A 72,089-nucleotide genomic window follows, 5' to 3' on the forward strand; every position below is an offset into this window, starting at 1 on the left:
CAGAAACTAAAGAGGTACTAATTCATGCTTTTGGCATAAATGAGGCTGCAAGCATGTTCCAAAAAATTTAATCAAGCCAGAGTTGAAGGCGTGAGGTACGAATGCTGAATATGATTGACAGATTTTATGTCTAATCAGCTATATCCTCCTCCAAGAGCACAGGCTGCTACCTATTCTTGTAAATAATCTTGGGAAGGCAGAAGAAAGGAAGTCCTTCTACAACGAACCAAGTTAGGCTAAATGTGAATAACTTGGATGGGGTCAAGTGTAAGAAGAATGGTGTTTAATTTACAAAGGAGCAGTAGAGCAAGACTACCATTCTTGATAAAAATAACTAGTTTGAGCATGATTATTATCTGTGTGTGGATGTTTAGGGTGTTAGGGCTGAATACACTGCTATTTAACTAAATATTCTCTGTGGTAATCCATGAATGGAAATTGTTTCAGAAATTTTTCAAAAGATGGGTTTTGCAATGGCAATCTGGTTTGAAGGATAGGATTTATCTTAAAGCTATTCTTGAGAACTGTGATGGGCCTGAAATGAATTGCACTTGCAAACTAACAAGTTAGTCTACTGTTTCATGGACACTGAAAGAAACAACAAAACACTTGGTGTAAGACAAGGGGCTTTATTACTCACGGTGCAGCAAGCCACATGAAATACATGTTTGTATCATTTCTCCTTGTCTCTCAGTCCCATGAAGGTGATGGTAAAGGGACAGGGAAGATACTGTACATGTGGTTGGTTTCATCACAGTTAAAGAAACTCAAGTTTAGGGAACTCAGATATTTTATAATAGATTTCAAGAAAACTGGTCCTTTGTCTCAAAGGGGGACATTATATTTATTATACTGGGCAGTAAAAAATCTTACTGTTTGTTTTACAGGAAGATACTATGTCTATCTTTATAACTGCTGACTACACAAACAGCCTTGGAAAGATAGTTTGGAGCAAAGATTGGCAGTGCCCTTACTCACAAGAAGTGTAAAAACATGGAAAACCCATGGAGAATTGACTTCCAATAGCTATATCATCTGTAAAGCATAATGTTTTTACTTGGTCTATATTTAGTTTAAGATGCTTTTGAAGGGTGATGGAGGTTATGGATGGGAGATTCGAGTGGCCCACCCCCAAGGAACTGCTTGATACTGTGCTATAATTTGGTATTGTCTCCTCCAAATTTCTTGTTAAAATTTGTTCTCCAGTGTTGGAGGTGGGGCCTAGTAAAAGGTGTTTGGGTCATTGGAGTGGAACTCTCATGAATAGATTGTACTCTCCCTGGGTGGGAAAGTCATGAATGAGTTCTTTTTCTATTAGTTCCTGTGAGAGCTGATTGTTTAAAAGAGCCTGACATCTCTCTTTCCTCTCTGCCTTTTGATTTCTCTCTCACCATGTGATCACTGCACATAACAGCTCTCTTTCTCTTTCCTTCAAGAGTGGAAGCAGCCTGAGGCCCTCACCAGATGCAGATGCTCGTGCCATGCTTCTTATAAAAGACTGAAGAACCATGGACAAAATGGTTCTTTTCTTTGTAAATTACCCAGCTTCAGGTTGCCTTTATAGCAACACAAACAAGGATATATTGACAGTAAGTAAATACATTCACACTGTTTCATTAATTTTGTTAATTAATTTATATAGAATAGACTGTACATATTCTAAACAGATATGGACATATTCAACCCTTTCTAAAGCATCCTTGGTAGGTGGAAATCCAGTCCATGTTTATATGTCTGTAAGATAGGAGCGTCTTATCTTACACATTCACTATTTTCATTGGGCAATGTGATAGGTGCTGGGGTCACACGTGTGGAAGGAGAAGGACTTTTTATCAAGAAGCTCTCCCTTAAGTCAAGAAAACATAGTAAAATGGTACTTTTTGTGAAATTATATGGAAGATTATCCAGTTCAGCGTCATGTTTTAGGAAAGACTTGTTTGGGAAAGGTGAATTTTAATTTTCCTGAAAGATACACATTTTCTGATCAAGAGGCATAAAGAATAGGAAGCGGGGTGTGTAGTGAAATAGACAAAAGGAAGAGTGAGGTAAATTCAGGGCACATCAAGCCCCTCTGAATTGCTGACATACTGTATAGAATATGTGCCGATGAGTATTCGGTGGTGAAACTGCAGAGCAGGCAGGCATCAGAATATGTAGAGATTTGTGTGTGAAGCTAAGGGGTTTTGAAAATCTATAGTTAGACTTTTTAGAATGTTGGCGATATAATCACATCAGCATTTTAGGATGATTCTTCTGATAGCCTTAAGGACGATTGATTAGGGGATGGCTAAAGTTTAGACAAGGTTAGAAGCAGAGAAAAAAAACTTAGAATGTCATAATAATAATTAAGACCTAAATTAAGGGTGTGTCGTTAGGAATGGGGGAACTATTTAGGGAGTAGAATCAATAGGATTTGGTGACTGATTTGATGTTGGAAGTTAAAAATAAAGTCTAGAATGACTCTCTTGCTTGTAACAGGGCAACTTTCAACAAATATTGGAAGAAGAGCAGATTTGTATGTGTGTGTGTTATGGGGTGGTAGTGGTAAAGAGATAATGAGTTCATTTTGAACAAATTGAGCTTGTGCTGAATAGAATTTAAGCAAGGTCACTGCAGAGTGAAAGAAACAGGGTCAAGAATAGAATCCTAAATTACATCAACATTTATGGGACAGCTGCAATTGTTAAAAATTGTGTGTTATAATTCCTAGAAAATGTATATGTTACATGTAGCACTATCATTTCTTCTAAAAATGAAAAATAGAACAAATAATAAGCCTTTGAAAGAGAAGCATAGTGTTTGCTCTTCACTTCTTTGAAATAATGATATATTTGAGGAGATGGCATCATATATAGAGAGTATTGTCAAAATATGTGGTCCCCAACTGTGCCAAACCCAGATGAAGGCTTAAAATTTCTAGAAAAGGGAAAATTAGATGGATTACTTTTATAGATAAAACTATTAGAAAATTATTTACTTCTGTGTAATGGCCATGTTAAAAAAAATAGTGGACTTTGTAAAACTATAAAATAGAACCATTTGCTAAAGCGATATATTAAAAGCATTTATTTTGGGCCCCTGTAAAAAAGTAGGTTCTTTTCAAAATATAGTTATCTGACCTTCAAGGGAACCTACTTTGAAACTGATTATTATACTATTTATTCTTCCTAGACATTCATTTAAAGGGTTTTTATCATTCTGGTAAAATTGATTTAGTATATATAAAAGAAGCATTCACTTAATATAGAGCTATTCATCTAGAAGGGTTAGCATTCTATTAGATTTTATTGTGCTCTTTGGTATATTTTCTAAGTTATTTTAACCAGGTTTTCATTTAAATAATTCAAGCAATCAACAAGATTATTCTGGATTTGCAATGAGAATAACTGGCCTCTTCAGAGCATCCTAATGTCAATGATACATTTTTGATCAGTGAACTTATGATAAGATGTCCTATGTCACTATCAAGCAATGAGATTTAAAAGTATCTATCACTTTTGATGTTTTCCAATCCTGCAAACAAATTAAAAACAAAATTGAGGATAATTAGTACTGGTGTCAGTGTGGAAAACTTTATAGGAACATACAATTTTTCTGGAAGTTGATTAGCTAATAGATATCAAAACACTAAATAAGTATATTTCCTTTAGCCCATAAATTATACTTCTAAGAAGTAATTATAACAGAATTATTTAAAAAATTATACACTTTTTAATATAAAATTGTATTTTATGAAAATTAGAAACAACTTAAAATATGTCAAATAATTATTGATATATTTACATATATACTATGCAACTTTATAAAATAATAAGTATTATGCTTATTGACACAGGCTGTCATGAAATATTAACTAGAAAAAATAAGGTTCCAAAATGATATGTAGTCTGAATAGATGAGCCCCATTCATTCCACTTTGAGCCTTCTTGGTTGAAAGTACAGAGAGCCAATAGAATAATTGTAATTCAATTCCAAAGACAAGAAAGATGTGGAATGAACCTTCTGAATGTAAAGAAAAAAATCTTCAAGATCTCATTTGTACATATCCCAGCTGTCAATGTCTTCCAACTGTCTGATGCTTGCTCACCCATTTTAGGTGGAGGCTGTTTCCCAGCTCCTTTTGGCCTCAGATTTATGGTTGTTCCTTCTCTAAAGCAAATCACCTTTTTTCTTCCAACTGTGCAGTATCATAAAAGTCCAGAGAAGACGGGGGAAGTTTAACAATGGTGATAACAAATACAGACTTCTTTGTCAGTTTTGGTGGCATGTGGAGTTGGAAGTGATCTATGATCACTCCAAAACTAATACAGTTATATAATCATTTGTTATTTAAAAATTATGTAATATGGTTTGGTTGTGTCCCCACCCAAATCTCATATTGAATTGTATCTCCCATAAGTCCCACGTGTTGTAGGAGCAAGCTAGTGGGAGATATTTGAATCACGGGGGCAGTTTTCCCCCTACTATTCTTGTGGTAGTGAATAAGAAGTCTCACGAGAGCTGATGGTTTTACAAAGGGAAACCCCTTTCACTTGGTTCTCATTCTCTCTTGCCTGCCTCCATGTAAGACGTTCTTTTTACCTTCCACCATGATTATGAGGTCTCCCCAGCCATGTGAAACTGTGAGTTCATTAAACATTTTTTATGTTATAAGTTGGTCAGTCGTGGGTATGTCTTTATTAGCAGCGTGAACACTAGGTATATATAAACACAGATTATATATGTAATCTGGAAGGTAATATATCAAAATATTAAAGTTATGTTGTAGAGCAGTAGTATTTCAATTTGTTTACTTTTATATGCTTTCCCATATGTCCTGACTTTCATATAATAAACAGATATTGATGTTATAGTCACAAAGCAGATATTGATGTTATAATACAATAAGGTTGTTTCATAATGGTTTATTACAAATTTATGAAGGATCGTTTATGTTGAAATTGGCCTAGTGTTACCTTCATTAAATGCGAGGACATACACCAGGCCTCAGATATTAGATCAGCAGACCAATGACAGCTGTCAGTACTGGAAATACTAACCTTGAGCTCAAACATGGAACAATTTCAGTACACAAGATTTAAGTAAATCTTTCCTACTGAAAAAAATAGGTTAATACAGGAAACATTATATGGCTCATTTGTTACTACAAAAGTTTATTTTATAAAATTAAATTATTTTTCTTAAAGGAAAGGGAACTGCCATGATAATTCTCAAAGGAAAGAGTAGGCAAAATGGAATATTTAACCTGCTCTCTTTCATATAAAACTCAAGGGAAATCCTACTTACTCCTCTTTTTCTAACAAAACAAAATGTGGCAGTTTTTTAAAAGAATCAAATGATGGAAATTTTGAGGGCTCTGACTCATTTAAACTGCAACTTCCCGATTCAAAACATGCTAATGGATAGCAAAGAAAATCTGGGTAGACCGGGCACAGTGGTTCATGCCTGTAATCCCAGCACTTTGGGAGACCGAGGCAGGTGAATCACCTGAGGTCAGGCATTCAAGACCAGCCTGACCAACACAGTGAAACCCCATCTTTACTAAATACAAAAAATTTAGCTGGGCGTGGTGGCTTATGCCTGTAATCCAAGCTACTTGGGAGGCTGAGGCAGAGAATTGTTTGAATCCAGGAGGCGGAGGTTGCAGTGAGCCAAGATTGTACCATTGTACTCCAGCCTGGGCAACAAGAGTGAAACGCTGTTTTTAAAAAAAAAAAAAAAAAAAAGAATCTGGGTAATGGAGATTTTTTATAAAGAGACTTACATATCTTTATGTTTTGCAGAGTAAGAGTAGAAATTTTATATTTCATCTGAAGAGCTGAAGAGTAAAATTAGGTTATCTGCAAATTATTCATTTCTGGGACCCAGATGTAAAAGCCTCCATCAGGTCTAAGACATTTGGCAAAGGTATAAGGTAAGGATTCCATCCTGAAACAGCTATTGAGTCAGTTCATGCCTTTTTAGAGCAAGATGCATGAAGTTTGGAGTGAGGCATGAATGCTCCTCATGGTGACTCACTATAGCCTGAAATTTAAGCTAATTCCTTGTCATAAAAAGGTACTGTTTCTGAAATATATAAATATGCTTTTGTTTTTGAAAATTTCTTTGTTCTTGATCTCCCAGAGGCATCTGTTCAACTTGGGGGCTGATTGGGATTGTATTAGTGGGATGATAAGTAAAGTTCATATTCAGTTCTTAATATGCAGAGTAGTATTTTGAGTCCTCAAGTTCATAGTCATGAAAATTAGTTGTGTTGAGAGAGAAGATAATTTTGTATATTCATTTGACTTTCATGAAAATATGAACAACTACCCCTGAGAGACACCATCATAAAATTCTACAATGAGCCAGGGATGGAGAAAGCTGAGAATATGTCTTGGTAACTTTTGCTTCATGGAATGCCCATGTAGCTTGGTCCTAGGATATTGTGGGAAGAAGGACAATTAGGTATGGTGAAAGAGTCAGGGGTTGGTGTCTCTGCTTTCTCCTTAATAGGATGAAAGCTGAGAACAGGTTCCTAAGCATATTCTGGGGAAAATGGTCAAGACTTGTCTTGATTATTAGAAGTAGAGAGACAGATATTAATATTTTTAGGAATCCCTCACAATCTGGAGACAGGGATTATGATTTTGTATTATAAGCACATCCAACACCACTGCCAGTAGGAGCAACTAAAGATGAGGTTAGAAACGTGAAGGTGCTTGATATATACCTAAGCACCATACTGGATCCATGGCTGCTAGTATGTAAATCAGGGTCCCTGAAGAGCAGAGGATAGTGATTTGAATTAATCATCAGGGGACCTGAGTTCTCAATTCCAGTGCAGCCATTGACTTGTCTAGGATATTGAACATGAAGATTAACATATTGAAGGATGTTTGCTCTTTTACATAATGCCTCCAAACTTAATGTTCTTGGGACGAGACTGGATGATATCTGAGGTTCTTTGTAACATTCTGTAATTCTCTGACTAGACTCTGTCCTTTGAAAACCACTTGAAATCTTTTAGGGCTATCCCTCATATTTTCCCTTAGGGGACATTATGTCAGTTTAAAGAATTCAGACAGCAAGAGAAGAATTGAACAAAAAGATGATGTAATGCAGTGGTTAAGAGTGTGGACTCCGGTGTGTGGCACTGGTGTGGATTCAGATTTCTACTCCATGCCTTAAAGCTATGTGACCTTAACTTCCTCAAGCCTCAGCGTCTTTATACATAAATGTAAGATAACAACACCCATATCTTCTTTCTCCTCTTTCTATCCCTTAAGATGTTCATGAAATCTTTCTCTCAAGAATTTAACCCATATTTAATGAACACTTACTATGTGGCAAACATTCTTCTAGATGCTCTGGTTTTTTATGGGAAATGTAGGAGAAGAAATTTTGAAATGCTGCCAGGGTCATGCCCAAGATTTTAAAGACAGGAGGTAACCTAAAATGAGGTGAGACCTCCTATTTCTGTTTTACTAGGCTTATTACTATTATTATTATTATTTTAATCACTTATTCCTTGTATCAAAAGTTAGAGCTTTGAGCTATTTTTGTGGTAATTTTATAAGTGCTGAAGTCTAAACATTAATTGGACATCTGAGGCAGGCTGTATTTGTGCAACTGTTCTCTACCTTATAGTGACACATTAGGATGTTTGATCTGGGATGTCTGCAATTCCCTGCACTCTAACTGCATGTCCGCATTTCTTCTACCAATAATGAAAACATACCCATGTATGCAATTGAAGCTACCCTTATAAATGAGAAAACATTTGATTTTTACATAAACTTAAAAAGTAAATTATTGAGGCCAGGTGTGTAATATTGAGGCTCATGCCTGTAATCCCAGCACATTGGGACGCCAAGGTGAGGCCAGAAGTTGGAGACCAGCCTGGTCAGCATAGCAAGACTCCATCTCTACAAAAAAATTTTAAAAATTATCTGGCCACAGTGGCATCTGCCTTGTAGTCCTTGATACTTGGGAAGCTGAGGGGCCTGTCTCAAATAAATGAATGAATGAATAAATAAATAAATAAATTACAAATTATTCGTGAAATATATCCATACTGTACTTAAGAAAAATGCTTTAGAAATTTTGGAAATTTCAAGACCTGGAATTAGGTTTTTGCTATAAAATTTGAAGCTAGGAAATGTAGATTCAGCTCTCTGTTCTTCTGTTTACTAATTATGTGCTAATGAGCAAAGCCCCCAATCTCGGTGAGCTTCAATTTTTGTAATAGGATAAAATACAAATATTTCTATTCTCACAGAATTATTGTGAGACTCAAATAAGGTTATGCATTATAAGATACAGTATACAAATTTTATTTATAGCTCTAATTCTTTGGAGATTCATCTAGATTGTTACTGCCTTTATTTTGAGTCTTTCAAGGCTATTATTGCCTACTGTTTTATGCTAACTTAAAAGAAAGAATTCTTTTTCTTTTAATGCTTGTTATACTCTATTAAAAAGAATGTGGGTGGTATATGTCATGGGAAAATTCTAATCCTAGATTTCTTTTAAAAAAACCTATGGCTCCACTTTTTTTCCCTTCAAATCATATATTCTCTCTTATTGGGAATAGTTACAGAATGATGAAAAGGTTTCTTAAAGCAACATGATGTCTATATGTGTATGGCTACATCTTCTTTTTAGGTATTTTCATGATGACATCAATCATATTGTCACCTTTTGGGTACTATATCTATTAGGGAAAATTCAAAATAGAACTTTTTCATAGAAGGTAAAGAAATAGAATTGTATGTTGATTTTTCCACAGATTGGATTTTATTGCTTATTCTCTACTTATTGAGGGGTTTATGAAGGTTGGGAGACAGTCTAAGCCTAGGAAATATTTAAAAGTGACTATTGCATTTACTTTCATTAAGTCCTGTGCAGTTGCATTTGTCAATTAAAAATATATAATAAAAAGTTCTGTATTTACACATGGCCAATATCTAAGAGCTGTTTTCTGTGACATGTTTCTCAGTGTGTTCAATACAAACACCTATTTAGAGGGAATTGCTTTAAAAATTTTAAAGTTGCAACTTTAGACAACCAAATTAGAATCTGTGAAGGTGGAGCTCAGCAAACTATATTCTTAACAGGAAACTTGTCAATTTTTATGGATACTAGGGTTTGTAAAGGATTTGTCTTTCATTGAAATACTTGCCAATTAGCTTTAGTCAATATTCCACCAGGAAATAAGTATGAAAACCCACAAGTCAAAGAAGGATAAAAATTCTCATTAGATTTTAATAATTCTTAATCCTCTAATTCCAATGGGAAAAAGTGATAGATAGTAGATTTGGGTCAAGGTGAAAACTTAACATTTTGTATCTGTTAATGGTCAGTAGATTACCCATTGTACCTTTTCTTTCTTGTTTCAGACTGTTCTATGACTCTAATTTATCTACATCCAAATAAATCTTGACTCATGTGGCAGACGTTTCATCATTATTATTATAAATGATCACTTTAATAACTCTGATTATATTTGTTTTACAATGGATAGCAGGCTTCATTTCTTCCTTGGGCTGCAGTGACACTACTTTCATTGGAAATGTGGTCTAAAAACTGATTAGTCTCATTAGTCTCCCTTGAGAAGAAAACTCAAACAAATATTTAAGGGACAAAGCACAGGAATGGGTTTTTTTTAGGAGATGAATAAGAGATGGTCTCTACCTTCTGGGAATTTAATAAAATTAAAGAATCTAGTCTTTTTCAAATATCATTCAATTTCCTGACATTTGATGATCACCAATTCTGCCCTCCTTGCATGGTACTATCTGCCAATCAAAAGATCAGTGAGACCATTTATGAGGCAATTTATATTCTGATAAATGAATTTGATATGTCAAATTTCTGTATGTTTTACTTCTGTTGAATAAAGACCAGACAGGGCAAATTCCTAAAAAGAAAATGAACTGTACATTGCTTCTTAATCAGTAATAGAGATATTACTTCATTTTTTATAATATAAATCTAAAGTACCATGAAACATTTTATGACTATTAGTAAAAAAAACATAAATAAATTACCTTTGGAAAATCATTTTGGGTGTTTCATAATAATATTTGGGAGATTGCCTAACTATAATTTACTCATCTGCTTCATGTAATAACATTATTAATACATACCTTTGGTGTTGATGTCATTTGAGCTGTTATTAAGATTCTTTTTAGAGCCAAGAATTAAGTTTCCTGCATAGCAAAGAACCTATTACACATAGGTTTAGTAATGAAAAATGACTTTCTTACTGTAAGTACTTCTATTGAGAACATCTAGCTATCTAGATTTTAAACTGTTTGCTTACAGGTACCTTATTTACATAGTGGTTATTACTCACTTATGACAGTGAGTTGTCAGACAGCCCTGGCTGTAGTAAGAATGAAGAAAGTATCCCAGCTACTTGGCAGGAAGCTCACTTCGATCACACAGAATGTCTTCCCTGGGACCACAGATCATGATGTTGGACAGGCTTCCCTTGGTCTTTTGGTGGATTTTAGGGGCAAAGAAAGTGACCCACATTCAGAGCAGGAGGTAGCATGGGGACGAAAGTATGCTGTTTCAGTTTAGCCATTGGTAGGCAGCTTGTGTTAGCTCAATTAGACTCCCTGCCTTATGGCTAAAAGAGAGGGTTTTCTGTATCCTGGGGTTTCTTGCCTTGTTGTACCAGAAGAATCGGATCACACGTGGGCTTGAAGAATGAGTGCAAGGTTTTATTCAGTGAAAGTAGTTCTTCAGCAGAATGGGGAGCCAGAAGGAAGATGGAGTGGGAATGTGGTTCTTCCGTGGAGTCAGTCGGTTGAGCGGCCTGGCCTCTCCTCCCACTGCCACGGCCAAACTCTGCGTCATTCCACCAGTGGATGGCCTGCGAGCTTGCTGGTCTTTTATTGAGTTCTTAGGCTAGTGCGTTCGTCTTGATGTCCAGCTACTTGTGTCTTCTTCTGCTGATGTGTTCCCCTTGATGTCCAGCTGCTTGTGTGCCTGCCCGCTAGGGGCTTGAAGGGAGGTTTTTATAGGCACAGGACCTGGGCGTGGCGGGCCAGGGTGGTCTTTGGAAATGTAACATTTGGGCAGGAAAACAGAAATGCCTGCCCTCACCTAGGTCCGTGGGCACAGGCCCAGGGGTGGAGCCTTAGCCAGGGATCACAGCCTTCCCTTCCTAGCACTTACATATATCAAAATAAACTGATTAATGTAATCAACAATGTGGACTAAGTTCTGATTTACTAATTATTTAGTTGATTATAGAAAGTCTCAAGTACAAATGCTTTCTGACTTCAGTAGAGGTGTTTGACCTAATAGACCTAGTCAATCTTTTCTCTCAATATGTGAGCGCTCAGTGTGGACCGAACAGCATCCAAAAAATGGTACCTGGATAGGACAATTCCTGTTCAGATATACGACCCTTTATGTTGCTAGATTCTAAATGTCCTAATTTCTAGTGGCATCCTCAATGATGTTTTCATTTTTGTTGAAGTACACATTCCCCACCCACTTAAAAACTTCTTTAACTTTGAGGAATTTGAGATAAAAGTTTAAATGAAATGCTTTCAAAATTGCTCCTCTCCAAATCATGTCTCTTACTCTCTTCAAAACTCTTGATACTTGTTCAGTATGGTATCGTTTTCCTGTCTTGATTCCCAGTTCCGTTTCTTAACCTTTGTGTAACAATACTCTCTCCACACACACACACTCTCTATATATAATTTTATAATGTCAAAAGACTTGAATTTTTTGTTAGTAGATTGTGAAATGACTGTATTTATACATTTGTAGATGTGTATTTATATTTCTACTGGCCCTGTCCCTCTCTCTTTTATCTGCTAACAAGATTGTAAAGACCCTTGAGGAAGAAATCAAGTTTTCTACTTCCATTTCTAGCTCCATGGAGTACCCTGAACATGGTAGGAATTCAGTCAAAGGCAAATGTTAACGAGTTATTAAAAGCTTGCCTTTGACATACCATAGTATACAAGCTCAGAAGTGTGCAACTTACTGCTATTGTCATTTCAGCGACTGGTTTGTTACTAGAAAGGTTGAAGGGAAGTACAGCTTCCTTACTATTTCCTAAGAGATTAAAATCTTGAGAATGATTTTGGCAGTTAGCTCCTAAAAAATATGAATTAGCTTCACCAAATATAAGGTATGCAGAACAGATAGCCTTTGTGAGTTAACTGAATAAAACAAATAGTTGCTAACTGGTTGCTGATAGTTGTTACTGAATTGACTGTCAAACTTCTCATTAGAATGGCCATGTAGGCATGCCACATAGGCAACATGGTAACACTGAGAGGTTCTCTTCATTAAATGAATAAACCAATAGCAATGAAAAGCACAGTAGCTTTATTTGGAACCATTCCTTCAAATGCCTGAAATTTCCTTTTAATGCTCCTATACAGCAAACACAGAGAGTGGTTTATGGTATTTAGGTGCATCTGCTAGATTAGAGATTCTTGAATTGGGGGTCATATCCATGAATGGGTGTCAGGGACTCTGCAAACCCTGTGTAATTTTGTTAACAAAATTGAATATATGTACTTCTTTCTGGGAAAAGAGTTTACTGCTCTTAGACATATAAGATGAAAAGAACCCTAAAAGGATTAATGAAAAAACACTGAAATAAGTAATATAGATTAATATAAACACATTTGCTGGGTACAGTTTGATGTTTGGATGCATATATGAATTACATCATGATTAAATCATGATACTTATTATGACTATCACTTTATGTGCAGTTTGGTCTTGGCAAAATTTACATACAACTGACTTCTCAAAAGTTTTCAAATGAACACTAGTTGAATGTACTGATGCCTGATGCTGCAAGCCAAATGATTTCTTTTATTCTTTTTCCTCTTATCAGCAACAAAATGAACTCTGTGGTAGCAAGAGAGGAAAGTGGTAGGGTCCCTATCGAAAGTGGCAGATTAGGATTTAACTCTGCAGCCACCATTGACATCAGTGGCAGTCAGGTAGCTAAGCTGTTTGCACACGACATTGAAAATATACCCCGAGAGTCAATATGAGTACTGGTAGTGTTTTTGTTTTGTTTTTCAAGCTCCTCTGTCTGTGGAGAGCTATCATTTAATCTCACATTTCTTCAAGGAAGATCTGCACTCCTGAGGCTTGGCCCCATAGGCCAGTGGTTTCTTTAATGACTGAGATCACCAAGTTCTTGGAAACTCTCCAGGGGTTGCAAAATAAACATGAACTTCATTGTTTATTTTCTGCTGAATTCTGGGAAGGCTTTTCTTTTGATGCTTACAGAAGATTCTTTGCAGTCAGGAATATTGAAAGGTGAGCAGGCTGTTTCATCTGTTGCCTTTCAACCCCAGTGGAAGAGAACTTTTATTTACTGCAAATGAAATAGTGGGAAAAAATATAAGTGCTCCCTACAGAAGTCTGTGCCTGTTGTAAACAAGGTATCCCGAATACAAGGATGTGTGTATAACACAGGGGACTTGTAAAAGAGGAATTCAAGTCAGGCTAGATGGAGACAATGTCATTCTCCCTGTTTACCTATTTGTCTGTGTTGATTTGGAATTGCCTGAGTTGTATCCAAATGTTTCTTTTTTTCCTTTTCTTTCTTTTATTTTTAAATCAGTTATTTAGTTGATGTATTTGGCTTTAAATGAGTTTTCAGGTTTGTATGTGTGGTGTCTTTGTTTGAAACACTCTTCCCTTTGAATCTAGTAAATTTTTTTTCTGAGACTATCGGCACAATTTTCTTTTTACAACTAAACTTTGGTTTCTAGAAAGGTATGATTTGGGGCACTTGGATATAATTTCATTTTGAATAATTTAAAATGATTAAATTTTGTTGGTAGTTAAGTAATTATTTTAAAAAAATGGACATTTATTAGTATTGCCGTAGGTTTTGGTTGTGTTCATCAGCAGTCCAGGTTTTGAATGCTGGCTAGTCATATTTTAATAAAGGGCTTGGTAGGTAGGTATGTTGAAGCATAGACTGTGAGAGCTGGAAAGAGGCTGGAGTCTGACCCGTCACCTCATACATGGATACACTCTGCCTGGAGAGATAAGTGATTTGCTAAGGTTTCATAGGTGAGCAAGTAGGAAAGGAGTGAAAGGAGTTCTGAACATGCCCATTAACACAACAGGATGAAATGTAGCAAGAGACCAGAGTAACAGTTTGCTGTTATCACACCAGAACATTATTTGTGGCCATGCTCCCTTATCCCTCGCTGACTTCAGGTTCAGATAGAGGGGCATCAAGCCGATCTTGTCACTGGAAACACGAACAATGCATAACAGCCTATTGCTCTCCACTATCAGAGGTCCAGGCTCTCTGATTTCTTAAGCCAAAATTAAAAATGCAAACATTTCACAATCTCAATAAGCTGACAGGTTTTTATCATATTATGATGCTTTCTTCAATTCATTCCCATCCACGCTGTTACTGTAACCACCACAGCCTAAAGTAAGTATAGCTATTTTTAAGAGAGACAAAAGATGGATCATTTATGTTGATTTTCTTTTAGGTTCTTGTGTTCTTCTTATGAACTTTTGGCATCTCATAATTTAATTGTGCTATTTGTTACTGATAACAAATTTTAGATATCATGTTAGGTTGTGCAAAAACATGACATTTATGTATTATTATTCTTTGCCAAGTCTGTGTCCAAATCCCCATCCTGCTTGGCTGATGAAAAAATTAACTGTAGTCATTTGGATTTTCATTTCCTCCTGCTCCCAGGATTGTGTCAAGGATTCCAGGTATCCATCTAGATATTATTAATTAGATACTTTCTGTGGACCTGCCCATTGTATATCATCCTGTAGCTGGTCCCTTAGTAGGAATGGGTCTACAACTACCTGTGGAAAAAAATAATAAAAATTTGTAAGTAAGGCAAAGCATAAAGGCTACTTGACCTTCATTGTGGGTAATGGTTTTGTAATTTAGCGATTTTATTCTAAATTTTCCTATCTGTTTTTCTTTGCCTATATGTGGATGAGTTTCTTCGTCATTCTTTCAACCTGCTTTGTCATATGTTTTGACACACTCCACATTGATGGCATAACAGTTTTCATGATATTGAGACCCCTTCCTTTAAATCTGGTTCCAGTGTGCATCATACAGCCATTCTTTCTGATTTCTGGGCTGTTATCTTGTATCATCAAAACTTTTACTCTCACAACACCACCCACAGATCTCTCTTCTCTTTCCTATCAGGAGTAATCTATCATTTTTCTTTGTCTCCAAAAGCCTTTCTTTACCCAACCACAGACACACAGACGCACATACAAAGACACAACACACACACATACACATACACACATATACACTCTCTCTCTCTCTCAATTTTATCTTGTCAAAAGACTACAGATTTTTTAAAAAACACAGCAAGTACCTTTGACTTCAGATTATTTATACTTTCTGTCATTCCATGTGTCTAAGAGAAGACTTACAAGGTGTAAATAGAGTGAGGTATGAAAGTAAGGGAAAAACGTTTAATTATTTCAATAATTTTTTTAGTCACAGCACTGTAGTTTACAACAATCTCTAAAGAAAGTGCTAAATTTAAAAATTAATCTTTGATTTTATATATTGCTCAAGGTTTTCTGTGCTTTTATTTTTGTTTTGCTTATTTTTCAGAAAGATTTTATTACAGCAGCTCAGGGCCGATTTCATATCTATTATTTAGGTTGATGGCATTATATGATGAATTGTTGCAATGTTAAGTGATTGGATTGATAGGAACAGGTAGTCAGCTTATTAAAAGGCATTTTTTTCATTTCCAGAGGATTGGTGGTCATGCATATTTTATGATTTTTCTATCTTCCCTGAAGAGAGTTATTTAAAAATAATAGTTATATCTTAGTAAGAATAAGTGAGGAATTTAATACTTGTAAGAAGATTCTTGTCTCTGGAATGTGTAGGCTCTAATATTGATATAGTGAGAGAGCATCCTAAAATATTAATTTGTGTGCCTTTCTTTTGCACACTTCTGCAAAACAGCTTTGCCTTTAGCAGGCAGAGATAATACATTGCCTTGAGGAACATTAGGGGAGTTGTAGGAATGAAAAAGAAAGAAGTTTAGTTTTGTACTTCTGAAATATCCTTGTCTTAAAGCATATATCAAAAAAAAAAAAAAAGTGATTGTGAAAGCAAAGCTTTTGGTATTCAACCTGCCTTCCCCTTTTCTGCTCTGATCAGCCTTTCTCGGCTATATTTTATATGTTATCCACAACACTTCTCATTATATAATTTATTTGTTATGTTCATTGTAGAGTTACAAGAACAGAGATATTTATTTGTTTTGCTCATTTGAAATATCCTAAATATGTAAAATAGTGTGTGGCATATAAAAGGTGATTAATATATATTTGCTTATTGAATGAAAAGCCCCTTGGCTATCAAAAGTAAAGTCTACTGAAAAAAGAAGGACATAGAGTTTATGCTACAAAAAAGAAAAGAGAAGGTTGGATTATTCCAATGTTGGAGTCATATTATTTCACTCTGTGAGAATTTAATTTGTAGGCTTATTCAGGAGCTCATGTGCATGAGATGGAAAGTCCACTGGGCCTAAGCAGAGACGACACAGGGAAGGACCACATAAAAAACAGGAAGTAAGTTTTGAGAGACAACCCAACGTAGTATGTTGCCAAATTTGAGGGATCACACAGAGGGGAGCCAATGACTGATAGTTACTCTTAACCACTGGAGTAAGCTCCCAGGCTTGCTGGAATATGCTCTTTACTCTCTGGTGGAGGCTTTTTTTTTTTTTTAAACAGAAATCTGCATTATGCTCATGAACCATCCAGCAGAAGTGTCTATGCTTTACAATTTTGCTGAGCCCCATACAAACTGTCCCTTATGGAAACTCCACTTTGTGATGGCTCTGGGTATTATAACACCCTCAAAACAGATGTTAGAGCTTTGACATTTAGAGGGATGTTGGTTGTCTAAAGGGAAAGTTAGAACCTGATGCAAGTGAAATCCGCTGTTACATTCATGATAACCATTCTCTGAGCTTATCAATAGATTAGAAAGCTTTTAATAAGAAAACGTAGACCCTTTCTTTTTACTTTTCTTTCTTTCTTTCTTTTTTTTTTTTTTTTTTTTTGAGATGTAGCCTCCCCCTGTCAACCAGGCTGAAGTGCAGTGGTGCAATCTTGGCTCACGGCAACCTCCACCTCCCAGGTTCAAGCAATTCTTCTGCCTCAGCCTCCCGAGTAGCTGGGACTACAGGTGCATGCCACCACTCCCGGCTAATTTTATTTTTTTTATTTTTTTTTTATTTTTGGTAGAGGATCAAAACTGATGAGTGGTGTGACTTAAGAAAGCATCAAACATTTGTGTGAATTTTTATAAGGTATATGGGAGCTTTAAAGCCTGTCTGCAAGTTCTTTGATACTCCTCCCGTACAAGGGAGAGCTAAATTCTCCTTGCCTTGAATGTAGATTGGCCTTATTTACTCACTTCTAGTGAATAGAAAGGGGTGAAAATGGCACCATGCCACATGACTTCTAAGCTGGATCATTAAAGGCAATACAGCATCCACCTGTCTCTCTTTTAGAGATATTGGGAGTCTTGAGCCATCCTCAAGAAGTCTGGCTACAACTGAAGCTACCATGTTATGGAGATCATATGGAGAGACTATGAAGACACAGAGAGAAGATGTGCAAGGAGCCCTGAGTGCTCCGGTCTCAGCTGTTTGAGTATTCCTAACATTGCACCAGACAAAGGAATGAAGAAACATTTGAGATGACCCCAATCTCTGCCACCATCTGTTTATAACACTGTGAGAAACACTAAGCCAGAGCTACCCAGCTAGCTCAGCTGCTCATTCATTTCTGAACCACAGAAACAATGAGATATACTAAATGACTTTTTGGTTTTTTGTTTGTTTGTTTTTTGCTTTTTTTAAAAAAATTATTTATTATTATTATTATACTTTAAGTTCTAGGGTACATGTGCATAACGTGCAGGTTTGTTACATATGTATACTTGTGCCATGTTGGTGTGCTGCACCCATCAACTCGTCAGCACCCATCAACTCGTCGTTTACATTAGGTATAACTCCCAATGCAATCCCTCCTCCCTCCCCCTTCCCATAATAGGCCCCGGTGTGTGATGTTCCGCTTCCCGAGTCCAAGTGATCTCATTGTTCAGTTCCCACCTATGAGTGAGAACATGTAGTGTTTGGTTTTCTGTTCTTGCTATAGTTTGCTGAGAATGATGGTTTCCAGCTGCATCCATGTCCCTACAAAGGATGCAAACTCATCCTTTTGTATGGCTGCATAGTATTCCATGGTGTATATGTGCCACATTTTCTTAATCCAGTCTGTCACTGATGGACATTTGGGTTGATTCCAAGTCTTTGCTATTGTGAATAGTGCCGCAATAAACATACGTGTTCATGTGTCTTTATAGCAGCATGATTTATAATCCTTTGGGTATATACCCAGTAGTGGGATGGCTGGGTCATATGGTACATCTAGTTCTAGATCCTTGAGTAATAGCCATACTGTTTTCCATAATGGTTGAACTAGTTTACAATCCCTCCAACAGTGTAAAAGTGTTCCTATTTCTCCACATCCTCTCCAGCACCTGTTGTTTCCTGACTTTTTAATGATTGCCATTCTAACTGGTGTGAGATGGTATCTCATTGTGGTTTTGATTTGCATTTCTCTGATGGCGAGTGATGATGAGCATTTTTTCATGTGTCTGTTGGCTGTATGAATGTCTTCTTTTGAGAAATGTCTGTTCACATCCTTTGCCCACTTTTTGATGGGGTTGTTTGTTTTTTTCTTGAATATTTGTTTGAGTTCTTTGTAGATTCTGGATATTAGCCCTTTGTCAGAAGAGTAGATTGCAAAAATTTTCTCCCATTCTGTAGGTTGCCTGTTCACTCTGATGGTAGTTTCTTTTGCTGTGCAGAAGCTCTTTAGTTTAATTAGATCCCATTTGTCAATTTTGGCTTTTGTTGCCATTGCTTTTGGTGTTTTAGACATGAAGTCCTTGCCCATGTCTATGTCCTGAATGGTATTCCCTAGGTTTTCTTCTAGGGTTTTTATGGTATTAGGTCTAACATTTGAGTCTCTAATCCATCTTGAATTAATTTTCGTGTAAGGAATAAGGAAAAGATCCAGTTTCAGCTTTCTACTTATGGCTAGCCAATTTTCCCAGCACCATTTTTTAAATAGGGAATCCCTTCCCCATTGCTTGTTTTTCTCAGGTTTGTCAAAGATCAGATGGCTGTAGATGTGTATATTATTTCTGAGGACTCTGTTCTGTTCCATTGGTCTATATCTCTGTTTTGGTACCAGTACCATGCTGTTTTGGTTACTGTAGCCTTGTAGTATAGTTTGAAGTCAGGTAGCGTGATGCCTCCAGCTTTGTTCTTTTGACTTAGGATTGTCTTGGCAATGTGGGCTCTTTTTTGGTTCCATATGAACTTTAAAGCCGTTTTTTCCAATTCTGTGAAGAAACTCATTGGTAGCTTGATGGGGTGGCATTGAATCTATAAATAACCTTGGGCAGTATGGCCATTTTCACGATATTGATTCTTCCTATCCATGAGCATGGTATGTTCTTCCATTTGTTTGTGTCCTCTTTGATTTCACTGAGCAGTGGTTTGTAGTTCTCCTTGAAGAGGTCCTTTACATCCCTTGTAAGTTGGATTCCTAGGTATTTTATTCTCTTTGAAGCATTTGTGAATGGAAGTTCATTCCTGATTTGGCTCTCTGTTTGTCTGTTACTGGTGTATAAGAATGCTTGTGATTTTTGCACATTGATTTTGTATCCTGAGACTTCGCTGAAGTTGCTTATCAGCTTAAGAAGATTTTGGGCTGAGACAATAAGTTTTAGAATAATTTGTTATGTAGCTATAGTAAATAGAAAAGGGTACGTGACAGAAGGCAAGGGTGGACAAATACTTCATTCATTCATTTATTAAAAAATATCATGCCAACTTGTGTCAGATACTATGCTAGTCACTGGGTATTCCAATATAGATAGGATGCAGTTCTTGTTCTCAAGAAAATTTGCTCTCAAACTCATACTCTAGTCAATAATATATATCTGTATAAAATGGGTAAGTGAAATCACAAGAATAGGAACAAAGGTATGGGAAATTAGCTTTTGAGTCTCTTTTAGGTCAAATAATCTCTGATTCCTTAAACACTTCTTTATGTTTTTGGACATAATTTTCTGTAGTGAGACATTAATAGGAGGAAGAGATAAAACATGAACTTTTCTCCTGATATCGGTTATATTAATATATATTAAACAACAAATATTTAAAAATTGAAAATAAAAAGTTTCAAATAACATCCTGGTATTATTATATAAATAATTAGAATTACATCGGTGTCAATTTACTTATGATATTACTAATATAAAATATTATGAAGGTTCTCTAGAAGTTACATAGTATCTGAATATAATGCAGTTCTCTTTGTAAAAGAATAGCACATTTTATTCCACAAATCTTTTAAAATTAAGATAAGATTACTGTTATCAATTGGTATTGATATCTAATTTGATGAAACTGGAGAAGAGAGATCTCCTAACAATAATGTTTGACATCAAAAATCCATTGTATCAGTTGAGTCTAGTTAGGGAAGCAGAAGCACTACAGGTGATGTGTGATGAAAGAGTCATTATACAGTTGTGGGGGGAACTAAAAAAGCAAAGTTCTAGATGTGGGAGCTGGAAGATCCCTGGCACACGTGGACAAGTAGGACCTTTCAGGATATTTGACAAACAAGTTGCGTTATGGGTGCAGCCAAGGGGACACTGGGCTATGGATAACTCTAGTGTCTGTGCAGTTAGTAACTCTGGGGTGAACAGGTAAGCATCTGGGGGAGGGCTGAGGCTGTTGTTCTTCAGCCCAGCCATCAGTTGGGAAAAAAACTGGATACAAAGTGGAGGAAAGAGATGGCACACTGGACCCAGGTGTGTGCCTCTGTGTCTGTCCATTATAGAATTAAGACCTTGGAATCTTTCAGAGCATAATGGCTGTTTGCAGTAGACAATGCATGCATCCCCCTCAAATTCATATGATGAAATTCCAAAACCCAAGGTAATGGTACTAGGAGGTGGGATCTTTGGAATGTGATTAGGCCATGAGGGTAGAGCCCTCATGAATGGGATCAGTGCCATGAAAGAAGCCCCAGAGAGATCCCTCACCCCTTCTGTCATGTGAATACAAAGGGAGAAGATGACCATATACGAAGGGGCAAGTCTTCACCAGATATCAAATCTGCTGGTGCCTTTATTATGGACTTCCAAGCTTCCAGAAATATGAGAAATAAATTTATATTGTTTATCAGCCATCCAGTCCATGATATTTTGTTATAGCAGACTTAGACATCATTACTCCATTTTTTGCATCTCAAACCTGATACAGCTTCCTATTTTGTCCAGCTCTAACCTGGAACCATGTAGGGAAGGGAATTCTGAATCACATAGTTCCCAGCTCTATGAAATTGACAATGGAATGATCCAGCACCCCTACTCCTACAGATGATTTTATTTTATGAACCATATCTATAGCTACAAATTATTAAATAATTTGTTGTACTTTTTAATTAATTAATTTTTTTATTATACTTTATGTTCTAGGGTACATGTGCACAACATGCAGGTTTGTTACATATGTATACATGTGCCGTGTTGGTGTGCTGCACCCATTAACTCGTCATTTACATTGGGTATATCTCCTAATGCTATCCTTCCCCACTCTCCCCACCCCCACAATAGGCTCCGTTGTGTGATGTTCCCCTTCCTGTGTCCAAGTGATCTCATTGTTCAATTCCCACCTATGAGGGAGAATATGCTGTGTTTGGTTTTCTGTTCTTGCGATAGTCTGCTAAGAATGATGGTTTCCAGCAGCATCCAAGTCTTACTTTTTAATTTAAAGGATATCTGTGTGTGCATAACTGTCAGGTGTATGGCTACTTCTAATAATGTATTCTCTCTTTCCCACTCATCATTTACTTATGGAAAATAATTTGATATTTTAAACAGGGTTATTTTTAAGAGATGGTATTTCTTTTTGGTCACAGTGGTCAAAGGTAAGGATAGCAGAGAATCAATTCAGTAACTACTGAGTAAGTCACACGTGCAGGCCTGGCTGCCATTTCATTCCTGGTCCCCTGACCTCAACAGAAAAGATGGAGAGTCTCGAGAGTCTCTTACTCTCTCTTTTTCTCCAGGACAAGGAAGGAGAGAAGATCGTTTATATTAGGAGGTTTCATGATGATGTAGAAAGATTTTAGTACAAAATATAAATTAAAAACTCAATCCTCTCAATTCAATTCAGTTCAGTTTAATTAATTTCCACACTACCAATATTTTCTCATCAATTGCTCTGTGCCAGGGACTGTCCTAAATACTGTGACTAGAGATAAAATAGCAATAGTTTATGCCTTCATGGAGTTTTCATTCTAACAGGGAAGGTAGCAGTTACAAGTGGAGTGCCATGTAATAAATATTCTTTTGAGAAGATGCTCTAGTAGAGTCTCATTTTACCTAGTTATTGTTGCTAATTGGGTGAAAAGTTCTATGTTAAGTTTCTAGCTGTTAATAAGTATATATGTAGTCAACCTTTTAGTGTAATTAGCTAACAATATCACCCAATCTTCTATAATAATCAGTGATGGCAACCACCAGAATATTTGCAGAGAAGATAACCTCCTAGAATTGCCACATAAATAAATCCTTATCTATATTCTGTTTCTTCTCTCATGAAAGGTTTTTAAAATATATCTACATTCAATATAAGTAAAAATATTTTATCAGTACAGTTTTAATAATAGTATGTTGCTTTTCATATTCTGGGAGTAACTTAGGACCTAACCAAATTTATTGGATAATTACTCCTCAGTAATATCAACTATATTGACTATGCCCAAATCAAATAATCCTGGAAACTCTTTCAGTGATCTATGAGCGTGTTTTGAAGACCCTAACTTTTCTATCCCAGAGGAACCAAATGAAACTTCTTTTATGATAAAATAATTGATAACTTCTGCTATCAGAAGTTTTAGGACAAACTAACTTTTCTGTATATTATCATGAAGAAAATGGGTTTTTACCAAACATGTTAAAATATTTGAGTCAATAGAAAGCTGTTTTCTGAGTATAGTCTACTATATCTCTAGGCAATAATGAAACTCATCTCCACTCTAATACAGCACTATGGGAGACTTCTAAATAGTGAAAATTACAAGTCATCTTTATGTATATTTATAGGCACCTTTGCTACCTATTCAACTGTCATCTGAAATGTCAATTTTATTACATATGTGGCTGTTATCTGAAATATGTGGGTTTCCTTTCAATTCATCACATAGCATCAGGCATGATATGGTTGACTTTCACTGTACGTTTTTAAATTGAAATAATTTAATATAGAGAATCAGTCACAAGGATTATGGAAGACTGCGAATGCAAACAGGGGACTGTGTGGCAACCAAGAGCTCAACAACAGCTGGAAATGACTTCTATTTCCAGGGCTCTCCAAAGTCCAGGAAAAGAAATGAGATATGGTTACCAAACCATAGAAGTCAAGGCACTCTACTAAGGACTGCCCATCATAGAGGTGGAGCCATGAAAGAGACAAGACCAACATTTCAAAAGCAACCCCAGGCAGGGGTGATGGTGGGAGTACAGGAGCATGGTAGAAGTGTAGGGATGGTGGTGGTGGTGATGGTAGGAATACCCTGGCCTTTCTTTTTTCCCTCCTATCAAAAGTCCTACTAGTACTTCCCCTTCGCTAAACCCATCTAGAAGCCAGATAACAGCAGCCTAGGAAAAGGAGCCTACAGAGTCAACTGTTTCCCCAGGCTCCTGCACACACCAATGACAGACAGAGGAGAGCAGGGCAAAGGCAGATGGATCTATGAGAAAAACATCCAATGTCCTATTACACAAATGGTTCAGACAGTCAATGTTTGAGAAAATAGTATATATAAAGTCAAATAGTGCCCAAGCATGTTTACCTAAATCAGAATTGCTAGAGGCATTATTAAATACAGCTTCCAGGCTTCAATTTAAACCAATGAAGTCCTTGCTTTGTTTTGTTTTTTATTATTTATTTATTTATTTATTTTTTATTATACTTTAAGTTCTAGGGTACATGTGCATGACGTTTATATCATGTATAACTCCCCAATGCAATCCCTCCCTCCTCCCCCCTCCCCCGATAGGCCCCAGTGTGTGATGTTCCCCTTCCCGAGTCCAAGTGATCTCATTGTTCAGTTGCCACCTATGAGCGAGAACATGCGGTGTTTGGTTTTCTCTTCTTGTGATAGTTTGCTAAGAATGATGGTTTCCAGCTGCATCCATGTCCCTACAAAGGACGCAAACTCATCCTTTTGTATGGCTGCATAGTATTCCATGGTGTATATGTGCCACATTTTCTTAATCCAGTCTGTCACAGATGGACATTTGGGTTGATTCCAAGTCTTTGCTATTGTGAATAGTGCCGCAATAAACATACGTGTGCATGTGTCTTTGTAGTAGAGTAATTTATAATCCTTTGGGTATATACCCAGTAGTGGGATGGCTGGGTCATATGGTACATCTAGTTCTAGATCCTTGAGGAATCGCCATACTGTTTTCCATAATGGTTGAACTAGTTTACAATCCCACCAACAGTGTAAAAGTGTTCCTATTTCTCCACATCCTCTCCAGCACCTGTTGTTTCCTGACTTCTTAATGATTGCCATTCTAACTGGTGTGAGATGGTATCTCATTGTGGTTTTGATTTGCATTTCTCTGATGGCGAGTGATGACGAGCATTTTTTCATGGTCTGTTGGCTGTATGGATGTCTTCTTTTGAGAAATGTCTGTTCATATCCTTTGCCCACTTTTTGATGGGGTTGTTTGTTTATTTCTTGTATATTTGTTTGAGTTCTTTGTAGATTCTGGATATTAGCCCTTTGTCAGATGAGTAGGTTGCAAAAATTTTCTCCCATTCTGTAGGTTGCCTGTTCACTCTGATGGTAGTTTCTTTTGCTGTGCAAAAGCTCTTTAGTTTAATGGGATCCCATTTGTCAATTTTGGCTTTTGCTGCCGTTGCTTTTGGTGTTTTAGACATGAAGTCCTTGCCCATGCCTATGTCCTGAATGGTACTACCTAGATTTTCTTCTAGGGTTTTTATGGTATTAGGTCTAACATTTAAGTCTCTAATCCATCTTGAATTAATTTTCGTATAAGGGGTAAGGAAAGGATCCAGTTTCAGCTTTCTACTTATGGCTAGCCAATTTTCCCAGCACCATTTATTAAATAGGGAATCCTTTCCCCATTTCTTGTTTTTGTCAGGTTTGTCAAAGATCAGATGGCTGTAGATGTGTGGTATTATTTCTGAGGACTCTGTTCTGTTCCATTGGTCTATTTCTCTGTTGTGGTACCAGTACCATGCTGTTTTGGTTACTGTAGCCTTGTAGTATAGTTTGAAGTCAGGTAGCGTGACGCCTCCAGCTTTGTCCTTTTGACCTAGGATTGTCTTGGCAATGCGGGCTCTTTTTTGGTTCCATATGAACTTTAAAGCAGTTTTTTCCAATTCTGTGAGGAAAGTCATTGGTAGCTTGATGGGGATGGCATTGAATCTATAAATCACCTTGGGCAGTATGGCCATTTTCACGATACTGATTCTTCCTATCCATGAGCATGGTATGTTCTTCCATTTGTTTGTGTCCTCTTTGATTTCACTGAGCAGTGGTTTGTAGTTCTCCTTGAAGAGGTCCTTTACATCCCTTGTAAGCTGGATTCCTAGGTATTTGATTCTCTTTGAAGCAATTTTGAATGGAAGTTGATTCCTGATTTGGCTCTCTGCTTGTCTGTTACTGCTGTATAAGAATGCTTGTGATTTTTGCACATTAATTTTGTATCCTGAGACTTTGCTGAAGTTGCTTATCAGCTTAAGGAGATTTTGGGCTGAGACGATGGGGTTTTCTAAATATACAATCATGTCATCTGCAAACAGGGACAATTTGACTTCTTCTTTTCCTAACTGGATACCCTTGATTTCTTTCTCTTGCCTGATTGCCCTAGGCAGAACTTCCAACACTATGTTGAATAGGAGTGTTGAGAGAGGGCATCCCTGTCTTGTGCCAGTTTTCAAAGGGAATTTTTCCAGTTTTTGCCCATTCAGTATGATATTAGCTGTGGGTTTGTCATAAATAGCTCTTATTATTTTGAGGTACGTTCCATCAATACCGAATTTATTGAGCGTTTTTAGCATAAAGGGCTGTTGAATTTTCTCAAAAGCCTATTCTGCATCTATTGAGATAATCATGTGGTTCTTGTCTTTGGTTCTGTTTATATGCTGGATTACGTTTATTGATTTGCGAATGTTGAACCATCCTTGCATCCCAGGGATGAAGCCCACTTGATCATGGTGGATAAGCTTTTTGATGTGCTGCTGAATCTGGTTTGCCAGTATTTTATTGAGAATTTTTGCATCGATGTTCATCAGGGATATTGGTCTAAAATTCTCTTTTTTTGTTGTGTCTCTGCCAGGCTTTGGTATCAGGATGATGTTGGCCTCATAAAATGAGTTAGGGAGGATTCCCTCTTTTTCTATTGATTGGAATAGTTTCAGAAGGAATGGTACCAGCTCCTCCTTGTACCTCTGGTAGAATTCAGCTGTGACTCCATCTGGTCCTGGACTTTTTTTCATGGGTAGGCTATTAATTGTTGCCTCAATTTCAGAGCCTGTTATTGGTCTATTCAGGGATTCAACTTCTTCCTGGTTCAGTCTTGGCAGAGTGTAAGTGTCCAGGAAATTATCCATTTCTTCTAGATTTTCTAGTTGATTTGCGTAGAGGCATTATAGTATTCTCTGATGGTTGTTTGTATTTCTGTGGGGTCGGTGGTGATATCCCCTTTATCATTTTTTATTGCGTCTATTTGATTCCTCTCTCTTTTCTTCTTTATTAGTCTTGCTAGCGGTCTGTCAATTTTGTTGATCTTTTCAAAAAACCAACTCCTGGATTCATTGATTTTTTGGAGGGTTTTTTGTGACTCTATCTCCTTCAGTTCTGCTCTGATCTTAGTTATTTCTTGCCTTCTGCTAGCTTTTGAATGTGTTTGCTCTTGCCTCTCTAGTTCTTTTAATTGTGATGTTAGAGTGTCAATTTTAGATCTTTCCTGCTTTCTCTTGTGGGCATTTAGTGCTATAAATTTCCCTCTACACACTGCTTTAAATGTGTCCCAGAGATTCTGGTATGTTGTATCTTTGTTCTCATTGGTTTCAAAGAACATCTTTATTTCTGCTTTCATTTCGTTATGTACCCAGTAGTCATTCAGGAGCAGGTTGTTCAGTTTCCATGTAGTTGAGCGGTTTTGATTGAGTTTCTTAGTCCTGAGTTCTAGTTTGATTGCACTGTGGTCTGAGAGACAGTTTGTTATAATTTCTGTTCTTGTACATTTGCTGAAGAGTGCTTTACTTCCAATTATGTGGTCAATTTTGGAATAAGTGCGATGTGGTGCTGAGAAGAATGTATATTCTGTTGATTTGGGGTGGAGAGTTCTATAGATGTCTATTAGGTCCGCTTGGTGCAGAGATGAGTTCAATTCCTGGATATCCTTGTTAACTTTCTGTCTCGTTGATCTGTCTAATGTTGACAGTGGAGTGTTGAAATCTCCCATTATTATTGTATGGGAGTCTAAGTCTCTTGTAGGTCTCTAAGGACTTGCTTTATGAATCTGGGTGCTCCTGTATTGGGTGCATATATATTTAGGAGAGTTAGCTCTTCCTGTTGAATTGATCCCTTTACCATTATGTAATGGCCTTCTTTGTCTCTTTTGATCTTTGATGGTTTCAAGTCTGTTTTATCAGAGACTAGGATTGCAACCCCTGCTTTTTTTTGTTCTCCATTTGCTTGGTAGATCTTCCTCCATCCCTTTATTTTGAGCCTATGTATGTCTCTGCATGTGAGATGGGTCTCCTGAATACAGCAGACTGATGGGTCTTGACTCTTCATCCAGTTTGCCAGTCTGTGTCTTTTAATTGGAGCATTTAGTCCATTGACATTTAAGGTTAATATTGTCATGTGTGAACTTGATCCTGTCATTATGATATTAACTGGTGATTTTGCTCGTTAGTTGATGCAGTTTCTTCCTAGCCTCGATGGTCTTTACATTTTGGCATGTTTTTGCAATGGCTGGTACCGGTTGTTCCTTTCCATGTTTAGGGCTTCCTTCAGGGTCTCTTGTAAGGCAGGCCTGGTGGTGACAAAATCTCTAAGCATTTGCTTATCTGTAAAGGATTTTATTTCTCCTTCACTGATGAAACTTAGTTTGGCTGCATATGAAATTCTGGGTTGAAAATTCTTTTCTTTAAGAACGTTGAATATTGGCCCCCACTCTCTTCTGGCTTGTAGAGTTTCTGCCGAGAGATCTGCTGTTAGTCTGATGGGCTTCCCTTTGTGGGTAACCCGACCTTTCTCTCTGGCTGCCCTTGCCGGGCGCGGTGGCTCAAGCCTGTAATCCCAGCACTTTGGGAGGCCGAGACGGGCGGATCACGAGGTCAGGAGATCGAGACCATCCTGGCTAACACGGTGAAACCCCGTCTCTACTTAAAAAAAAAAAAAATACAAAAAAAATTAGCCGGGCGAAATGGCGGGCGCCTGTAGTCCCAGCTACTCGGGAGGCTGAGGCGAGAGAATGGCGTAAACCCGGGAGGCGGAGCTTGCAGTGAGCTGAGATCCGGCCACTGCACTCCAGCCTGGGCGACAGAGCGAGACTCCGTCTCAAAAAAAAAAAAAAAAAAAAAAGATTTTTCCTTCATTTCACTTTGGTGAATCTGGCAATGATGTGTCTTGGAGTTGCTCTTCTGGAGGAGTATCTTTGTGGCGTTCTCTGTATTTCCTGAATTTGAATGTTGGCCTGCACTAGTAGGTTGGGGAAGTTCTCCTGGATGATATCCTGAAGAGTGTTTTCCAACTTGGTTCCATTTTCCCCCTCACTTTCAGGCACCCCAATCACACGTAGATTTGGTCTTTTGACATAATCCCATACTTCTTGCAGGCTTTGTTCATTTCTTTTCCTTCTTTTTTCTTTTGGTTTCTCTTCTCGCTTCATTTCATTCATTTGATCCTCAATCGCTGATACTCTTTCTTCCAGTTGATCGAGTCGGTTACTGAAGCTTGTGCATTTGTCACATATTTCTCGTGTCATGGTTTTCATCTCTGTCATTTCGTTTATGATCTTCTCTGCATTAATTAGTCTAGCTGTCAATTCTTCCACTCTTTTTTCAAGATTTTTAGTTTCTTTGCGCTGGGTACGTAATTCCTCCTTTAGCTCTGAGAAGTTTGATGGGCTGAAGTCTTCTTCTCTCATCTCGTCAAAGTCATTCTCTGACCAGCTTTGATCCGTTGCTGGCGATGGGCTGCGCTCCTTTGCAGGGGGAGATGCGCTCTTATTTTTTGAATTTCCAGCTTTTCTGCCCTGCTTCTTCCCCATCTTTGTGGTTTTATCTGTCTCTGGTCTTTGATGATGGTGACATACTGATGGGGTTTTGGTGTAGGTGTCCTTGCTGTTTGATAGTTTTCCGTCTGACAGTCAGAAGGACTGTCTGTTGGTCTGTTGGAGATTGCTTGAGGTCCAGTCGAGACCCTGTTTGCCTGGGTATCAGCAGCAGAGGTTGCCGAAGATAGAATATTGCTGAACAGCGAGTGTACCTGTCTGATTCTTCCTTTGGAAGTTTCCTCTCAGGGATGACTCCACCCTGTGAGGTGTGGGTGTCAGACTGCCCCTAGTGGGGGATGTCTCCCAGCTAGGCTACTCAGGGTCAGGGACCCACCTGAGCAGGCAGTCTGTCCGTTCTCGGATCTCAACCTCCGCGTTGGGAGATCCAGGGCTCTCCCCAAAGCTGTCAGACAGAGTCGTTCGCCTCTGCACCGGCCCCCGCTGCTTCCCTATTGGACCTCAGCTGTGGGCTGTCCCCAGAGGTGGAGTCTACAGAGACAGGCAGGTTTCCTTGAGCTGCTGTGAGCTCCACCCAGTTCGAGCTTCCCAGCGGCTTTGTTTACCTACTTAAGCCTCAGCAATGGCGGGCGCCCCTCCCCCAGCCTCGCTGCTACCTTGCGGATAGATTGCCGCAGACTGCTGTGTTAGCAGTGAGGGAGGCTCCGTGGGCGTGGGACCCTCCCTGCCAGGTGTGGGATATATTCTCCTGGTGTGCCTGTTTCCTTAAAGCGCAGTATTGGGGTGGGAGTTACGCGATTTTCCAGGTGTTTTGTGTCTCAGTTCCCCTGGCTAGGAAAACGGATTTCCTTCCCCTTGCGCTTCCAGGTGAGGCGATGCCTCGCCCTGCTTCAGCTCACGCTGGTCAGGCTGCAGCAGCTGACCAGCACCGATTGTCCGGCACTCCCTAGTGAGATGACCCCCGTACCTCAGTTGAAAATGCAGAAATCACCGGTCTTCTGTGTCACTCGTGCTGGGAGTTGGAGACTGGAGCTGTTCCTATTCGGCCATCTTGCCGCTATCTCTGAAGTCCTTGTTTTGTATAAGCACTCCTGGTGATTCTAGGATGCACCTGAATTTGGAGAATCACTAAAACAAAGACCACATTTTACCCATCAATTTGTCTGAGTACTGATTAGGTGATATGGTTTGGCTGTGTCCCAACCCAAATCTCATCTCAAATTGTAATCTGAATTGTAATCCCCAGATGTCGAGGGAGGGACCCTGTGGGAGGTGACTAGGTCATGGGGTAGTTTCCTTCATGCTGTTCTCCTGATAGACAGTGAGTTCTTATGAAATCTGGTTGTTTGATAAGTGTCTGGTGCTTTCCCCTTCTCTCTATGTCCTGCTGCCGATGAAGAAGTTTCTTGCTTCTCCCTTTCCTTCTGTCATGATTGTAAGTTTCCTGAAACCCCTCAGCAATGTGGAAATGTTTCACATTGAGTCAAATGAGTCAAATAAACCTCTTTTGTTTATACATTATCCAGTCTCAGGTAGTATCTTTATGGCAATGTGAAAACAGACTAATACAGAAAATTGGTACCACGTGTTTGGAGCACTGCTGTTAATATAAAGATAACTTGAAAATGTGGAAGTGACTTTGTAACTGGGTAACCGGCATAAGTCATACAAATTTGGAGGGCTCAGAAGAAGATAGAAATATGTGGGAAAGTTTGGAACATTTAGAGACTTGTTGAATGGTTTTGGCCAAAATGCTGATAGTGATATGGACAATGAAATCCATCCTGAAATGGTCTCAGATGGACATGAGGAACTTATTGCAAACTGGAGCAAAGGTCAGTGCTACTATTCTTCACCAAAAAGACTGGTGGCATCTTGACCCTGCCCTAGAGATCTGTGGAACTTCCAACTTGAGAGAGATCATTTAGGGTATATGGCAGAAGAAATTTCTAAACAGCAAAGCATTCAAGATGTGACCTGGCACTTCCTGAAAGCGTATCGTTATATATGCTCACAAAGAGATGGTTTGAAATTGGAACTTATGTTTAAAATGGAAGCAGGGTCTAAAGGCTTGGAAAATGTGCAGCCTGACCATGTGGTAAAAAACAAAAACACATTTTCTGGGCATAAATTGAAGCCTGTTACATAAATTTGCATAAGTAATGAGCTGAATGTTAATCACCAAGACAGTAGGGAAAATGTCACCAATGCATTCCAGAGCTCTACAGAGCAGCCCCTCCCAACACAGGCCCAGAGGCCTAGAAGGGAAAAATGGTTTTGTGGGTCAGGCCAAGGGCTTTGCTGCTCTGTGCAGCCTTGGGACTTGGTGCCCTGCATCCCAGCTGCTCCAGCTACAGCCGTGGCTAAAAGGGGCCAAGATACAGCTTGGGCCATTGCTTCAGAGGGTACAAGTCCCAAGCTTTAGCAGCTTCCATGTGGTTGTTTCAGATGGGACTTTGGATTGGACTTTTGAGTTAATGCTGGAATAAGTTAAGACTTTGGAGGACTGTTGGAAAGACATGATGGCATGATTCGTTTTGAAATGTGAAAAGGACATGAGATTTGGGAGGGGCCAGGGTAGAATGATATGGTTGCCTGTGTTCCCACCCTAATCTCATTTCAAATTGTAATCCAAATTGTAATCCATGTGTTGAGGGTGGTACCTGCTGGGGGGTGACTGGATCATAGAAGTGGTTTCTCCCATGCTGGTCTCTTGATAGTGAGTGAGTTCTCATGAGATCTGGTCGTTTGATCAGTGTCTGGTGTTTTCTCCTTCTCACTCTCTCTCTCTCCTGCTGCCTTATGAAGAAGGTGCTTGCTTCTCCTTTGCCTTCTGCCATGATTGTAACTTTCCTGAGGCCTCCCTAGCCATGTGGAACTGTGAGTCAGTTAAACCTCTTTTGTTTATAAATTATCCAGTCTCAGGTAGTACCTTATAGCAGTGTGAAAATGGACTAATACATCAGATTATCAGAAAGTTAAATGGTTGGGAGTTTTCCTTTAATTCTCAAAATAAGGCATCATATAATCATAATTTAATATATGATGCCCACTCTTTCTTCCTGTCCTGGCTAATACTTACTTTTTTTCTTTTTTAATTGAGGATTGTTATATAAACCTTCTAAGGAAAGCACTATGTACTATGCAGCTAAGTTTTATTTCTCCCAATTAACTGCTCTGCATTATCTTATTAGTTTCAGGAACAATTTCATTATTGTTTCTCTTTTTGATCTAGCTGTGAAGTTCAGTAGGAATTCTTAGTCTAGAATTTTTCACATAACTATTCTCTTTAATGTCTTCCTTTGTTTTTCTTGTTCTTTTTTTTTTTTTTTTTTTTTTGAGACAGTCTTGCTCTGTCACCCAGGCTGGAGTGCAGTGGCCAGACCTCAGCTCACTGCAAGCTCCTCCTCCCGGGTTCACGCCATTCTCCTGCCTCAGCCTCCTGAGTAGCTGGGACTCCAGGCGCCCGCCACCTCGCCCGGCTAGTTTTTTGTATTTTTTAGTAGAGACGGGGTTTCACCGTGTTAGCCAGGATGGTCTCGATCTCCTAACCTCGTGATCCACCTGTCTCGGCCTCCCAAAGCGCTGGAATTACAGGCTTGAGCCACTGCGTCCGGCCTGTTTTTCTTGTTCTTTTACTCAAGTGGTAAGCTTACATTTTTTTTTTTCCTTTAGTACCTTTTCTTTGTGGGAATGTCCTCTTTCCTGTCACAATTGGTTCTGCCTTAACCATTCAACTACAGTATCCTGTTTAATTTTTTCCAGGGGGTGGGCATGTGACTCAGGCTGAGCTGATTATTTCTCTACCCCTTAGGACAAAGCCTGATAGAGCAGATAGCTAAACTCAATCAATGGACCCAATTAAATGCCAAAATACAAAACAACAGCAAAAGCAGTAACAATAGAAGTTTCAAAAGCAAAAGACAAAGCAGATTGAAATAGAATACTCTTGGCATTCCATGTCTTCATTTTCTGGATAGGGACTTTGATGGTCCCAGCTTAGGTGAGCTGCATACCTCTACATCATTCAACTCTGTACTTACCTACTATGTGTACCTGGTTTATCTGATAACTCTGAAATGTCTTCAAATATAGATGTCTTCAAATATAAAGCTTGCTTTAGTTTGAAAACTACACATATAATTCTTGGCTCTGGATCCATAAATTTGCTGAGAGGAGGAATCTTAACTTTCTCCCCATTCTTGATTAAATCTTCATCCATTCCAGTATCGTTCATAATTAATCTAGTTATCAAAATTTGTTTCTCTTGGGTGAATAGTCAGGAAGAAGTTTGATATAATCAATATTTCAGTCCCTTTTTAGAGTTCAGTATCCTTCCTCTGCACTCTTCTCTCTTGAGTGTGTATACTCATGGGTCTCACTTCCCTCCCTCCTTATAGGTAGAGGGCCAGGGAGGAAAGAGTGTCTGTTAATGCGATGGATAGTTATGTATGGGAAAAGATGCTCCTATTCAGTCTGGTTTGGTCTGATGGGTGTGGTTTTAGCATGCCACATGCTAAAACCATTTTTCACATGTTTCTTTTTGGCAACTTCTACTTGGCATTTTCCATGACAGAAAAACAGAAAGTCAGCTGTATCTCTATTTGGGCTCTGCAAAAGCAATGTATACCCTCAGTCTCTTCTCTGGGTTGTCTTCCTCTGCTTGACTGAGTAGCCACTCAGGTAGTAGCATGGTTCTACGCTAATTCCCATGGAATAATAAGATTGTTAGCCTTCAGAAATTACCAGAGGGGAAGCAAGTCCCAGTTTTTATATTAAAGTCCATCCATCCATTGGGAAATATCTTTCTGATACCATTCTGTCATCCTTCAAAGAGACAGAAGGCAAGGGAGGACCAGGACTGATATTTCTGGCACGCTTTGTGCTTTCTTCTCTAAACCTTCTGTTAGTCTCTTCTGTTTTGTGTCTCACAGTATTAGCAAAATAAATCTGTTTAGCCTCTAGAGAACACAGAGACCTACTGAATATCTCCAATAATGAAACACTGTCATTTTGTTGGAATGTAATCACTTTGTTCTAAACAGTTTGCTGTCTCTGTACCATGTGGTACATAAACAACAACATTTCTGCACTATAGGGTGTATATCTCTGGGAATGGTGAAGGAGAGAGAATATGAAGTGAAAAATGATTCCATCAGTGTTTTACACTTTTTTGTTGCATAACTCATAAATGGGCTCAATGTGTTTGCAAGTAGGCTGAGTATTAATTGATAACAAGTAAAAACAATAACAAGCATCAGTTAATGCTCTGACAAACTTTGTATTTGTTTATTTTTTCTTATATAGACTATAAACTTAAATAGTATTTTAATGTTTAAAAGAAAAATAACTTTTCAGTATACATTTTTTACTTTAAATATACATGTCAAGTAACTTGGCTTTATTATGAGTTCTATGTCTTTGTGAACTGACATGGGGACATAGGATCCCTTATAATAGTACTTTATGGAAAAGTGTGTTCTTTTCTCTTCTCTCTCTCTCTCTATGTATATATGTGTATATATATTTATATATGTATATATGTGTGTGTATATATACATTTTTATATATGTGTATATATATATATGAAATCAGTGGTATATGGGAAGGGGACTGACTCATAATATTATATCCTATATTTGGAATTCTAAATTATTTATCTTCTAAAAGGATCTCTTGGCACTTTTTTCCTTCTAAAATGTACCCTTTTGCAGGACATTTTCCAATCTTTCAAGGTCATTTTAATTTTACTCCCATTTTAGATCCTTCTTTGGAGAATTACTCTGCTTATTTATTTATTCACTGTGTACCTGTTTCTAATTCGCAGTTGGACCTATTTTTATAATGTGAATTTATTCTTTGGGACATAACAAATTTAGAGTTAAAATCTGGCATGTTAATCTCAGAGTAATTTTTCTTTTATTTGTCCATTAACAATAACAATACCAGTAAAAATGATTAGTAGAAAAAGGCAGCCTGTGTGAGTTTTGTTGTGGAGAATATTTGTGAAATCTATTCAATTGTATGAAACTCCTTGGCTTATAACTGCTGTTATAAATCACAGGGTCATGTGGTTAATCTTCTGAGAGCTTCAATAAAAATGATCCAACTTTGCAGCCTCCTACAGCTTTCAATTTCTGTCCTATCTGAGTCCTGCCTATAAACACAGGGTCAATAAACAGGTTAGAGATAAACAGGAGATAAATTTTTGATTAAAAATGATATGAAATGCTGGAGAAAGGTTAGCTAAATCAGGAAGAAATAAAGAACTGAGTACTGTGGATGATTTAGAGATAGAACACCTATAGATTGGTATGTGGGGGCAGGGCCAATGATGTCCCCTTGAAATCCTGCATTGATTAGCTGGTGATTGATCTTTGTAACTCAGTCTCCACTTCTAATGAGCACATCAATAGGGTGTACATTGACTTTCTAATGCATTGGTTTTATTAAAGAGGGAGCTATTTCCAGTTTAATAAGTGGAGAGCTTCTGTAACAATTGCTACATTTCAATTCTAAGCAATGCTTATAAAAGTCTTTTAGAAGTGCTTTCTCAAAACCATTATGTTTTTAGTTAATTTTTTATGTGCTATAAATTTTAAAAGTGTGTGTATTGAAGATACACTTTAGTGAAAAGGGCTCTTGAATAGAAATTAAGAGCTCAGTGCTTTATTTTTCTTTCTGCTTATTAATTCATTCTTTGAGTTTGGGCAAATCACTTACTCTCTGTGAATCTAAGTTCATCATATTTAAAGAGGGCATGCTAAACATATGCATATTCTTTCTTTTTCATCCAAATAATTTTGAAAGGATGGAAACTATATCTGTGTCTCTGCATATCCATCTAATGTGGACATATATTCATATCTGCTTGTCTTTCTATTCTTCTAGAATAAACCTATAAGGGGACCGGAAACAAGGCAGGGTACCGTTAAAAGACAATAACATTTTAAGCAATTTTAGGAGGTATTATCCAGAGATATTTGATTGATTAAACAATCGGAGCACAAAAGAAAGATATAGGCAGGAGTCAGGGTAAACTCTTGAAAATTGTAATATCTTGAAGACATATGCTATTTAATAGAGCAATGCCTGAGAGAGCAAAAATTGTACTGGAAAATATTTAATAGATAAAAGCTAACAAATAATAAGATAAAAGAAGTAAAAGTAAGTCAGGAAAATAATTTTAAGACTAAAATATTAAATGGGGAAAAGTGATATTATATAGTAATAAAAGTTTCAATCTCCCAAGAAGTAAGGATCATAAATATTTATGCAATGGAAATATCATCATAGGACATATAATATAATGTCAATAAAACACAAAAAAGTACTGTCAAAACAGCACTCATAATGTTTTATTTTAACAAACATTTTTCAGGAATTCATAAGTTGGTTAGACAATAAAAGATGGGAAATAAACATTGTGAAGATGACAGTTTATACGCTTGAGCAGATAGAGAATTTACGAAATGTTTATTTTGCATTGTTGTTTCCCCTGTTTCTTGCAATTGCCCAAGTTCTTTTGTTGACCCTTTCCTCAGAAAAAGTTTGTACCAAAAAACTAAAAGCATTAGTTGCCAGAAAGGTATTTCCATTTTTTGGATTTTTCTTTATTTGACTAAAGCCTTAATCATTAGAGAATATGATGAGTGCATAGACTATAAACAGAGAAAAAATTAGTGACTTTAAGAAACAGTGATGTAGACAAAAGATACTATCTTAGATTGGGCAGGTGATGGAGGTTTGGTTAAAGAAAGAATAAGTATAACAAGCTCTTGTTATATTAAACTTCTTATTTATCATCTCTGGTTCTTGTCAATTTTTCCCATAGATCCATGTTACCATTTGGAGTTGTTTTCTCAGACCAATACAACTTTGTTCCCACTCTGACCTCCTGTTACTGATAAATATATTTAATTTTTGTTTGTTATAGGCACAAGAAAATATTATTTGCATATTGCTTTATACATCAGCCTTTTAAATCAGTTAAGAAAGGAGAAGAAAGGTTTATACTGTCTTTTATAACTGCACAATTACCTTTTTTTGGTGTTATTTTGAGTGTGTTTGTGAGTAGAAGTCAGTCTGAGGTCACTAGCTTTCAGCCTGAAGAACATGCTTTAGCATTTACTGTAAGGTGGGTATGCTAGTAAAAGATTTGCATTGCTTTTGTCTCCTTAAGAATGTAATTATTTGTCTTTCATTTTAAAAATACATGTATGCTGGATATAGGAGATTGACAGTTTTTTCCTTAAGCACTTTAAACATCTTATCCTACTACCCTTTGATGCCATTTTTGTCATAAGAATTCTACTGTGAATCTTTTTGAGATTCATTTGTAAGAGATACATAATAGTTTGCTTGCTTAATTCAAGATTTCTTCTTGCCTTTGGCTTTTAGTTTGCTTTCTTTTTAAATTTTATTTTATGTTCAGGGGTACAGGTTTGTTACATAGGTAAACTTGCGTCATGAGGGTTTGTTGTACAGATTATTTCAACACGCAGGTATTAAGCCTAGTACCTGTTAGTTATTATTTTCCTCCCATCCTCCACACTCTGATAGACTGCAGTGTGTGTTGTTCCCCTCTATTTGTCTGTGTGATTTTACCATTTAGCTACCACTTATAAGTAAGAACATGTGATATTTGGCTTTCTGTTCCTGCAGTAGTTTGCTAAGGATGATGGCCTTCAGCTCCATCCATGTTCCTGCAAAGGGCATGATCTCATTCTTTGTTATGGCTGCATAGTATTTCATGGTGTATATGTACCACATTTTTTTAAATCCAGTCTATCATTGCTGGGCATTTAGGTTGACTTCCATATTCTCAATACCAGTGTATAAGTGTTCCTTTTTCTTGACGACCACAATGGCATCTTTTATTTTTTGACTTTTTAATAAGAGCCATTCTGATTGGAGTGAGATGGTATCCCATTGGGGTTTTGATTCACATTTTTCTAATGATCAGTGATGTCGAGATTTTTTTAAATATGATTTTTGGCCACATGAATGTCTTCTTTTGAAAAGTGTTTGTTCATGTCCTTTGCCCACATTTTAATGGAGTTGTTTTTATCTTGTAAATTTCTTTAAGTCCCTGATCAATACTGGATATTAAACTTTTGTCAGATGCATAGATTGCAAAAATTTTCTCACATTCTGTAAGTTGTCTGTTGATTCTCTTGATAGTTTCCTTTACTCTTCAGAAGCTGCTTAGATTTATTGGATCCCATTTGTCAATTTTTGCATTTGTTGCAATTGCTTTTGGTATCTTCATCATGAAATCTTTGCTCATTCCTATGTCCTGAATGGTATTGCCTAGGTTGTCTTCCAGGGTTTTTATACTTTTGGGTTTCATATTTAAGTTTTTGATCCATCTTGAGTTGATTTTTGTATATGTTGTAAGGAAGGGGTCCAGTTTCAATCTTCTGCATGTGGATATCCAGTTATCCCAACTGTATAGTTTGAAGTGAGGTAGTGTGATGCCTCCAGTTTTGTTCTTTTTGTATAGGATTGTCTTGACTATTCAGGCTCTTTTTTAGTTCTGTATGAATTTAAATTTTTTTTCTAGTTCTGTGAAGAATGTCAATGATAGTTGAATAGGAATAGCACTGAATCTATAAATAACTTCGGGCAGTATGGCACATTTTAACAATATTAGTTCTTCCTATCCATGAGCATGAAATGATTTTCCATTTGTTTGTGTCATCTCTGATTTCTTTGAGCAGTGTTTTGTAGTTCTCTTTTTAGAAATCTTTCACATCCCTGGTTAACTGTATTCTTAGTTGTTTTCATCTTTATGTAGTAATTGTAAATGGAATTGCATTTCTGCTTTGACTCTCGGCTTGATGATCATTGGCATATAAGAATGCTAGCGATTTTTCAAAATGTTGATTTTGTATCTTAAAACATTGCCAAAGTTGTTTATCAGTTTAAGGAGCATTTGGGCTGAGACTATGGAGTTTTCTAGATATAGGATTATGTCATGTGCAAACAGAGATAGTTTGCTTTCTTTCTTCCTAATTGTATACACTTTCTTTCTCTTGCCTGCTTGCTCTGGCCAGGACTTTCCATATTATATTGAATAGGAGTAGTGAGAGAGGGCATCTTTGTCTTGTGCCAGTTTTCAAGGACAATTCTTTCAGCTTTATCTCATTCAGTATGATATTGGCTGAGGGTTTATCATAGAGGCTCTTATCATTTTGAGGTGTGTTCTTTCAATACCCAGTTTATTGAGAATTCTTAACATGAAGCAGTGTTTTCATCAAAAGACTTTTCTGCATCTACTGAAATAATCAGGTGGTTTTTGTTTTTAGCTCTGTTTAAGTAATGACTCAATTTATTGATTTGAGTATGTTGAAGTAACCCTGCATCCCAGGGATGATAAGCCCATTTGTTCATTGTAGATAAGCTTTTTGATGTGCTGTCAGATTCAATTTGCCAGTATCTTGTTGAAGATTTTTGCATTGGTGTTCATCAATAATACTGGCCTGAAGTATTCTTTTATTTGCTGTTGTGTGTCTGCCAGGTTTTGATATCAGGATGATGCTGGCCTCATAGAATGAGTTAGGGATGACTCCCTCTTTATTTATTTTATTTTTTATTTTTTTGGCATTGTTTCAGCAGCAAGGGTACCAGCTCTTCTTTGTATATCTGGTAGAATTCAGCTATTAATCCGTCTGGTTGTAGCCTGTTTTTGATTGGTAGACTATTTATTACCACCTAAATTTCAAAACTCATTATTGGTCTGTTCAGGGATTTAGTTTCTTCCTGGGTTAGTCTTGGGAGGGTGTATGTGTCCAGGAATTTATCAATTTTTGTTTCCAAATTTTCTAGTTTGTGTGCATAGAAGTGATTCTAATATTCCCTGATTGTTATTTGTATTTCTGTGAGGTCAGTGGTAATATCCCTCTTGTCTTTTCTGATTGCTTTTATTTTAATCTTCTCTCTTTTCTTCTTTATTAGTCTAGCTAGCTATTTTATCAATTGTTTCTTAAAAAAACAACTGGATTTATTGATTTGTTTGAATGTTTTTCATATCTCCATCTGTTTCAGTTCAACTTTGTTGGGTATTTTTTGTCTTCTGCTAGCTTTGGGGTTGGTTTGCTCTTGGTTCTCTAGTTCTTTAGTTGTAATGTTAGCTTGTTAACTTGAAACATTTCTAGCTTTTTGATGTGGGCATTGTAGTACTACAAATCTGCCTCTTAACACTGCCTTAGTTGTGTCCCAGAGATTCTGGTATGTTGTATCTTTGTTCTCATTAGTTTCAAGGAACTTCTTGGTTTTTGCCCTAATTTCCTCATTTACAAAAAGTCATTCAGGAGCAGGTTATAGAATTTTCAATTGATTGTATGATTTTAAGTAAATTTTAAATTTCTAATTTAAATTCTTAATTTCTAATTTGATTGCACTATGGTCAGAGAGATTGTTATGATTTCAGTTCTTTTGCATTTGCTAAGAAGTGTTTTACTTCCAATCATGTGATAAATTTTAGAGTGTGTGCCATGTCGAGATGAGAAAAAATATACACTCTTGTTTTTGGATGGAGAGTTCTGTAGATGTCTATCAGGTCCATTTGATACAGTGCTGAGTTCAGGTACTGAATGTCTTTGTTAATTTTCTGTTTCAATGATCTGTCTAATACTATCAGTGGGGTGTTAAAGTCTTCCACTATTATTGTATGAGAGTTAAAGTCTTTTTGAAGGTTTCTAAGAACCTGCTTTATGAATCTAGGTATTCCTGTGTTGGGTGCATATATATTTAGGATAGTTAGACCTTCTTGCTGAATTGAGCTTTCTACCTTTCTGTATTGCCCTTCTTTGTCTTTTTTGATCTTTGTTGTTTTAAAGTCTGTTTTGTCTGAAACTAGAATTACAACTCTTACTTTTTTTTCTGTTCTCCATTTGCTTGGTGGGCTTTTCGCCATCCTTTTATTTAAGCCTCTGTGTGTCACTGAATGTTAGATGAGTCTTTTGACAGCATTCCATTGGGTCTTAGTTCTTTATCCAGCTTGCCACCCTGTGTCTTTGAATTGAGACATTTAGCCCATTTATATTCAAAGTTAGTATTGATATGTGATATGGTTTGGCTGTGTCTCCACTCAAATCTCATTCTTGAATTCCCACGTGTTGTGGGACAGATCTGGTCAGAGGTAATTGAATCATGGGGGCATTGAATCTTTCCCATCCTGTTCTTGTAATAGTGAATAAGTCTCACAAGATTTAATGGTTCTAGAAGGGAAAGTTCCCTTGCACAAGCTGTCTCTTTGCCTACTGCCATCCATGTAAGACGTGACTTGCTCCTCCTTGCCTTCCACCATAATTGTTAGTCTTCCCCAGCCACATGAAACTCTAAGTCCAATTAAACCTCTTTCTTTTGTAAATTGCCCAGTCTTGGGTATGTCTTTGTCAATAGCATGAAAACTGACTAATACAATATGTGTAAATTTGATCCTGTCATCATGATGTTAGCTGGTTATTTTGCAGACTTATTTATGTGATTGCTTTATTGTGTCACTGATCTGTGTACTTCACTGTGTTTTTGTAGTGGCTGGGAATGGTCTTCCCTTGTTATATTTAGTGCTTCACTCAGGATTTTTTGTAAGGCAAGTCCGCTGGTAATGAATTCCCTTAGCATTTGCTTGTTTGAAAGGATATTATTTCCCCTTTGCTCATGAAGCTTAGTTTGGCCAGATATCAAATTATGGGGTAGAATATCTTTTCTTTAAGAACATTGACTATAAGACTCCAATCTCTTCTGGCTTGTAGGGTTTATGCTGAGAGGTCTGCTGTTAGTTTGATGGCCTTCCCTTTGTAGGTGACCTGTCCTTTCCCTAGCTGAGTTTAACATTTTTTAATTTCATTTTGACCTTGGAGAATCTGGTAATTTTGTGTCTTGGGAATGTTCTTCTTGAGCAATATCTTACTGGGGTTCTCCTCTGTTCCTGAATTTGAATGTTAGCCTGTCTTGCTAGGTTGGGGAAGTTCTCATGGATGATATCCTGAAATGTTTTCCATGTTGGTTCCATTCTCCCATCTCTTTCAGGAACATCAATGAGTCATAGATTTTATTTCTATATAATCCCACATTTCTTTAGGTCTTTCTTCATTCCTTTTTATTCTTTTTTCTCTATTCATGTTTGAATTTCTTATTTCAGAAAGCCAGTCTTGATGCTCTGAGATTCTTTCCTTTACTTGGTCTATTCTGCTACTAATACTTGTAATTGCATTATGAAATTCTTGTAGTGTGTCTTTCAGCCCTATCAATTCGGTTACATTCTTTCTATACTGGCCATTTTGTTTGTCACATCCTCCATTGTTTTACCATGATTTTTAACTTGCTTGGATTGGGTTTCAATATAGGTCTCTGTAGCTCAATGATCTTCATTCCTATTCATATTCTGAATTATATTTGTGTCATTTTAGCCATCTCAGCCCAGTTCAGAAGTCTTGCTGGAGAGGTGATGTAGTCGTTTGGAGAAAAAAAGGTATTCTGGCTTTTTGAGTTGTTAGAGTTCTTGTACTCATTCTTTCTCATCTTCATGGGCTTATCTTTCTTTGGTTTTTGAGGTCGCTGACCTTTGCATGTTTCTTCTTTCATCCTATTTGATGACCTTAATGGTTTGATTGTAGCATAAGGCAGATTCAGACAACTGACTTCATTTCAAGATTTTAGGGTGCCCACACTCAGCTGCCAACTCCTCCTGGACTGTATGTCCTAACTCTAGGGGACTTGTATTGGGCCTTGACATTGTTCTCTGGCTCTTTGAGGTTAGGAATCCATTGCACTGTGGGGGCTGATGTGCTCCCAGATTGTGGGTTCCTACTATCTGATAGGTGGTGTCAGCAAACACGTTTTGTAATGCAGTGACAGTGGAATCTGTCTTTGTTCACATGTGCCGGCAGCAGTAATGGCAGCTGTGGCAAGTGGTAGCAGGTGCCAGGGTCCCTGTAGTGTTCAGGACTGACAGTTCCCCTTCCGCTAGTCTCTTATGGGAGCAAGTCAGGTCTAGTGGGATGGCCGTTCCTGCCTGTTCTCTCCTACAGATGCTTCTGCACCAAAACCTCTGGACTCCATATAAGCTGTCTTGCTGCTGCTACCACTTCTCTATGCAGCAGCTCTCCCTGGCAATTTGAGTGCCTGTGGTGGTTGAGGGGTCTCCTTCTGCCAGGGTTCCAGAGGCCTGTGGCAAGAGCAGATTGCTTATTGCCAATTCAACTCATTTGTTCTCCCGGAGGCATTTGGGGCCAGGAATGAGTCCAGGTGCACTGTAGGTTGTGTAGGGTTCCCAGAGTTCTCTGCCTTTAGCCCAGTTTCTGTGTCATCTCTCCATCCACTTTCAATGCCTTCTTTCTGAAAATCTGTTAGGAGCATGCCAGTTGTCTTGGTCCCTTGATGGGAGCTGTTCCACCTGGCTGCATCTAGTTAGTCATCTTGCCCTCACTTCCAGTATTTTTCCTATGATGTAAAAATGAGTTTGTTGAGCTTCTTAGAGGTATAGATTAATGTTTTATATACTAATTTGTTGGGCTTCCTAAATATATAATGTTTTTCAATAGATTGGGAATGTTTTCATTGTTTAAATTTTTTTTTTTTCTATTTTCCTTTTTCTGTCTCTTCTCTTTTTGGTATTCCTTTAACATATATGTTGGTATGCTTCCTGGTGTCCTGTATTTTTCCGAAGTTACATTCATTTTTCTTCATTTTTTGCCCTCTGTTCTTCAGATTGCATAATCTCTATTGATTTATCCTCGTTTATTAATTCTTTCTTTCTGCCAGTTCTAATCTCTAGTAAAATTTTCATTGAAATTATTCTACCACTTAATTCCAGAATTTCCATTTGGTTCTTTTTTTTATAATTTACATCCCTTTATGGATATTCACTATTTGGTGCAATCTTGTTATTATAATTTTCTTAATTTATTTAATTATGGTTTGTTCTTTTAACATATTTATAATGGCTTCTTTGAATTTTTTTGTCTCTTAAAGCTAACATCTCTTCACTCTAATAGGCAATGTATGTTTCATGCTTTTTGTCCCCCTTAGCGTATGGGTCATACTGTCCTGTTCTGCTGCAGGTCTTGTAATTTTTGCTGAAAACTGGTTATTTTATTTTTTATGGGTACATAGTAGATTTATATATTTATAGGGTACATGACATATTTAGATACAAGCATACAATGAGTAATAATCACATCTGGATAAATGGAGTATCCATTGCCTCAAGCACTCATCATTTCTTTGTGTTATAAGCATACAAATTTTAAGTTTTTAGTTATTTGAAAGGTATAGTAAATTATTGTTCACTGTAATCACCATACTGTGCTATTAAATACTACATCTTATTCATTCTAGTAACTATATTTTTGTACCCATTGACCATTCTCATGGAAACTGGATTGTTTTTAAGCAGCTCTGGGTACTGGTACTATACTTCTTCTTAACCCTCATCTTATACTTGCTGTTTTCTTGTTTACCTGTTTAGTAACTGGCTTGATTATTTTGGTAAAAGTCTATTTCCGTCCTGCAGTATGAAGCCTCTGATGTGGCTTCTCTGGGTGTACAGCCTTGGGTATGTCCACAGTCACTCTAAGGTGTGACTTTTGGCAGGGGTCTTTTTGACTGTTTTCCAGACAGTGCCCAGCTGTTAAACTCCACTTATTGTTGACTGATGCTCTATTGTTTTTAAAAATGTTTAGTACCATAAATTACATTACAGATAAATCCCATCAAATTTGTTCTCTTTTGAAGGGATAATTACCTTTGCTGTCAGTTTTTGAGAATTGTTCTGACCCCAAGGGGAATATTCTCAGCTGTGTCTTTTCCCAATTCTCTCCAGTAAACCAGCTGACTTGCAGTTTAACCTATACCTCAGATGAACCTAACAATTTCCTCCCAATTGCCTTTTACCGCAATTTGGTCCTTTTGTTCACACTCATCCAGAACTTAACCTCCACAACAGGGAGCTGTGGTAAAACCAGAAATGTTGACATCCTGCTCTTCCTGGGAATCTACCCCTCTGGGAGATGGCGGAAGAGAAAACAACAAATTTGGCAAGGCAGGAGTCACAGGCTCTTCTGCAGGAGAGAGAGAAGAAAGGTTAGATCCCTCTACCCTTCCTGTCCTGCAGAGGCTATTAGTTTTAAAGGTGCTCACCTGGTGTCAGTTAAGGAGCTCTTTCCCCATTGAATGCAATGTGGGCAGTCTTTCCTATACTGTGAGCAAGGATAGAACCCTTAATCCATCTCCTAGGATGGATTGTCTTCTAGTATGAAAGTCTTCTGGTATATCTTTTTGTGGTTTAGTAACATTTTGTATTCTGATATTGATCCCATGTGGCTACATGGGAAAAAGCATCTGGGCCACCTTAAGGAAAATATTGAACTAGAGAACTCAAATTGATGGTCATTATTTTTGAAGTCCTTGTAGGCAAAAAATCCAACTTGTGCACCCGGGTGGTAAATAGAGGAGGTTACTGTATCCCACTCCTCATTGTTTAATAGCCTTTCTAATCTTTCAGGTATTTGAGTTTTAAGAAAGAGAGTGAAGGGGAAGGAAGGCCCTTGCAGGGTCCCCTCCAAAGACCCAGCTGTCAATAATTATTAAAAAGGGGTACAATTGAAGGAAGAGGTCAGACAGCTTAGTAACACACAGAGCATGAATTAGAAGTACCCTTTCAGAGAACTGCTGCACTGAGACCCCAGACTGCTTTCCTCTGATGTCCAAGCTGGGGTTATCTTTACTTGTGCTATCAGCCACTTAAGTCTGTATTTTAATTATCCATGAAAATACTCAATCATCATTGCAGCTTGGAAGTGATATTGAATATAAAGAATTCATTGTATGTCCTGTGGCTGGGCCCGTTGATATGTAACTTGGGCCACAATTTAAAGCCATTATCAAATAAAATCGACTCAGAAAACCTGAACAAGACAAGTACAGTCGAGTGATACGAATAGTGTGGCCTAAGTCAGTGGAATGCACAAGGATGCCTGGGCAAATTCAGAGAAAGTATCAGCTACAATCAGGATCTAGTGGAATCTTCTTGATTGGATGAGGGGCCCAATGTGATCTATTCACCAGAAACTCCTTGGTCATTGGCTGGAGAGATTTTTTCCCAGGCAGCATTTTTAGCTTTGGCCATGGTCTGACGAGAGGAAAACGTTTTCCATGCTATGTTGGCATGTTCAGGCCACAGAGGCAGTCTGTGCATGTAGACCAGTCTAGGATGGTATCAAAATTTCTCATGGATCCAGAAGGCGATAGGTTAAGCCTCTGCTTGTTCTGGATTAGAGCACAATTCAGTCTCTCAGTTTAGCTGACAAACATGGTCTTCTCATTGGTTATATTCCCCTTTGTCAGTCTGAGAGCCTTTCTAGTGATCATCAACCTTGACAAGAAAACCTTATTAGGAATGGAGCATTTGTTTGTTTGTTTGTTTTTTTCTAAATGTCTGATCCCTACATGGAAGCTTGTTTATATGGCAGTCAGACCTGCCAGTGGCCTAACCGAATGGCCAGGACATTGGTCACAGCCTGTGAGTCAGTGAAAATGTAGCACATCTCATCAGCTGGGGTGACTTGGATAGCCATCCACATTACATGAAGTGCTGTTCATTGTGCTGAGCATCCTTTACTGTGCTCAGTGAGGGACTGGCCTCTCTCAGATGAGATGGCAGCTGTACCCTTTTCCATCCTGGTATAAGTTAACTGGGAAGAGCTCTCAGTGAACCAGGCTTGTCGGTTGTCCAGGAGGTTTCTATATCTATGTCTCCTCTGGCCCAGTGGAGACAGTGGCTCTTTGAGCATATGCCTAGGGGTAGAGGAGCACTCCTGAAACTTATTTTATGGTGTTGCAAGCTTTTTTTATGGTGTTGAAGCCCATCTTGGCTAGATTTTATGTACTTCTCTATGTGCCAGTTCTATTTCACTAGAGATAATTTCTTAGCTTCTTCCACCTGACAATTTGAGGGCTATGTTCAGACCCAAGATGTGACTGGGATTTCTAGTTACAACACTACTTCATGACCTTGGGCCATACACTCAGTAACCACCAAGGCAGAATGGCAAGCCAATAATTATCGCTTAAAGCATGCATTCCTTTAAGCTGACTTGGGGAGCCTATGGGTCCAAAGGCCCAATAGACACCTCTAACCTGTGGTAGTATTCTTCTGCCAAAGGTTTCAATTGTCAAACTGGAAGGTTGATAAAACCTGTAACTCAAACAGCAAATATCAATTGGTGGGGACTGGATGGGTTAGGGGAGTAACTTGAATGGCCCATTGGATGATCCCTCTAAGGGAATCTTGTGGGTTAGGGTTCCTTTTTCTTTCTACTTGTACATGTAGAGAGAGTCAAATGCTTGATAATTATCTGCTCCACAATTGTGCACCTTCCTGGACTATGCCCAGGAATTTTACTTAGTTGCTAGATCCTTATACTTTTTAGTAATGAACTGGCCATGTTGTCACTTGTGGGTCAAGGGGGCATCCAGTTTTCGTTGGGTAATGGTCTTGTCTATGCCCACCAGGAGATGTCATCAATATAGTGGAAGGCTAGTATTTTCTCTGGGGGTGCCATTTTTCAGGGTTATGACGTATCTGTTGATGACAGCCAGATGATTTAGGTAGCATTAAGGAAACATTACAGTATGTTGGAATCCATTTCACATAAAGGCAAAGTGATCCTGATAATTTGATTTGAAGGAGATGCTGGGAAAAGCATTTGTAAATTAATTGCTGCACACCAAGTTATCTTAGCTTGAGCAATAGCTTCTATAACCATCACATCTGGTTCCACCAATACCGAGAGTGGCATGACAACATTGAGCCTCCAATACTCAAAGGTGAGTTTCTAGGCACCCAAAGCCTTGTGCACATTCCAGATGGGGCTATAGAATAGAGAAATAGTCTCCTAGAGAACTTCATTTTCCTTAAGTTTGGCCAAAGGGTGGTTAGCTTTGGGGGGAATAACAGCATCAATTGTCAGTAGTGGAGCAAATTAACTGTCTTCCATATGCCCCACTAAGATGGCCCTAACTGCATCAATTCTTGCCAGGGATGTGGGAGAAGGTGAGTAGGGTGCACATGCATAATATATCTATACCAACTATACATTCAGTGGTGGGGGCCATACAATGGAGACTTGTAGAAACCTGAGGTGACCCATCCGTACTCATGTCTGGTGAAGAGTGCTAGTGGTGGTAGCCTAGAACCCAATTCCAGACAACATTATCTGTTTCCCCTTATCTTGGTGCCAGTAGTTGTGGGAATCATAAGTCATTTGTGTGCTGATCTCCAAAGGCCCAAGAAGTATTAGATCCCCCCATCTTTCCATTGAGCTATGAGTGTGAAGTAGGGCTTCTTATTCCCTCAGTGAGGGACCTCAGTCTAACTCTTAGTCTTGTTTATTTTTGAATACTGAAAGACCTGGCAGAGACTGGATGGACCATTCAGCTCATCTTCATGCCCACCAGGAGGGTCAGAGGAAACAGCACCAATTTCACTCATAGGGACTGCCACCACTTGAATCCCCATGGGGTTGTCTGTTGGGCCTGTCATGGCCTGGACCTGGCCATAAGTTCCTTGGCAGGGAGCCCATCAATCTCCTCCTTGAGACCCCATTATTGAGAGACAAGATTCAGTGATCTTTTCTGGAAGGTCTTTGCCAGGATGGTACAGCAAAGGATGCCTGTTTACCACTCTCCAGCTGCTCTTTTGCCTAGTCAGTCTTAGCTATCTTGCCAGTAGCCACTTTTTGCATGCCAGGAAGTTTGTCAGTAAAGAGTCACATTGTGTTGTGAAACAATGGGCCTGACTTCAAGCAGTGGCCTCAATAACCATCAGGAGAGGCAAGAATTAACCTAGAAATCTGAGTCTATTAATGATCTCATCATGTACTGTTCCCACTACTTCACTGTAGATCCAAGGGTGTTTTTAGGGCTGGCTCTGTGACGGTGGTCCAAATATGTTTGTGAGTGGCAAGGAATTTATCACCAGTGACTCAGGTGTGCCACAGCATACCTGGTACCTAAATGAGGAAGAAGAGGGTCTCAGTTATTTGCAGTGTCTCATTCACTCAACATCTTGCACCTCCTCTGTAGGCAAAGTCACAGTTTATCAGGGTAGTCTGAAGAAGGGGTTTTGTAGTGATGTTCCTGTAAGGAACCAATCTCCTTCACTAAGTCTAACAAGATACTTGTTTCATTATCGAGGCAAACTAACATATTCTCTCAGACCTTTTTTGTTTGCTGGGTGAAGTGATCCCTAAGTGCTCTATACTCTTTTTCTTTGAAGGCACAAGTCTCAAAGAATTGAGTTGAAGTGGAGAAAAGTGTCTTCAAGTACCCCTCACAAAGAAGAGGTACCTGAAAATATTTCAGGTGAGGCCTCTGAATAGAGGTGCCTAAGCTAAGAATGAAGACATGCATATATGAGTATGGCTGGCTGGAATAGGCATGAATCCCTGCCTGCAACTCCTTCCCGAGACTCCAATGCACTGGTTGTGCACCAAATCTTTTGTGGGAAGGGCAGCTTCCTCCCATGAGGCCTGCCAGGTAAAGTCTTTGATACAGCCTGAAAGATCACACATGAAATTTAGACCTGGGGCTGGACTCCTCAGTTGCACCTGGTCGATCGATTGATGTGGAAAGAGAAACAGTCTCAGGTAAGAAAAAACATGAACTAGCATATAGAAAATAATAAATAACTTATTTGGCTGGTCAGTGGCATAGAAGTATTATAAAAAGATTAGAGGACTTGGGTCAAGGAGGTCTGGTGAAGAAGCATGAAGACTGACCTACTGAAGAGGGCATAAAGTGTGAAGGTATTTGTATTGTATGTTAATATTCTTCAGATAAAGTTCACCATGAAAGGAGTTCTAAAAATACATAATTCAGTCAACTGATGTCAGCCAACATGCCATTGACCATTCGAGTGTTGGCATAATGGGTAAATGAATTTGATAGACACCAGGTCAGGGATGAAGCCTTTGTATATGCCCAAAGATATAGGCTCCCACTCACCATGGTTGTTCAATCCTTGGTTTAAATTTTAACAAAGACCAACCCTGAAGACCCAATATGGCAACACTCATCTAAAATACCAAACAGCCACTTGTTTTCATGTTGTTATTGAATGCTTTGCATCCTTGAAGAGGCAGATATTCATCTTTTCTAAAATTGACTTAGACTTTGAGTGTGAGTTTACCTTACCTGCTTGTAGGACTATAACCAGAATTACTATTTGAAATCTTGTGGAATGATAAATGTTTATAACCTGTGATCTTCAGAGAAAATGAGATGAGGGAATAAATACATAAAAATGGAGTCCACTGGTTTAATCACATGCTATACGCCTCAGAAACCACTAGTCTTAATTGAGTTCTGTTGAAAGTATAGCCAAATATTAGTTTGGATATAATACCCTAAGAACATGGGTGCCATTTTTCAGGATGCAGTGTATACTCCAAATCAATGACCAATATACAGTAATATGCATCCAAGAGGTAGAATTTAAAAATGAGTCCAGAAAGGGATAGATAAAAGAATATTCCACTCACCATTATTTCCTGTGACACACTCATGAAACATGTGCTTGCCATCCCCACAGTTCTTGGATCTAGAAGTTTAGATGTTTTATTAGAAGTGTAGAAGAGAAATGCTTTTATTTTATTATATTATTATTATTATTATTATTTTTATTTAGAGGACTAGGATCTCACTGGAGGAAGGTCTGGGTCATTCTAGCAGGCAAGTCACTTTGGCCAGCAAAAGTTATCATCAGAGGTGAGGAATATGTAGAATAAAGTAGAAGAGTGAGATACTGCAGATCATTTGTGGACTTGAGGGACGATAGTTCTTTCCACTAATTTTTATCTATCTCATAGATTTTCCTGAATAAAAGAGGAGCACCAGATTAGGAGTTGCTATCAGAATTTACATAAGACAGGTAGATATAATTAACACAAAGTGGTAAATGGTAGTAAATGTTTTGTTACACCGACCAAACCCCTACTCCCTCAAGTAGGAAGCCCTCATTATCTCAGCTGCTCAGAGTTGTCAGCTGACATCTTTCAGCTGAATGCCTCTGGGGATTGGGGGGAGTTAAAATGACAAAGACTATGCTCTTTTCTTGGGACAGCCAATGACTAGTTGATCTAAAACTACAAAAAGCTAAGCCCACTTACCCTACTGGAGAACATCTTTAAGGGATATATCAGTTCCTGATCCCACTGGGTTTGGCTGGAGCCTTTACTGCAAATTCATCTTTTCCTTTCACTCACTCATAGATATTAATAACTAGAGTGTCCCCCAACAAGTTTCTTACATGCAAATCTTACCTCAGTATCTTATCTCAGTATTTTCAATAGCAGCCTAACAATATTTAAAAAATTCTTTAACAGCAAATTTTATCCATGTTATAGAAATACTTGAACATGTTTCCAATACTTGGTTGGTCCAAGACATTGGTCATCCTTAATCATAGGGTTGAGACTCTCCAAAGTAGTGTCTAGTCTTCAAACATGAGTAAAACACAATGGAAATGCTCATCTCTAATCTGCCAAACCAATGTATTATGACAAGAATTCTCTGCTTTTCATCTTAAACTTATTAATTACTAGTTAAATGCTTATGGTCAAACATGTTTATTTTAGCACTGATTTTAATTGGATAAAATTTGGAATATTTAAATGTCCATCATTTGGGGATGACTTAAATTATGGTATATTCATAAAACTGAAAGCTCCTTAGCCATTTAAAAATGAGATCTTAAAACACTAATTTGAAAAAATATCTAAGGTTCATTATTAAATGAATAAGGAAAATATAGAAAATATGTTTAACAGAATTCCATTTGTTTAACCTCTCTGATTTTGTAGGTTTATTTTTATTTATACTACACAGGCAGATGCAATTTCAGAGTATCAAGCATATAAACAACATCTGTTAAGTTTTCAGAGATTGTTTAAAAAGTCATGTATAAAGCAATCAGAAATCAATCATTAGACTTTTTATTAGCCATACCGTGCATTAGATGACTATGGAACCATGTACTCAAAATCTTGAGAAAAAATTGTATGAACATGTAATTTTATATCTAAGCAGTTTTTAATGACTACAGTTTTTGCTATATTATAATAAATTATGCCTGTAATATTACAGAATATATATATAACCAAATATATATATAACCAAATATATATATATATAGTGTGTATATATATATAAAATGAAAAAAACCTATGATATATAGGTGATATATAGAATGAAAAAAACCTGTGGATTATATAAAGAAGGTATATATAACTTCTAGGTATAGATACCTAGAAGTTACTGTGCTGATTAAGCAGTAGCTATATTGGAGTGGTAGGACTATGGGTGATTATGTTTTCTTCTCAGTATTTTTTCATCTGATATTTTCCAATCCTTTACAAAGTATATTCAGAAAAAAACAAAACAAAAAAACACAGAAAACACTTAAGGTATGTTTCTTCATGGTCATCAGACTACTTGTTTCTGAATTAGTTAAGGGCAACAGACTTGTTGAAACTCTATACCAGGTCCATTGAGTTAGAAACTTTAGATGTTGGGCTTGGGATCCTGCACTTTAAATTGGCCCCCTTTGGTGGTACTTACATACTTTAAGATGAAGAGCAGAGAATTCTCGTTATAATGCATTGGTTTGGCAGACTAGAGGTGAGCATTTCCACTGTTGTTTTATTGATGTTTGAAGAATAGATACTACTTTTCAATCCTACGGCCAAGGAAGACCAATGTCATCTTCCAAATTGTTCCTGGGACCCCAACATTAAGTATGCTTTTCTTTATAATTACATATCTATACAGTGTATGTTCTGAACCCAGCTACAGAAAGAGAAACTTGACTTGGTCCACATTTCGTAGAAGATTTCTTTTTGTAGCTATTATCCACTAATTATTTGTCTTTTTTTTTTTGTCTACAGAATAAGCCATTTCCCTTTGAAGATTTAGTGCGATGAGCAATTTTTTCATAAAATGGTTTGTACTTAGGAAAAGAAAGAACAAAGGAGTAAAGCCTACTAAAGAGTCTTTATGCTAGTTCAGCTCATGACACAAAGAATAGTTGAAAAATTAAACACACCATTGAGTTAGTATTAAAAAATATCACTTCTTTACATTTCTGAGTATTAAATGAAAGTAATGTTGGTTAAAGCAAAGGTACCTAATAAATGTTTGTTGATTATCAAACTGAATGACTTTGCCGAATAAAATGACAAGTGTATTTGCATGTAACTATTTTATAACAAGGGTAAATGATTTCACAGATCTTTTTATTGAACAATATTTCATTCTTAACAGTTCTTTAACTGTCAGCAAAAGATTGCTCTCAAAATTTTTTTCAGTCTTTTTTTTTTTTAAAGAAACTTTTTCTCACTCAGTTTTGTCAACTCCTATGTCATATTTGCTCAGCCTGTATTTTTGCATGTGAATTAAAACCACCAATAATTTAAAAGGCCTTCTGCCCTTGGCTAGCAAGAAAACAAAATGGTGAATGAGAAGGTGAAGCTACAATTATGTGCACTTTGGTTCCCAAGTTACTCTGGTCCATTGCAGCTGCTGTGTTCCATTGTTAGGCTGTGCTCACGTGGGGCAGAAGACAGAAATAAAAATAAGTTCGATTTAAAAAAAAAATGCATATCTTAGGAAAATTTTTAATATTATTTGCTCTTAAGAGAAGTTTTATTAATGAGCTATTAATTTCCCATTGTGAATGAGTTGTAATATAAATTCAGGAACCCAACTTTTCAGTCAGTTAAAACTTTAAAACCTAATGAGCTGAAACAATTGATGCTACTCTTTCTCCTAGAGGGGGTGGAAAAAAAATCAGGATCTTGAGAAGAACATTTATTTTGTTTAATTAAAGGCACATTAATTAAAATGCTGTTTAACTCATTAATGGTGCCTTTATAATGCATTTTTCATCTTTATTCTTTAAGGACAAATAAAGCAATTATAAGTCAGGCATTCCTTTAATGTAAGGTGTGACTAGGAAAACACATGATTCAGAATCTGAGAGAATGCTGATAAAAATAAATTTGCATTCACAATCCTTAGGCTGAATGATATTGAATGTATTACAGCCAGGCCTGGTTATAGGTTGAATTGTGCAATAGGCAAATTACATTTGTGGCCCCATTTTGGTCTCCTCTCTGTGGCTGTCCTCTGCCTTTCAGAAGTCTCATTCTATGCTATCTGCTACAATTTCCTTTGCACCTACCAAGAGCAATTTTCAGAAAAATGGCACACATTACCTTGTTGGGGTAAATACTTTTTCTGAGTTATGGAGAGAGAGAAAGCTTTAGAAAAAAATATCAGAGAGGTCACAAAGGGATATTGAGGGACTATCAGTGAAGGTCCCTTCTTTCTGACCTCCTTCTCAACCAGATTAACTACACTCATGTCTATTTTACATTTGAGTTTCTCTGTGAGATTTTGTTTGATAAAAGTGTTCCCCTGTTGGTAATACAATCAAAAGCAAACAAAAACAAAAATGAACACAAAACACTTACAAAATCTGAGAACTATTGTTCTAGTGATAGGAATATAGGCCATGGATTTGGATTCAATCCCTGACTCCAGCAATCATTGCTTAAGCAAATCAGGCTTTCTGATTTTAATTCTCTTTATCTGAAAGCTTTAAAATAATTATTTATAAAGGACTGTTTATAATAATTAAAAGAAAGACCTTAGTCGAACAACAATTATAGTGCTTAGCATATGGTAGGGATATAAAAAACGTACTAGATTAGCATAGCCCTTTCTAAATTCCACTCCTACTTTACTATATTTCTTTAGTAAGTAACTTGTTGCTTGTCCTTTGTTATGTTGAGGTCACTTGTAATCATTTATTTGGGTGTGGAGAGAGAAGCAAACGCAATGATGCTAATCAGTTTGAGACTTTAGAGATTGATTGGAGGTAGGGAAGACATCCTAAGCTCCTTGAAGTGTGCCATCCACAACCAAGGGCAAAATGCCACTCTTGCACTTCATAATCAATGTCATTGTTCTTGTAATTGTTTAGCTAGGAGAGAGACTTGCCTGTTAAGTTAGTGCCTTGGAACAAGGAGACACGAAGTAATGCTAAACAGAGGCCACTGAGTGTAATTCTGTCCACAGCAGACTATGTTTATTTTGGGGTGTGGAAAATTAAGAAACCCTGGCTTCCATTTCTTAGAATGAAGCAGAGCCTGTATAGTCTTAAAACCAGACATGACAGCATGGAGACAGCTTTTCCATCTGCCTCTCTTTTCATTTTCCAGAGTGGCCCAGCCCATTTAATGATGAGTGAGAGAAAATAGGACAGGGACTCACAAATTGTCTGTGTCATGCTGCCAAGACTGAGCATGAGTCAATCTGATCAGTGAGATAGGCTGAAATTCCCTTAAAAATGCAGATTGTCTTAAAGGATTATCCAACCCTCTAGCCTCTCTTCTGTTCACACTGCTATATACTTTTTATTCGCTCTGAATAATTTTTACTCTACAAAGAAATAAAATATTCTATATTTTATATCTTATATATAGTTTGCAAAGTGTTTCACGTTCATTTTTTCATGTGATCATTGCAATAAATTTGTAATATTGTGTTTTGATTTTTTTTTTTTTTTTTTACCAAAGAGGAAAGGGAGGTTCAGAAAGGAGAAATGACTTAGAGCAAGTCTCTGCATGACCCAAATGCTAACAAATATACAATTGCCCCTGATTTCGTTCCAGGTGTCTTGGTAGTTAAATTGGGCTTCTTGCTATATTTTAAACCTCTTCATGCCTCATAACACTAGCATATGCTCATTTGGCTGCATCCTCTTGTCAGTTCTACTGGATGCTGATCATTTCTTTATTGCCTGTTTTATTTTGATAAGAATGAAGAAGCAAGCACTATTTTTTAATTTTCTTTGATACTTGACTAAAAAGCACTTTACATTCACCTGAATAATATTAATTTTTTAAAAAAATCCTGCAACCATTTTTAATAACACCAGTGCCTTTTGTGGATAACTAATTAACACAAATCAGTAAGCGTTAAAGATTTACTGCTCCCCATGGATCTGAGCAAAGTAAACTTTCCTCTATTTAATTATTCAGCATCATTTATCTTGAGGTGATTTCAGTAACTAGAAAAAGAGATTGACTATTCATGTCTTTCTATACTTAGTTTCAAAATATCACACTCTGAGTAATGTTTTTGAGATAATTTTTATTTCACTCATGCTATCTGGTTTACTAATTTGTGAGAACTGTGATATTTAAGTATTGAATACTATACTCTTTCAAGATTCATGGACATCATATGTTATGGAAAAAGTTATGCAGAAAACCCATACCTGGGGACAAGATGGCCGAATAGGAACAGCTCCAGTCTCCAACTCCCAGCGCGAGTAACACAGAAGACCGGTGATTTCTGCATTTTCAACTGAGGTACTGGGGTCATCTCTCTAGGGAGTGCCGGACAATCGGTGCTGGTCAGCTGCTGCAGCCTGACCAGCGTGAGCTGAAGCAGGGCGAGGCATCGCCTCACCTGGAAGCGCAAGGGGAAGGAAATCCGTTTTCCTAGCCAGGGGAACTGAGACACAAAACACCTGGAAAATCGCGTAACTCCCACCCCAATACTGCGCTTTAAGGAAACAGGCACACCAGGAGAATATATCCCACACCTGGCAGGGAGGGTCCCACGCCCACGGAGCCTCCCTCACTGCTAACACAGCAGTCTGCGGCAATCTATCCGCAAGGTAGCAGCGAGGCTGGGGGAGGGGCGCCCGCCATTGCTGAGGCTTAAGTAGGTAAACAAAGCCGCTGGGAAGCTCGAACTGGGTGGAGCTCACAGCAGCTCAAGGAACCTGCCTGTCTCTGTAGACTCCACCTCTGGGACAGCCCACAGCTGAGGTCCAATAGGGAAAGCAGCGGGCCGGTGCAGAGGCGAACGACTCTGTCTGACAGCTTTGGGGAGAGCCCTGGATCTCCTAAGGCGGAGGTTGAGATCCGAGAACGGACAGACTGCCTGCTCAGGTGGGTCCCTGACCCCTGAGTAGCCTAGATGGGAGACATCCCCCACTAGGGGCAGTCTGACACCCCACACCTCACAGGGTGGAGTCATCCCTGAGAGGAAACTTCCAAAGGAAGAATCAGACAGGTACACTCGCTGCTCAGCAATATTCTATCTTTGGAAACCTCTACTGCCGATACCCAGGCAAACAGGGTCTGGAGTGGACCTCAAGCAATCTCCAACAGACCAACAGACAGTACTTCTGACTGTCAGATGGAAAACTATCAAACAGGAAGGACACCTATACCAAAACCCCATCAGTACGTCACCATCATCAAAGACCAGAGAGATAAAACCACAAAGATGGGGAAGAAGCAGGGCAGAAAAGCTGGAAATTCAAAAAATAAGAGCGCATCTCCCCCTGCAAAGGAGCGCAGCCCATCACCAGCAATGGATCAAAGCTGGTCAGAGAATGACTTTGACGAGATGAGAGAAGAAGGCTTCAGTCCATCAAACTTCTCAGAGCTAAAGGAGGAATTACGTACCCAGCGCGAAGAAACTAAAAATCGTGAAAAAAAAGTGTAAGAATTGACAGCTAGACTAATTAATGCAGAGAAGATCATAAACGAAATGACAGAGATGAAAACCATGACATGAGAAATACGTGACAAATGCACAAGCTTCAGTAACCGACTCGATCAACTGGAAGAAAGAGTATCAGCGATTGAGGATCAAATGAATGAAATGAAGCGAGAAGAGAAACCAAAAGAAAAAAGAAAAAAGAAATGAACAAAGCCTGCAAGAAGTATGGGATTATGTCAAAAGACCAAATCTACGTCTGATTGGGGTGCCTGAAAGTGAGGGGGAAAATGGAACCAAGTTGGAAAACACTCTTCAGGATATCATCCAGGAGAACTTCCCCAACCTAGTAGGGCAGGCCAACATTCAAATTCAGGAAATACAGAGAACGCCACAAAGATACTCCTCCAGAAGAGCAACTCCAAGACACATAATTGCCAGATTCACCAAAGTTGAAATGAAGGAAAAAATCTTAAGGGCAGCCAGAGAGAAAGGTCAGGTTACCCACAAAGGGAAGCCCATAGACTAACAGCAGATCTCTCGGCAGAAACTCTACAAGCCAGAAGAGAGTGGGGGCCAATATTCAACGTTCTTAAAGAAAAGAATTTTACCCAGAATTTCATATCCAGCCAAACTAAGTTTCATCAGTGAAGGAGAAATAAAATCCTTTACAGATAAGCAAATGCTTAGAGATTTTGTCACCACCAGGCCTGCCTTACAAGAGACCCTGAAGGAAGCCCTAAACATGGAAAGGAACAACCGGTACCAGCCATTGCAAAAACATGCCAAAATGTAAAGACCATCGAGGCTAGGAAGAAACTGCATCAACTAATGAGCAAAATAACCAGTTAATATCATTGACAGGATCAAGTTCACACATACAATATTAACCTTAAATGTCAATGGACTAAATGCTCCAATTAAAAGACACAGACTGGCAAACTGGATCAAGAGTCAAGACCCATCAGTCTGCTGTATTCAGGAGACCCATCTCACATGCAGAGACATACATAGGCTCAAAATAAAGGGATGGAGAAAGATCTACCAAGCAAATGGAGAACAAAAAAAAGCAGGGGTTGCAATCCTAGTCTCTGATAAAACAGACTTTAAACCATCAAAGATCAAAAGAGACAAAGAAGGCCATTACATAATGGTAAAGGGATCAATTCAACAGGAAGAGCTAACTCTCCTAAATATATATGCACCCAATACAGGAGCACCCAGATTCATAAAGCAAGTCCTTAGAGACCTATAAAGAGACTTAGACTCCCATACAATAATAATGGGAGACTTCAACACTCCACTGTCAACATTAGACAGATCAACGAGACAGAAAGTTAACAAGGATATCCAGGAATTGAACTCATCTCTGCACCAATGGACCTAATAGACATCTATAGAACTCTCCACCCCAAATCAACAGAATATACATTCTTCTCAGCACCACATCGCACTTATTCCAAAATTGACCACATAATTGGAAGTAAAGCACTCCTCAGCAAATGTACAAGAACAGAAATTATAACAAACTGTCTCTCAGACCACAGTGCAATCAAACTAGAACTCAGGACTAAGAAACTCAATCAAAACCGCTCAACTACATGGAAACTGAATAACCTGCTCCTGAATGACTACTGGGTACATAACGAAATGAAAGCAGAAATAAAGATGTCCTTTGAAACCAATGAGAACAAAGATACAACATACCAGAATCTCTGGGACACATTTAAAGCAGTGTGTAGAGGGAATTTATAGCACTAAATGCCCACAAGAGAAAGCAGGAAAGATCTAAAATTGACACTCTAACATCACAATTAAAAGAACTAGAGAGGCAGAGCACAACACATTCAAAAGCTAGCAGAAGGCAAGAAATAACTAAGATCAGAGCAGAACTGAAGGATAGAGTCACAAAAACCCTCCAAAAATCAATGATTCCAGGAGTTGGTTTTTTGAAAAGATCAACAAAATTGACAGACCGCTAGCAAGACTAATAAAGAAAAAAGAGAGGAATCAAATAGATGCAATAAAAAATGATAAAGGGGATATCACCACCGACCCCACAGAAATACACACAACCATCAGAGAATACTATAAATGCCTCTACGCAAATCAACTAGAAAATCTAGAAGAAATGGATAATTTCCTGGACACTTACACTCTCCCAAGACTGAACCAGGAAGAAGTTGAATCCCTGAATAGACCAATAACAGGCTCTGAAATTGAGGCAACAATTAATAGCCTACCCACGAAAAAAAGTCCAGGACCAGATGGATTCACAGCTGAATTCTACCAGAGGTACAAGGAGGAGCTGGTACCATTCCTTCTGAAACTATTCCAATCAATAGAAAAAGAGGGAATCCTCCCTAACTCTTTTTATGAGGCCAACATCATCCTGATACCAAAGCCTGGCAGAGACACAACAAAAAAAGAGAATTTTAGACCAATATTCCTGATGAACATCGATGCAAAAATTCTCAATAAAATACTGCCAAACCGGATTCAGCAGCACATCAAAAAGCTTATCCACCATGATCAAGTGGGCTTCATCCCTGGGATGCAAGGATGGTTCAACATTCGCAAATCAAAAAACGTAATCCAGCATATAAACAGAACCAAAGACAAGAACCACATGATTATCTCAATAGATGCAGAAAAGGCTTTTGACAAAATTCAACAGCCCTTTATGCTAAAAACGCTCAATAAATTCGGTATTGATGGAACGTACCTCAAAATAATAAGAGCTATTTACGACAAACCCACAGCTAATATCATACTGAATGGGCAAAAACTGGAAAAATTCCCTTTGAAAACTGGCACAAGACAGGGATGCCCTCTCTCACCACTCCTATTCAACATAGTGTTGGAAGTTCTGGCTAGGGCAATCAGGCAAGAGAAAGAAATCAAGGGTATCCAGTTAGGAAAAGAAGAAGTCAAATTGTCCCTGTTTGCAGATGACATGATTGTATATTTAGAAAACCCCATCGTCTCAGCCCAAAATCTCCTTAAGCTGATAAGCAACTTCAGCAAAGTCTCAGGATACAAAATTAATGTGCAAAAATTCCAAACATTCTTATACACCAGTAACAGACAAGCAGAGAGCCAAATCAGGAATGAACTTCCATTCACAATTGCTTCAAAGAGAATCAAATACCTAGGAATCCAGCTTACAAGGGATGTAAAGGACCTCTTCAAGGAGAACTACAAACCACTGCTCAGTGACATCAAAGAGGACACTAACAAATGGAAGAACATACCATGCTCATGGATAGGAAGAATCACTATCGTGAAAATGGCCATACTGCCCAAGGTGATTTATAGATTCAATGCCATCCCCATCAAGCTACCAATGACTTTCTTCACAGAATTGGAAAAAACTGCTTTAAAGTTCATATGGAACCAAAAAAGAGCCCGCATTGCCAAGACAATCCTAGGTCAAAAGGACAAAGCTGGAGGCGTCACGCTACCTGACTTCAAACTATACTACAAGGCTACAGTAACCAAAACAGCATGGTACTGGTACCACAACAGATAAATAGACCAGTGGAACAGAACAGAGTCCTCAGAAATAATACCACACATCTACAGCCATCTGATCTTTGACAAACCTGACAAAAACAAGAAATGGGGAAAGGATTCCCTATTTAATAAATGGTGCTGGGAAAATCGGCTAGCCATAAGTAGAAAGCTGAAACTGGATCCTTTCCTTACCCCTTATACGAAATTAATTCAAGATGGATTAGAGACTTAAATGTTAGACCTAATACCATAAAAACCCTAGAAGAAAATCTAGGTAGTACCATTCAGGACATAGGCATGGGCAAGGACTTCATGTCTAAAACACCAAAAGCAATGGCAGCAAAAGCCAAAATTGACAATGGGATCTCATTAAACTAAAGAGCTTTTGCACAGCAAAAGAAACTACCATCAGAGTGAACAGGCAACCTACAGAATGGGAGAAAATTTTTGCAACCTACTCATATGACAAAGGGCTAATATCCAGAATCTACAAAGAACTCAAACAAATATACAAGAAAAAAACAAACAACCCCATCAAAAAGTGGGGAAAGGATATGAACAGACATTTCTCAAAAGAAGACTCCATACAGCCAACAGACACATGAAAAAATGCTCGTCATCACTCGCCATCAGAGAAATGCAAATCAAAACCACAATGAGATACCATCTCACACCAGTTAGAATGGCAATCATTAAGAAGTCAGAAACAATAGATGTTGGAGAGGATGTGGAGAAATAGGAACACTTTTACACTGTTGGTGGGATTGTAAACTAGTTCAACCATTATGGAAAACAGTATGGCGATTCCTCAAGGATCTAGAACTAGATGTACCATATGACCCAGCCATCCACTACTGGGTATATACCCAAAGGATTATAAATTACTCTACTACAATGACACATGCACACGTATGTTTATTGCGGCACTATTCACAATAGCAAAGACTTGGAATCAACCCAAATGTCCATCTGTGACAGACTGGATTAAGAAAATGTGGCACATATACACCATGGAATACTATGCAGCCATAAAAGGATGAGTTTGCGTCCTTTGTAGGGACATGGATGCAGCTGGAAACCATCATTCTTAGCAAACTATCACAAGAAGAAAAACCAAACACCGCATGTTCTCACTCATAGGTGGGAACTGAACAATGAGATCACTTGGACTCGGGAAGGGAACATCACACACTGGGGCCTATCATGGGGAGGGGGAGGAGGGAGGGATTGCATTGGGGAGTTATACATGATATAACGTCATGCACATGTACCCTAGAACTTAAAGTATAAAAAAAAAAAAAAGAAAAAAGAAAAAAAGAGCAATAAAAAAAAATGTTTTAAATGAGTCACCAAATATAGTTTGCTTGCTTAATATCTCTTAAAAATAAAAAAGAAACCATAAAAAAAAAAAAGCAAATAAATAAATAAATAAATAAATAAAGTTAAGGTATGGTTTTCTTTTTTTTTTTTTTTTATTATACTTTAATAATTTTATGGCCAGTGATGATGAGCATTTTTTCATGTGTCTGTTGGCTGTATGGATGTCTTCTTTGGAGAAATGTCTGTTCATATCCTTTCCCCACTTTCTGATGGGGTTGTTTGTTTTTTTCTTGTATATTTGTTTGAGTTCTTTGTAGATTCTGGATATTAGCCCTTTGTCATATGAGTAGGTTTCAAAAATGTTCTCCCATTCTGTAGGTTGCCTGTTCACTCTGATGGTAGTTTCTTTTGCTGTGCAAAAGCTCTTTAGTTTAATGAGATCCCATTTGTCAATTTTGGCTTTTGCTGCCATTGCTTTTGGTGTTTTAGACATGAAGTCCTTGCCCATGCCTATGTCCTGAATGGTACTACCTAGATTTTCTTCTAGGGTTTTTATGGTATCAGGTCTAACATTTAAGTCTCTAATCCATCTTGAATTAATTTTCGTATAAGGGGTAAGGAAAGGATCCAGTTTCAGCTTTCTACTTATGGCTAGCCAATTTTCCCAGCACCATTTATTAAATAGGGAATCCTTTCCCCATTTCTTGTTTTTGTCAGGTTTGTCAAAGATCAGATGGCTGTAGATGTGTGGTATTATTTCTGAGGACTCTGTTCTGTTCCATTGGTCTATATCTCTGTTGTGGTACCAGTACCATGCTGTTTTGGTTACTGTAGCCTTGTAGTATAGTTTGAAGTCAGGTAGCGTGACGCCTCCAGCTTTGTCCTTTTGACTTAGGATTGTCTTGGCAATGCGGGCTCTTTTTTGGTTCCATATGAACTTTAAAGCAGTTTTTTCCAATTCTGTGAAGAAAGTCATTGGTAGCTTGATGGGGATGGCATTGAATCTATAAATCACCTTGGGCAGTATGGCCATTTTCACGATAGTGATTCTTCCTATCGATGAGCGTGGTATGTTCTTCCATTTGTTAGTGTCCTCTTTGATGTCACTGAGCAGTGGTTTGTAGTTCTCCTTGAAGAGGTCCTTTACATCCCTTGTAAGCTGGATTCCTAGGTATTTGATTCTCTTTGAAGCAATTGTGAATGGAAGTTCATTCCTGATTTGGCTCTCTGCTTGTCTGTTACTGGTGTATAAGAATGCTTGTGATTTTTGCACATTAATTTTGTATCCTGAGACTTTGCTGAAGTTGCTTATCAGCTTAAGGAGATTTTGGGCTGAGACAATGGGGTTTTCTAAATATACAATCATGTCATCTGCAAACAGGGACAATTTGACTTCTTCTTTTCCTAACTGGATACCCTTGATTTCTTTCTCTTGCCTGATTGCCCTAGCCAGAACTTCCAACACTATGTTGAATAGGAGTGGTGAGAGAGGGCATCCCTGTCTTGTGCCAGTTTTCAAAGGGAATTTTTCCAGTTTTTGCCCATTCAGTATGATATTAGCTGTGGGTTTGTCATAAATAGCTCTTATTATTTTGAGGTACGTTCCATTAATACCAAATTTATTGAGCGTTTTTAGCATAAAGGTCTGTTGAATTTTGTCAAAAGCCTTTTCTGCATCTATTGAGATAATTATGTGGTTCTTGTCTTTGGTTCTGTTTATATGCTGGATTAAGTTTATTGATTTGCGAATGTTGAACCATCCTTGCATCCCAGGGATGAAGCCCACTTGATCATGGTGGATAAGCTTTTTGATGTGCTGCTGAATCCGGTTTGCCAGCATTTTATTGAGGATTTTTGCATCGATGTTCATCAGGGATATTGGTCTAAAATTCTCTTTTTTTGTTGTGTCTCTGCCAGGCTTTGGTATCAGGATGATGTTGGCCTCATGAAATGAGTTAGGGAGGATTCCCTCTTTTTCTATTGATTGGAATAGTTTCAGAAGGATTGGTACCAGCTCCTCCTTGTACCTCTGGTAGAATTCAGCTGTGAATCCATCTGCTCCTGGACTTTTTTTTCGTGGGTAGGCTATTAATTGTTGCCTCAATTTCAGAGCCTGCTATTGGTCTATTCAGGGATTCAACTTCTTCCTGGTTTAGTCTTGGGAGAGTGTAAGTGTCCAGGAAATTATCCTTTCTTCTAGATTTTCTAGTTGATTTGCGTAGAGGCATTTATAGTATTCTCTGATGGTTGTTTGTATTTCTGTGGGGTCAGTGGTGATATCCCCTTTATCATTTTTTATTGCGTCTATTTGATTCCTCTCTCTTTTCTTCTTTATTAGTCTAGCTAGCGGTCTGTCAATTTTGTTTATCTTTTCAAAAAACCAACTCCTGGATTCATTGATTTTTTGGAGGTTTTTTGTGTCTCTATCTCTTCAGTTCTGCTCTGATCTTAGTTATTTCTTGCCTTCTGCTAGCTTTTGAATGTGTTTGCTCTTGCCTTTCTAGTTCTTTTAATTGTGATGTTAGAGTGTCAATTTTAGATCTCTCCTGCTTTCTCTTGTGGGCATTTAGTGCTATAAATTTCCCTCTACACACTGCTTTAAATGTGTCCCAGAGATTCTGGTATGTTGTATGTTTGTTTCTCATTGGTTTCAAAGAACATCTTTATTTCTCCTTTCATTTCGTTATGTACCCAGTAGTCATTCAGGAGCAGGTTATTCAGTTTCCATGTAGTTGAGCGGTTTGATTGAGTTTCTTAGTCCTGAGTTCTAGTTTGATTGCACTGTGGTCTGAGAGACAGTTTGTTATAATTTCTGTCTTGTACATTTGCTGAGTAGTGCTGACTTCCAATTATGTGGTCAATTTTGGAATAAGTGCGATGTGGTGCTGAGAAGAATGTATATTCTGTTGATTGGGGTGGAGAGTTCTATAGATGTCTATTAGGTCCGCTTGGTGCAGAGATGAGTTCAATTCCTGGATATCCTTGTTAACTTTCTGTCTCGTTGATCTGTCTAATGTTGACAGTGGAGTGTTGAAGTCTCCCATTATTATTGTATGGGAGTCTAAGTCTCTTTATAGGTCTCTAAGCTTGCTTTATGAATCTGGGTGCTCCTGTATTGGGTGCATATATATTAGGAGAGTTAGCTCTTCCTGTTGAATTGATCCCTTTACCATTATGTAATGGCCTCTTTGTCTCTTTTGATCTTTGATGGTTTAAAGTCTGTTTTATCAGAGACTAGGATTGCAACCCCTGCTTTTTTTTGTACTCCATTTGCTTGGTAGATCTTCCTCCATCCCTTTATTTTGAGCCTATGTATGTCTCTGCATGTGAGATGGGTCTCCTGAATACAGCAGACTGATGGGTCTTGACTCTTGATCCAGTTTGCCAGTCTGTGTCTTTTAATTGGAGCATTTAGTCCATTGACATTTAAGGTTAATATTGTTATGTGTGAACTTGATCCTGTCATTATGATATTAACTGGTGATTTTGCTCGTTAGTTGATGCAGTTTCTTCCTAGCCTCGATGGTCTTTACATTTTGGCATGTTTTTGCAATGGCTGGTACCGGTTGTTCTTTTCCATGTTTAGGGCTTCCTTCAGGGTCTCTTGTAAGGCAGGCCTGGTGGTGACAAAATCTCTAAGCATTTGCTTATCTGTAAAGGATTTTATTTCTCCTTCACTGATGAAACTTAGTTTGGCTGCATATGAAATTCTGGGTTTAAAATTCTTTTCTTTAAGAACGTTGAATATTGGCCCCCACTCTCTTCTGGCTTGTAGAGTTTCTGCCGAGAGGTCTGCTCTTATTCTGATGGGCTTCCCTTTGTGGGTAACCCGACCTTTCTCTCTGGCTGCCCTTAAGATTTTTTCCTTCATTTCAACTTTGGTGAATCTGGCAATGATGTGTCTTGGAGTTGCTCTTCTGGAGGAGTATCTTTGTGGCGTTCTCTGTATTTCCTGAATTTGAATGTTGGCCTGCCCTACTAGGTTGGGGAAGTTCTCCTGGATGATATCCTGAAGAGTGTTTTCCAACTTGGTTCCATTTTCCCCCTCACTTTCAGGCACCCCAATCACACGTAGATTTGGTCTTTTTACATAATCCCATACTTCTTGCAGGCTTTGTTCATTTGTTTTTCTTCTTTTTTCTTTTGGTTTCTCTTCTCGCTTCATTTCATTCATTTGATCCTCAATCGCTGATACTCTTTCTTCCAGTTGATCGAGTCGGTTACTGAAGCTTGTGCATTTGTCACGTATTTCTCGTGTCATGGTTTTCATCTCTGTCATTTCGTTTATGATCTTCTCTGCATTAATTAGTCTAGCTATCAATTCTTCCACTTTTTTTTCAAGATTTTTAGTTTCTTTGCGCTGGGTACGTAATTCCTCCTTTAGCTCTGAGAGGTTGATGGACTGAAGCCTTCTTCTCTCATCTCGTCAAAGTCATTCTCTGACCAGCTTTGATCCGTTGCTGGCGATAGGCTGCGCTCCTTTGCAGGGGGAGATGCACTCTTATTTTTTGAATTTCCAGCTTTTCTGCCCTGCTTCTTCCCCATCTTTGTGGTTTTATCTGTCTCTGGACTTTGATGATGGTGATGTACTGATGGGGTTTTGGTATAGGTGTCCTTCCTGTTTGATAGTTTTCCGTCTGACAGTCAGAAGGACTGTCTGTTGGTCTGTTGGAGATTGCTTGAGGTCCACTCCAGACCCTGTTTGCCTGGGTATCAGCAGCAGAGGTTGCCGAAGATAGAATATTGCTGAACAGCGAGTGTACCTGTCTGATTCTTCCTTTGGAAGTTTCCTCTCAGGGGTGACGCCACCCTGTGAGGTGTGGGGTATCAGACTGCCCCTAGTGGGGGATGTCTCCCAGCTAGGCTACTCAGGGGTCAGGGACCCACCTGAGCAGGCAGTCTGTCCGTTCTCAGATCTCAACCTCCGCGTTAGGAGATCCACGGCTCTCCCCAAAGCTGTCAGACAGAGTCGTTCGCGTCTGCAGCGGCCCCCCGCTCTTTCCCCTAATGGACTGCAGCTGTGTGCTGTCCGCAGAGGTAGAGTCTACAGAGACAGGCAGGCTTCCTTGAGCTGCTGTGAGCTCCACCCAGTTCGAGCTTCCCAGCGGCTTTGTTTACCTACTTAAGCCTCAGCAATGGCGGGCGCCCCTCCTCCAGCCTCGCTGCTGCCTTGCGGATAGATCACCGCAGACGGCTGTGTTAGCAGTGAGGGAGGCGCCGTGGGCGTGGGACCCTCCCGGCCAGGTGTGGGATATATTCTCCTGGTGTGCCTGTTTCCTTAAAGCGCAGTATTGGGGTGGGAGTTACCCGATTTTCCAGGTGTTGTGTGTCTCAGTTCCCCTGGCTAGGAAAAGGGATTCCCTTCCCCCTTGCGCTTCCAGGTGAGGCGATGCCTCGCCCTGCTTCAGCTCACGCTGGTCAGCTGCAGCAGCTGACCAGCACCGATTGTCCGGCACTCCCTAGAGAGATGACCCCAGTACCTCAGTTGAAAATGCAGAAATCACCGGTCTTCTGTGTCGCTCGCGCTGGGAGTTGGAGACTGGAGCTGTTCCTATTCGCCCATCTTGCTCCGCCCCCTCCCATACCTTAACTTTAAATAGTAGCTTAATTTAAAAACTTTAAATAGTAGCTTAATTTAAATATCTGAGATTATTTACAATTACTTGACAGAAAGTACTTTTATTTTCCTTTGAAAATGTCTTAACATTATCGTAATTATCCAAAAGTATTGTAGCCCTTTTCCAAAAGTATTTTTATGTTGGGTGGAATTTAGAATGTATTCAACGGATGTATTCAGTAAGCAATTATGTATGTGTGTGTGTATATATTTATATATATAAATTCTTATGTCATTTATATATATAACATTTATATATATAAATTCCATGTCATGCGAGCTTTGAGGGTGTTGCTTTTCCAGCCAGAAACCTCTGTGGTCAACGGTGCCTTTGCCTGACTGTTTCTGGGACCCACTGGGATCTTTCTGCCCACTTGCCCAGGCAGGCTGCACTCAGTTCATGCTATTGGCCTGGATCCATTATTGCCAAGGGCAAGAGAGTGGTGAGGGATATGTGAGCAAGCAAGCATGGGGTCTGGCCACTGTGCACAGCCAGGCACACTAGCTGCAGTGGGACAGGCAGCTCCAGGCACTGGCACAGGTGCCGGCTCCCTGTGAAGCTATAGCTGGACCAGGTGTTACCACGAGCAGCTTCCAAGGCTGGCACTGGGAAATGCAGTGGCACCTGGAAACTTGGAGACACCAGAAACCACAGAGCCCCAAAGAGTTTGTCACAGCTCTGGTTTGGGGAGCTCCTAGGTCTGAGTTCCCCAAAAGACCACAGCTCTTCTTTTCTTCTCTCTTTTCTTGTCACCTACAACATGGTGAGCAAGGGTCATGTTTCATCCCTGTTTGTGTTACAGCTCTTTCAGCCCCAGCATTCAGGAATTCCTGAGTTCTTTACCAGTGTCCAGGGAAAATGAGGTATGCGGACAAGTGGAGGGTGAGCAAGGTGAAGAGGAGCTTTAGTGAGTGACAGAACAGCTCAGAGGAGACCCGCAGTGAGTCACTACTCTCTGCAGGCAGGTTGTCACAATGTGTTCAGCTGTTAGCAAAGAGGAGACCCACAGTGGGTAGCTCCTCTCTGTGGGTAGCTCTTCTCCACAGCTGGTAGTCCTGATATCTGCTCAACTCTCAGCAGAGAGGAAACCTTGGGGTGAGTAGCTCCTCTCCACAGGCAGGTCATCCTGTCATCTCTCTGAGTCTGGCTGATTCAGGGGGTTTTATGGGCTTCAGAGGGGAGGAGGTACATGCTGATTGGTTCCTGGGTGGCCATGGGCAGGCCTGGAAAAGGCATCATAAGTTCTCATTCTGGTCTGTGGAACTGACAGCCCAACTCCCAGGCTACAGGCCACCCTGGCTTGAAGGTGGGGCTTCACCAGGGACCTACCCCTTTCTATCCTGGAGCCTGTCTGCCTCCTGCCCTCATCCATGGCACCGAGGCTGTTCTTGCCACGGGGCACCTGCAGGCTATCTGTGAGCTTCCCGCAGCATACCTCAGGCCTCCCTCCAATCCTCATCAGCACTCAAAAAGTCCAGAGTTCGCACTGTGTTGAGCATGCGCACACCTGGCTGGGTTGCGACAGCACCCAAGCTTGGCCTCAATTTTGCTCTGAGATTGGAGCAAGCACCAGGAGCAGGGACAGGTGAGGCAATGGGAGCAGGCATATCCATGCCTGTGGGGGAAGGAGGGCCTTCCCTGGCTCCTGAGAGGGCAGAGATGGCAGGGTCTGCAGCTACAGTTTGGGTAGCTGCAGCTGTAGGTGTGGGGGCGCAGGTGGAGGTTCTGCTTAATCCCAGTCCCCGTGAGCACAGGGATGCCCAGGTTCAGAGCAGTGGCTGGGAAGCTGCAGCTGCACCTGGGGAGTACGAGGCTCCCACCCTGCCAACTCAGAAGGGTGCAGGGCTTCTGCCTATTCCTGGCTCCCACTGGCTCCATGGAGTGCACAGCCCTGGCTGCACCTCCCCCACTGTAGCCAGCATCATGGCAGCAGCCACTCCAGATGGTCCACTATTGCCATCATTTACACACACACATACACATATGTGTATATATATGATTATGTAGAAAGAGTGCTACTCTACCAATAACCTTAACATTCCCTCTCTCTCTCTTTTCCCAGAATAATAAATGTGCTTGTGTGAATTTTTCATATTCCTCAATTCGTTCCCTGTGTGACTAACAGCAAGATTTGAGGAGACAGCAATTGCTCATCTGAGGGTTGATTTGGGCCTAAGTTTAAATCTCAGTTCTAACACTCTCAATAGCTATAGAATGCAGCTAACTTCTCAAAGTTTTAGGCTTCTCTATCTGTGAAATAATCATTTATACTTTTTTAAGGACTAAATGAGATAATATATGTAGTATATGTAGTACATATGTAATGTATATAGTACAATGTCTGCCACAAATATAAATTCAATAGATTTTTTTTTCTCGTTAATGAATCCTTTCTATTTTCAGGAGTTAACAACTATCATTGAAGAGAAAAAAGCTAAATAATGGCTAATCTAGTAGTTCAAATATGCTCTTGAATTCCTAGTACCTCTGCACTTGTTAAATGAGCTAGCCAACCAGAGAGTTCTTCAAATAATCAACTTTCGTTAGAGATCAAGATTTTTGTTTTTCACTGAATCCACTAATTTTTCATCACTGAATAAAGCAACTGGTATTTTTTTGTAATGGAAACACGTATGACTTCCATTTGAAGCCAATTATAACTGAATATAGAGATCCAGGAAACAGATTGCAGTAGATCAGAGAGAATCCAGAACATTATTTTTTTAAACATATTAAGGATACAGGTTTGAAGATCAGAAGCACCTGGCTTTCCTTTATTCATAGATGCCAACCAAATTAGGAATTCTTTAAAGAGAAGAGTTACATTATTTAATAAAGAGTTTGGAGAAGAAACTGTCTGGATTTTCAGTGTTCATCAGCTATGGTTATGCATATTTTACCAGGTTGCATTTTATTTTCCTTATTCTTAAAAATATCTATGTAGTTTCTAAAAATGTTAGGCTCCCTTTGTGCCAAGGTTAAAGTTTCTTCTCTTCCCGAGAATTCTAATGGAAAAAGCTCCATATGGTACATTCATTAGAGCAAATAAAAATAGCAAAGTGCTGCATTCCATTATGATTTCTGCATTTTCATTCTGTGAAATATTTAAACTAAGTACTAACATCATTTTTGTATTTGATAACAAGCTGATATTTGTTAAATTCTATTTGTTTTCTTTGGGGGGAAGCAATGCTGAAGAACTCCTAGGCAGTAGGCTCCAGCAAGTACCTTTATTACATTTTGTTACTGCTATATACAGCCTTTTGACATAAATTATCTTTTCAAGAAAAATAATTGATTTTTTGAGTCAGAAATGATAAAGCAACTACTAAATCTGATTTTGTGCCACGCAAAAAGTAAAGCCCTTCTCCACTAATCACACCTTTGCATTTATCCACCCCAAGTCTAAATTTAATCCTGCTTATATGTACACCTATTACCTCTAGGTATTTTTACTCATAGCATTTGTTGCGCCATGCTATCATGATTTACCTACCTTCTGTTACTGTTATAATATTAACAGTATCCCCCTCATAGGAGTAACTTGCGTTATTTATATTTTTGACCAAGAACTAAGCATAGTGGCTGGTGCATAGAAGATGCTGCTGTACACAGGTTTATTGATTCAATGAATGTTTTGC

This window comes from Trachypithecus francoisi, unplaced genomic scaffold (genome assembly GCF_009764315.1).
Source record: "Trachypithecus francoisi isolate TF-2019V2 unplaced genomic scaffold, Tfra_2.0 Lachesis_group8, whole genome shotgun sequence".
Taxonomy (NCBI): Eukaryota; Metazoa; Chordata; class Mammalia; order Primates; family Cercopithecidae; genus Trachypithecus; species Trachypithecus francoisi.